At 53.0% G+C, this 54,593-nt stretch overlaps 2 protein-coding genes across 6 annotated transcripts; one reads left to right on the forward strand and one right to left on the reverse strand.

Annotated features, from left to right (window-relative positions):
• The first annotated feature begins 8,504 nt into the window (after window positions 1–8,504).
• On the forward strand, window positions 8,505–19,048 carry CST7 (cystatin F). Of its 2 annotated transcripts, none has more exons than XM_082671211.1 (4): window positions 8,505–8,609; window positions 16,083–16,255; window positions 17,132–17,248; window positions 17,867–19,048. In XM_082671211.1, the coding sequence occupies exons 1-4, from the start codon at window positions 8,540–8,542 to the stop codon at window positions 17,942–17,944; spliced, it is 438 nt and encodes a 145-aa protein (XP_082527337.1). In that variant the 5' UTR covers window positions 8,505–8,539; the 3' UTR covers window positions 17,945–19,048. The 2 variants fall into 2 exon arrangements, with proteins under 2 accessions (XP_082527337.1, XP_082527338.1); XM_082671212.1 differs by having other exon boundaries at window positions 17,912–19,048.
• Window positions 19,049–20,057: 1,009 nt separating this feature from the next.
• Window positions 20,058–49,060, reverse strand: APMAP (adipocyte plasma membrane associated protein). 4 transcript variants are annotated; one of them, XR_014297758.1, is made up of 10 exons: window positions 48,924–49,060; window positions 40,794–40,910; window positions 36,168–36,283; window positions 28,810–28,902; window positions 27,454–27,570; window positions 26,165–26,339; window positions 25,571–25,705; window positions 24,959–25,151; window positions 20,688–22,106; window positions 20,058–20,456 (listed from the first exon to the last, which is right to left on the reverse strand). XR_014297758.1 is itself a non-coding variant. In XM_082671702.1 (9 exons), the coding sequence occupies exons 1-9, from the start codon at window positions 49,013–49,015 to the stop codon at window positions 21,897–21,899; spliced, it is 1,248 nt and encodes a 415-aa protein (XP_082527828.1). In that variant the 5' UTR covers window positions 49,016–49,060; the 3' UTR covers window positions 20,058–21,896. The 4 variants fall into 4 exon arrangements, 3 of the variants coding, with proteins under 3 accessions (XP_082527828.1, XP_082527830.1, XP_082527829.1); XM_082671702.1 differs by having other exon boundaries at window positions 20,058–22,106; XM_082671703.1 differs by lacking the exon at window positions 20,058–20,456 and having other exon boundaries at window positions 21,969–22,106; window positions 25,960–26,339.
• Between the last annotated feature and the right edge of the window lie 5,533 nt (window positions 49,061–54,593).

A 54,593-nucleotide genomic window follows, 5' to 3' on the forward strand; every position in this document is an offset into this window, starting at 1 on the left:
GTCCGTGGGCCCAGGAGAGGGGCTGGCCTGGCCTCCCTCGGGGGTCAAACAGTGGTACCCTCGGGCCAGAAGCATGTTTCCATACCTATTCCAAAAGGACACCCAAGACTCTAAGCAGTTATTTTAGGGATAACTGGACTTCCACTGAGCCGTGCAAGCTTAAGTCAGTAGTTCTCAAAGTGGAGCCTGGAGGAGCTGCATCAGCCTCGCCTACGGGCTTGTTAGACCCACACATTCCGGGCCTGCCAGAGGCCCTGGGCCAGAGGCTTGGAAGGGCCCAGCCCAGGGCTCTAACATCCCCATGGGTTCCACCTCTTGCTTCCCTTCAATGCCTTCTTTTGAAGAGTCACACCTGGGAGAAAGGGAGCCTGTCACTGGGCCCCTGGCACAGAAGGGAACCTGGTTCACCTGGAGCGGTGGAACTGGGCTGCAGCAGGCAGCAGGTTTCCTGTTTCCAGGGGAATTTAAACTGAGGCCACGTGGTCACTGGGCAGCATGGGGTCCCCAGGATTCAACATCAACTGAAGTGCAGCTACTTTGTAATTAATGTGCAAAAACAGCAAGAGGAACTGAGGGATGATGGGTGGATGAATGGATGGATGGATGAAGGATGATGGAGGGACGGATGATGGATGGATGATGGATGATGGATGGATGATGGATGGATGGATGGATGGATAGATGGATGGACGATGGATGGTGGATGGATGGATCATGGATGGATGGATAGATGGATGGACGACGGATGGTGGATGGATGGATCATGGATGGATGGATGGATAGATGGATGGACGATGGATGGTGGATGGATGGATGATGGATGGATGGAGCAATGTAGAAAAAGTTAACTGTGGCATCTAGGGGGTGGCTTGTGAATGTCCACAGAACAATTCATTCAACTTTTCTGAAAAAGCTTGAAAATTTTTCTACTAAAATGTTGTGGAAGAATCAAGTGAGAACCGACTTTCATGACTGTCCCTTTGACCCTGGATTCGTGGTTCTGTGACACCTGCACCCACCACACACACAACATGTAGGTCCAGCCCTCCCTGGTTCGGGCTGGTCCCAGGGGTTTCAGGAGGGTAAACACCTCAGCAGATTCACCTGCACAATTAAAAATTCACCAAGGATGGGACAAAGGCAAGGGAGGCGGTGAAACCAACCCTAGCTCACCACACAACTTGGAGTCGGGAAATTACAATCTGGAAATTTTACACGAGGGCTACGGAAACTAATGGCAGAAGGAAAGCCAGTGAAATGGGTTATCCACATCAGCGTGGAGCCAAACGAACGAGGCCCAAGAGTTACAGATGCCCGAGGGAAGGTTCGCCCAGGTACCTAATTAACAGCAATAAATGGGACGTCAGATGCCAAGGGGGACCGAGGCAGAGAAGCCACTGTCGACTTAAAAAAAAATGCACAATGTGAGAGTTGTGAGCTAAGTTTTATTTGGGGCAAGATGAGGACTGCAGCCCGGGAGACAGCATATCAGATAGCTCTGAGAAACTGCTCCAAAGAGGTGGCGGGAAGGTCCGTGTATGTGTGATTTTCATTCAAGGGGAGTACATGCAATCAAACACGTATTTTTTTACAGAAGGTTTCTGCTAGTCACGAGCAGCAGTCATCACCATGAAGGATTTCAGTGCTTATCTAGATAGGAGGAGATACAAGAATTGGGCTCATAAAATCTGCTCCTGAAAATATGTATCTGCAGACCTGTTCTGCCAGTTTTTCCCAGAGCAGAGTGCCTCATTTCTGCTCTCCACCCGAGCTCCTTTCAGGGGGGTGTTGAAAGTCAGCAGCTGCAGCAGCACCTGATTTAATCCTTGTAGAAGTAGGTGGCAGGTGCCAACGACAAGTGCCAATTTGTAGTTGATACCATCTTTGTGCATTTAAATCCGCAATCATTCTGTGAAACGAGGAGGGACGCAGGGAGGAAGACAAACCTGGGCCGTGGGGCGGGCGGTGTCTGCCTGAGCTCTTGCGGAGACCCAGCTGCGCTCCAAGGTCTAGCTGGGCCCCCAGGAGCTTTGAAGATGCTCATTCCCAGCCCCACACCCAGATCCACAGAGTGAGTGTTCACTCAGGAACAAACAGTCTGCATTTTTGCCAAGTTTGTGGGGCTATTCCAATGAGAGGCCTCCGTAGGAACCAGGACCCCACCTGGAAGCTGCCGGAGGCCGGAGGCAGGTGCTCTCAGTGCCCTGCCCACATCGCAGTGCCTGGTGGGATGGCCATGCTACTGGGGGGACACTGTGAGTGCCACCTCTGCCTGAGGGTTCTCTCCAGACGCCCTGAGGGCTGCTCTCAGCCCACCACCCAGCACCTCCCCAACCTCCAGGGGCCTGGCTCTGAGATCCCCAGCCGCCCAGCAAGAACCTGTGCGTTAACCCACCTGTACAGGCTGTGTCCCCGTCCCACTGCCCACCCACGTCTCCCAGCGTGGAAATAAACAAGCACCACCCATAGGAGAACAAGCAAAAGCTATCTCCCCTATTCAGAGCGTGAGACAGCAAGGGAACTCAGCCACTGGCGCGTGGCAGAGACGGGCGTGCAGGCCAGGGAGGGGGACGGGGGAGGCTGGAAGCAGGCAACTAGAAGCGGGGCATCCCGCGGGCCTGGCAGGGGGTACATTCGGCTTTCTTCTCTTGTTGATGCTAAGTTGAACACGCGGACAAAAATTAGGGAAGCTGGCAGTTCCTGACCAAGCCTGACCGTTGGGATGATTGCAGCAGAGGCTGTGGTCTGGCTTCCTGGGCAGGTGCAGCAGGGAGTGGGCAGGGTGCCATGGTCACGTGTGGTCTGGCTGTTGCCCACGAGTGCACGTGTCTCACTGGGACCCCCCCCCCCGTATGCCAAGTGCTCCAGCCACTGTCTCAGGTCTGCTGGAGGGGCGGTACTCAGCGTGAGACCTTCCTGAGGAGGAAGATGAGGTAGGCGGTCTGTGAGACAGCTGAGCCGAGGCCCCCAGAGGCCTCAGCAGCTCCTGGCCCACCACCTTGCAGGGCCCTCCTCTTCCTGACACCCCCTGGAGCAGACGCAACAATGGCCCCAGAGATGCCCACATCCTAAGCCTGAAACCTGTGACTATGGTACTCTTCAGGGAAAAGGGCCGCTGCAGACGTGAGGAAGGACCTCGAGGTGGGGTGATTACCCAGAATACAGGGGTATGGCAGGGGGCTAAATGTAATCACGTGAAGCCTTAAGAGCAGAAAACGCAGCTTTAGTCAGAAAGAAAGATGTGAAGGGGGAAAACAGGTCAGAGAGCTGCCTCGCCTCGGCGGTCAGCAGCCCGTGTCCCTGTGCTGGGGTCACAGCAGGTTCCAGCATCTGACGTGCTGCCCTGAGCCTTTTCTTCCTCATCGTCCAGTTCCAGAATTTCCAGGAGTTTCCAGAGCCCCAACTCCAGACCCTGACAGCCCTTGGCTGTAAAACCCACCCGAAGAGAATGCAGCCCATGGAAACTCAGCAGGCGGGTGGGGACGATACAAGTGGACATAGAGTCTAACTCTGCACACGGCCCTTGGCTCTCCAATGCCAGGTCATAGGTCACTCTACTGCCACTGTCCTGCAGCGTGAGGCTTCAAGAGCCACTGGACAAGGGCCTGGCTGGCAGCAGCAGAGCCAAGCTTGCTGTCAGCGCCAGCACTTGCTCCCCTTGAGCAAACCTTCCTAGGCTCAGGTGGCCCCAAGAAGGACCCAGAGGTCCAGGACCACACGATGAGGCTGGGCCAGCACAGCACAGCGTCCTGACGAGGCGCCCGACCCCCACCAGCCTCTGCTCACGATGCTACCTCTGCTTTCACCCCCTGCTTTCCTGCCAATAAAACTCCTACCCCGTCATCAGAGCTCAACTTAAATATCCCTTCTGTGGAGATAGTAGGGAGGAGTCCCTGGGGAGCAAACAAGGTGGTGCTGGGAGAGCGGGGGCCTGCTGGGGCACGAGGGCAGCCGGAACTCTGGAGCGGCGCTGGGCCTGCGCAGAGGTGCTGCCTGGAGCCCCGGGGGTTCAGGCTGCCCCTGGGAAAGGGCATGACCCTCCCCTCGGCTGGAGGATGAGCACCAAGGTCCCGCCGTGGGGCTGGCAGCGCCCTGTGCCCACCAAGCAGTCAGCAGAGGGGGCAGCCGCTCCCTCAGCCCCTCCAGGCTAGCCCCCTGGTCCCAGGCCCGGGCCTCAGCCCCCCTCAGGGCAGTAGAGACAGCTGTGCAGGCTGAGCTCCAGTCTCCATGAGAAGCCGCTGCTGCAACATGATGTCGTGAGTCGCTGTCTGGGTGACACAGAGGGAGGCCAAGCAGCCCCGCCCTCGTGGAGTCCCCAGGTGAGGGGCAGCATCCAGCCCACCCAGGCGAGCAAGTATCAGGGCCCCTGAGGACGCTTCTTACCCGCAAAGCGTAAGGGCAAGAGGAGCAGCGGAATCTCGTCCCGTCCCGTCACACCAGGTGCTGCTCCAAACCAGGACCCAGGGCTGGCCGGTGCGGTCAGGCTGACCCACCAGGGCCCTGAGCTGAGAGCCCCCGGATCCACACAGAAGAATCACGTGTAAAGAGCTGGCAACTCTGTCCTTCCAGCCAGGTCACCAGACCAAGCAAGGGTTGGGCTGCCAGGTTTAGCACATAAAAATACACAAAATTTGGACTTTATAGAATGAATGATTTCAGTATAAGTACATCCCATGCGATATTTAGGATATACTTATACTAAAAATTTATTTGTTGTTTCTCTGAAATTCAAGTTTACAGGGTGCCCTGTATTTTAACTGGCAACCTTAGGTAACGGGTGTCAGAAGCCAGGCCAGGCCTTTACGTGACCTCTGGGCAGAAGCCACAGCACTGAGACAGGTAAGGCAGGTTGTGTGCAGTATCTAGGAACCAAGCCCCACTGTGCCTGTGGCACGTGAGTTCAGCTCCACCTGTGGATCCAGGCTCCCGTCACCACCGGAAAGGTTCTCAGTTCTCCTGGTCAATAGCATTACCAACTTCTTCAGCCTCCCAACTGGCAAGCACATACCCCTGATACCGACCCAGCCACAAACTTGTTTCCCATCTGTCAGTTGGGGCCTTTTATGCTGAGGGAAAGGAAAACAAACCTAGAAAATCCAACTAGAATGGTCTTAAGCAGCAAGAGACTGGATGGGAACTCATAACTGGAAAATCTAGCAGCACATGAGCTTCAGGGTAGGTTTGATCCAGGGGTTTGTCACCTGCCACTCCAGGGGCCACTACACCAACAGCCCCGCTGAGACCAAGTCCAGACGCGGCACCAGCATCTTAGGGTGATTCCAGGCCCAGCCTGTGGCTCTTCCCAGGGATGCCCCAGACCCCATGGAGATGGACATGCCGACACATGCAGCCCCCCACGTGCAGAATGTGTGATCATGACGGATGGTTGCAGGCGGCACTGGGGGCAGGAACCCCACCCGCACAAGCACCAAGATCCCCCAGGAGGAGGCCCAGCCTGGGGAGAGTGAAGAGCCCCCAGGCCGAAGATTTGCAGGGTCCCTCCCACCCCACTGAGAACTGTATTTCCCCAGAGAGGGCCCAGGACTGCTGAAATCCATCACCAGTACAGCAGATGTAGCGACAGAAGCAGGGGCGTTCCCAGAGCAGAGGAGGAAGCCCCCAGCCCCCAGCGTGGGAAACGCCGGGCGAGACCTGCTCGTTTCTTGGATCACGGCGCCACCGTGTGGACAAAGTCTGCTCGCCACCCAGCAGCTCTTCGCAGACCAAAAAAGCACATTCCTACCCCTCCACTCAGACAACCACCGTGGACTTTAGAAAATAAAGTACACGCAGGACGTTAAGGTCTCAGAAGCCCATCGGGCAATCCTCTCCTGGGACAACCAGTTTTTTTGTGCTTCTTCTGTACATTGTTTGGGTGCACAAAAGTCACACACACACACACACACAAAACCCTAGGCTCCTTCCAAGGCCTCCCACACTCCTGCTCTGCAGGGCTCGCTGATGCTTTTGCCAACAGTCGTGCTGGACAGGATGTCGGCTCACTCGGGCCACCATCGGGGACCCCCATGGCCAAGCTGGCATCTGCAGGCTGGCCGGTGCCAGCGTGGCCGGCACGGACAGCCCCAGGCTTGGGGCCCCAGGCCGGGGGCAGGGGGGACGGGGGGCAAGGAGTGCAGGGCAGCGGCCGGGACCACAACGCTGAGCCTGGGCCCCAACTCTGCAGAACTTCCCGCAACTTCTCACCCCCTTGTGCCTCAGTTTCCTCAACTGTCAAATGGTGTGGGGATTTGAGAAAAGTGCCCGGCACACAGCAAGTGCTGGAACATGCCCTCTCACCAACACCGCGGCTGTCATCAGAACGAATGCAGCAACACTTCTGGCGGAGCCCCAGGCTCCCTGAGCCCGGCTGTGGCCAAGACGGGCTGCACGAGGCAGGAAGCTCGGGACCTGGAAGCAGCAGGACGGCTCAGGTGTCCGGTTCGCTCCTCGGGGGGCGGGCAGGGGTGGGGGGAGAACAGCCTGAGAACTGGACGGCTCCAGCCAACCAGCAGGGGGCACAGCGTGGAGGCCAAAAGAAAAAGTCTCCTGGGGGGGTTGTGAAAACAGATTCCTGGGCCCCACTCATAGAGCCTGATCACGGGCAGAGCCTGAGAAGCTGCATTTCCATCAAGGGCCCAGGGAGTGCTGACTGGGCACTGGGCAGGGGACCACATTTCAAGCAGGAAGGGGTGGCAGGAAGGGTGAGTGATGAACAGACCCGCCAATGAATGAGTGGGGCTCAGTGCAGAGCCCACAACCCTCAGCAGGCCGAGGATGAGGCAGAAATAGTGCACGTACACACCTACAGTCACACACATGCACAGAGACACAGAGACACAGACACATATGAACACACAGACTCGAAAGCAATGTACACTCTCACACACAGATACATACAGGCACAGACACCTGCACAAATGTATGGGTCAGTGGTCTCCAGAAAAACAAAGGCAGTAGGGTGTGTGTATGTATGAAGACATTTATCACAAGGAATTGGCTCATGGGATTAAGGAGGCTGAGAAGTCCAGACCTAGGACAGTCTGAGTCTGAGTCTGAAGGCTGGAGAAGACCGATGTCCCAGCTGGAAGATAGGCAGGCAGAGAGGATTCTTAGTTCCTGGGCTTAGTTCTATTCAGGCCTTCGACTGAATGGACAAGGCCCACCACGCAGGAGGGCCGGGTGCCTTAGTAAGTTTACTGGCTCCAGCACTGATCTCCTCCAGAAACACTCCTCGTGGACACACATGGGATCATGTTTGACCAAGTGTCCGGGCCCTCAGTGGCCCAGTGGACACATAAAATCAACATCACAACATATATACAAAACACACACAGACTTATACACATCTGCGTGTAAGCACATACACACCTTTCATTCACACTCAGAAAAACACACTTCCACATGTTCACATTCAGACACATGTAAAGACTGGATGCACACGCATATACATGACACATGTACACAGCGCACACATGCACACTTCCCCGGGGGCCCGTAACGCTGCTCTAACCCCAGTTCCTTCCTCCTCTCTGGGCCTCTGCTCGCCCCCAGGCCTGGGCGGTGAGGTGCACCATCACCCACATTCACGGACAACAGGGCCGAGGGCCAGAGACAGTGCAGTGACAGGCAGGTCCCGTAACCGCTCTGAGCTCCCCAACCCCCGGAACTTCTGAAAGTGGGAATGAGCCACCGCACTGAGGACATGCAGGAGTGACCGCCGGCTCCCGAGGTACTGCAGGGTCAAGCCGTGAGCACAGGGGAAGCCCAACTCCTTGCCATGCCTGGTGGAGGGCACAGGCACAGTGGCCGTTTACATTCACGACATCCCCAAATCCTCAGCATAACCTGAGGAACTGAGGCTTGGAGACCCCCGCCCAAGGTGAGCCAGGTGTTCAGAGGTAGAGCCTCAAGCCTCTTGGCTCCAGAGCTCCCACTCCTAACCGTGGGCCTGGTCTAGAGGTTGAGCAGAGCGCCGGGACCTCTAGCCCAGACACTGTTCCTCTCCTTTGCCAGCTCTGAGCCAAAAAGGTTCAAGAATCCATCACTCTTCAGCAAACGCTGTTCCTCACCCGGTTCCAGGCCTGGCGAAGTTCATCCTCTGAACTGCAGTCTGCACCCTGTTTTCCTGCTACTTCCCAGGGAAAGTCACCTAATTCATGCCAGCAGGAGGACAGTCTCCTGCAGGGGGCCAGTCAGACCCCAGAATCTAGGCCTGAGGAGCGTACCCTTTGGAGAAGGAACCCCAAGTGCGTGTGCTTCTGAAAATCTCTGCTCATTTTTCTGCTGCAACGTCTCTTCTGTGCGTTTCAAGGGTAGAAAATCGCAAAAGTTTTGCTCACAGCTATCACCTCTTCCCTCCCCTGCAAATAATCGCTGTTTGGAAACTTTTAGAAAGGAAGCGGTTGAGCTTGTAGCTGCTAGATGTGGAGATGAATAGCAAGAAACCACCACCCGCACCCCAGGCAGGCGGTTCGCGGGGCGGGGCTCCCCCAGCACCTCGCTGCCGGCGCCCCTGCTCAGCACAGCCCTGCGTGCAGCCATGCATCCTGCCGGCGTACTGCTGGTCGTCTGTGGCCTCGTCCTGGGTGCCACGGGGGACCCTTCGCAAGGTAAGAGGGGACCTCCCCACCGTCCAGGCGCCGTGAGCTTGACCCCCAACCCCGTTCCCAAGGCACGTTCCAGGGGACCTCACAGCAGCTGCCTTTGTGGGGAGCAAGCTTCGGCAGAGGGGGACTGGGGGGGTCTGGGGACCGGGGACGTGCCTTCTGTCCCCCACCGCTCCAGGGGTCTGCAAGTAGCCAAGGGAGGCCCGCCACGGCCCCTCCACGGAGACAGCGCACAGGGCAGCAGTCAGGCCGTTTCTATTTGATGGTGCACGCTTCCTGCCTCTGCTGCTGCCCTGTGACTTGGCTCGGGGGAACCTAAGTCTTCATCCTTCCAGCCAGGCCAGAGCTGGGGGGAGGGCGAGGGGAGCCGCCACCTGTAGGCCAGGAAATGAGGTACAGAGAGGTTAGGCGACTTGCCCAGTAACACAGCCCGTGAGCACCTGCCCCATGCGCACGAGGAAGCTGGTAGCCGGAGCTGAAGTGACCAGCGGGAGGTGGAGGATACAGCCCCCAGGTAGCGACTGGTCTTTGCCCTCCTCCCTCTTTGAAGAGGTCTGGAGCCTGGCCACGGGTGACCAGGTCTGGGGTGCCCAGGCAGGTGCCCAGGGGACAGCCTGAGCCTCTCAGTCCCTGGAGGTCACAGCCTCGGAAGTGGGTGACACCTCAGGACCATCTCACGCACCATGAGGACGGGACATCCTGCCTCTGTCCCCTCCCCCAGCCGCGGTCTTAGCTCACACCATGAAGCCTCACAGGTCCTCTCCTCCGGGAGCTGTCTGTCCTCCTGGGCCCCCTTAGTGCCCAACCGAGGAGGCCACGCCAGGGAAGTGGCTGGACGTTCAGGCCAGGGAAGTGACTCCCTCAGAAAGCCTGAGTGAGGGGCCTGCCATCTCCACCGCACTGGGATGTAACGTTCGTGCCCTCTGTCCCGCTTTCCTAAGCTGCTTCTGCCGGCCTCATTCCCTCCCCTAACAAGCGGGGCAGAGCAGGATTGTGTGGGGAATCCTGGCCCAGGAGGTGCTGGACGCTGGCCGCCTTCCCTTGGCAGGACTGCCTCCCCTCTGCTGGGGTTTGGTGCTGGACCAAACCCTCTCCAACCCAGTCCCGCACCTGCCCCCTCGGGAGGTGGAAGACTGCCTGCCCTTGACACAGCCCTCTGGCTGGCCTGGCCCTCCCCCATCAGGCCTGCTCTCAGCCCCACAGCCCAGATGGAGGAGGGTCCAGAGTCCAAGCCACATGCAGAGGCCTTGGGACCTGGAGCCTCTCTGAACCTCAGTCTCACTGTCCATGAAATGGGTAAACCACTGCACCCCTCAGGCCCTGGAGGCGCCTGGCTGCGGTGGCCCACGGAAGGCAATGCCCCGGGCCTGGGGTGGGGGGCAGCTGTCCACCCGCACCCCTGCTCCTGAGCCTCTGCTGGCCGCAGCCCCTACGCCACACAGATCCTTTCTGCTGCCTCCAGGTGACAGGTGACGGTCCCAGCGAGGGCCTCGGGCTCGAGTGAGTGGCTTGGAGGCCCCTGTCTGGGGGTCGAGAAGAGACAGCTCGGCCCCAGACCCGAGTCCGCCCCTCAGCCCCACGGCCTTCCTCTAAGAACAGATCCTAGAGCCTTCCGTGGTGGGAGGACAGGGGCCCCAAGTGTCGCCACCTGGGTACCTGGCTTCTCCCCGCCCCTGGCGCTCAACTACGCTGACCTGACCCCGGCAGCCTCCCTCCCCAAGCCCTTCAGAACCTAGGAAATTGCTACATCGATTTCTTCAGCCACTATTCCTTCAGTTGAAAATGGAAGCCCTTTTTCAACCTGACTCTCATCTCTCCTGGGAAGCCCTCCCAGTCGGGCTCACAGGGGCCCATCTTCCCATCACAGGCCGCCTGGCAGGGTCTGGGGTCCAGCAGCCACCGTCACCAGTGGCAGGACCCGGAGACCACCCACCACAAGGGAGGCCCACGCCGGCCTGCATCCCAGGGTGGGGGGTGGGGGGGAACTGCTGCATCTCGGCATGAGGGCCAGTGACCCACCCTCTGCGTTTTGAGGTTTCTTTTTTCCAGTGGGGACACCCATTTGCCCTCAGAGCGCCACTGCAGCCATTTCCCATATTTGATAATCATGACACCATGGCATGTCCTTTATCGACAAGATCTTCCTGCGGATGGTCTCCTGTATCCCCACCACAACCCTGTGGGGTTGGCGCCATCATCACCCCATTATACAGATGGGGACACGGAGGCTCAGGAAGGCCGAGCAGCCTTTGAGGCAGACTTGGGACTCACTCTGGGCATGTCCCAGTGGATTAAGGCGGGGGCTAACCAGCATCTTGTTTGTGCCGGGGGACACCTATGCTCTCAAAACAACGGGGCTACTCATTAGTCAGAGCCCCCAGAGCACAGCCGGGTGGGTGTGGCCCCACGGAATTAAGGGCAACCACCAGCACACTGAGTTCTGGTGTCACGTGAGGGGGCGAGGCTCGGAGTGAACCTCCAGGTGGGCAGTGGACACCAGCGCCCCGCTCTCTGGGCACAGCCCTCCAGGACCCCGCCCGTGACATGACAAGGGCCCCGTGATGCTGGCAGGGAAGCAGCCACCACGAGGAGACCAGCAGGGACACGGTGGGGCAGCCTCCAGTGGGGGCCTCAGTGTTTGGCTCCTGGGCACCCTGGCTCCCTTCTAGGGTCTCCCCACCTCCCAGCCACACACAGGACACTCCTGAAACAGGAAGGGGTGGGGAGCCTCAGCTGCCTGAGCAGCCCCCTCTCCCTTCCACACCAGGGAGGGAGGGGCTGCGCGGCCTGAGGCACTGGACTCTCCAAAGGGCCCAGCACCCCTGGAATCACAGCCAGCGTCCCAGGCTCCAGCGCCTCCTACAGGACATCATCCCACGGCTTCATTTTTCAGAAAAGCAAGTTGAGGGATGTTTACCAAAAACATTTGCTGCTGACTCATTTTACCAGCTGTTCTTTGTCAGGAAGTTACTGTCCTCTCCTGGGACATTTGCTGCATGTTTGGTGGTAATTGGAGGGCAGACTCCATCCTCTTTAACCTGCACAGAAACAGTTAACTGTTGCCGCAACCCAAAGGGCTGCTGACCATGTCCCCCAAGCTCCAGCCCCACCTGCTCAACTGTGGATCTGCCTTGAGCCCCTTGATGTTTGTGAAGTGCCCACACACTGGTGGAGGGAACTGAGTGCCCCAACTGGTGAGGGCAAGCGCAGAGCCTGGCCACCGAAATCAGTGGGGCCAGTGTTAGTTCTGAAGAAGGGGGTGTAGGGACAGGACAGGACAGGAGCTGGAGTAGGAATCACTTGTGATTTAGATGGAAAGTTACTTTTCAGCAAGAAACATCAGAATGTTTCCTTGACGTTTTGCTTCCCATTCTGATCACATGAGGAGAGACTCCTTGACTCCCTTGTATCAGGTTGAATCAGGGGGTGTCGAAGGAGCCTGGGGTGACTTCACAGAAACAGGTGGCCGGGAGTCCACTGGTGCAGCCTGAGCAGCCCAGGGGCCTGCAGGATCCCCAGCCGTGCTGGCTCCTGGAGCAGGTCCCAGCTGTGCCAGGGCAGGTGGGAAGGATCTGCCAGGGGCAGGTCCCGCACTGGTTCCTGCCCACGCTCTCAGTTCCAGGGCCAGCTCCACCGCCCAGGTCTGAGACGACAGGCGCTCGCATTTCTGCCCTGGGAGTCTGCTCTGGCCCCAGGAAAGCTGGGCCTCTGCCGTCCTCCCTCCAAGCCTCGCACCCCTGCACACTGCGCTCACCCGGTGCTCTTACAACTGTGCATCCGGGGGCGGCTGGAGCCCCCGGTCAGTACCCAGCACAGCGCTTTTGTCACCCTAATCTTCCCAAGTCTCCGGCCCCCCATCTCTTGCCCAATCTCTTGCCGTCTTGAGTCATTTTTTTCAAGACCAGCTGAAGAGCTACTTCTCTCCCAAGAGCAGTAAGGGGCCCTCTTCTCTCCTTCCTGACTCAGCCCGCCCCTCACCAAGGGGTCTGCCCACCTCCCTCTTCCCAGTGCCTTTCTGGGCCTAAGCCTCCATGCCCTGCCTGGCAGGGAATGGGGGAGGGAGTCCGGCTTATTTGGAAACCTCACTTCTCTGTGCCGCCCGGCCCTCCCCCACCCCAGCGTGTGTGATGAAGAGTGTTTGTTCCTCCTCACAACCTCTCCTTCTGGTTGTCCTTTCAGTCCACGTCACCAGGCCACCACCTGCCACCAGAGTGACTCACGATCCCCCCCTGTGGCCCCTGCACCCAGCCTGAAGCTAAGGGCAGTCAGGTCTGCCTCGTGCTCTGCTCTCTGCTCCCCTGGCCCATCTCCACGCCTCCTAACTGGTCCCCACCCCCAGCTCCCTCTTTGAGCCCCTTCTGCCAGATCACTGTCCTGCCCCCAACCTGGAGTTGCCCACAGCACCTACTGAGAAATACTTCTTGAGAGAAAAAGAGCACAGCTTTCACACCTAGGTTTAACCCGCCCTGCACTCCTTCGAGGCCTGTTTCCTCCCTGTAGATGGGACCACGGCCAGCCCGGGGGGGGACCCCTTGGCAGTGGTGGGAGGGGGCTAGCTGGCTGGGGCCCAGGGCCCCCGGCTGCCTGTCTTCTTCCAGAAGGAGAGCCCCTCTTTGGGCTTATTCTGCACCAACCTTGCCCTGTGGACGTTCTGAAGAATCGCTCTGAAAATAGGTTTGACTTTTCAACTTTTTAAAATTAAAAATGGGGTTTTACTGTTTGTTTAGATAACTCTGCTGATGAAACCTCACTTAACTGAAGCCTATATTTCAGGAAATGTAGTTAAAAATAAGCCAACTTCAAGTTTCCTACAACCTCTTTGTAACTTTACCAAAATTGCTTAGGAACCGACATCACACGTTTGGCAGAGACATCATCAGAGGTTTGGCCTCACCTAGTTTCACTTCATTATTATAATCATGTTAAGTTCAAGCGAAATCAAATATAGTATACTTTATTTAAAAAACAGGTAGCAGTGGTTACCTTTGCAACACTGAGAGTGAGCTCTAATGTTTCTGTTGTACTTTTCTGTGTTTTTCAAGTTTCCTACCAAACAAGTAAGCTTATAATCAGAAAAAGCAATATATGTAATTTGTACAAAGAAAAAATAGCCGTGGATATAGACCCACAAACACATGGGCGACTGGACCGTCCACCAGGTGGTCCTTCCCGTCTGCTGTTCAGACTATGCTGACAAGCAGAAATCAAACGGTTTTCAAAACAGAAAAACACACTGGACTTCCTGTCGTCAACAGCAGGCCAGCAGCCCTCAAAGCACCAGAGTCAGAGCCACGGGCTCAGGGCCCAGCCAGCCGACCAACCCAGCTGCCGCGTCCAGAGACCTCAGCCACGGCCCAGCCCAGTCTTTGGGGACGTCATGTGAGGGCCGGATTATGGCAAAGGAGACTCTCAGAGACGTTGGGGACAAAAGCTTCGTGGGGGAAGAGCGACAACCTCACCTGCTGGGAAGCTCTCATGGGGGTGGAGCAGGCCTCCCAGCTGAGGGGGCCTCACAGAGCCATCCAGAGCTCCATCTCGACCCAGGGACCCAGCTGGGGCCCACCTGCCAGGAGGGGTCCCGCTTGGGTGGGCAGTGCCAGCCCCCCTTACAAACAGGCTGTCATGAGCGCCAGCGGCTCACCCCCAGGATCATGGGCCCTCTGCAGATTCTACCCAGACCAGACCCACGCCTCCTCTGCCCACTGCCAGAGCCCCCTCCACCGCTCCACCCAACTGGAGAGGAGACCCCTCAGCGAGGCCGCATAGGGCCGGCTCTGGCCGTCCTGGTTCTCGCACCCGGTGGGGGTCTCGTGTGCCCACTGCCACATAAGATGTCCAGTTCTAAGGAGGGCTCTGTGCAGACCTCAGGCGGCGGACGGTGGAACCAGCCTCCTCCGAAAACCTCGCTCTGGGCTGAAGGACTCACTGACACCCTGGCAAGACCTCCCCACTGAGTTGAGCTGAGCTGGCATCCACCATGTCTCACCCTCTGCTGTGACCCACGTACAGGCCGGCCCCCAGAAGAGGTCCCAGCGTTCTGGACTGACCCTGGCCGAGGCTCCTGGACACATAGCTGCACACGGGCCGTCCTGCCAGGTGCCTGGGTCCCGGCCCAGCAAGGCCACTGACCCTGACCCCAACCCCCAGCTGAGGTGAAGGTCCTCAGCTGGGGGGCCCTGTCTCCAGTGGGACACCCCCGTCCAGCCCCTGAGGAACAAAACCCCCAAGCACTGCCGACCTCACACCACTGTTTTCCTCCCATGAGTCGAGACTTCTTCACAACCAGGGAACCGTGTGTCCTCAATACAGCGGGGTCCACACCCAGCACCCTGGGTCTGTAGTCCCAGCGAGTACCCCGTGAGGAGGGGACCCGGGCAGCACTGACCCCCTCCTTTCTACATGCAACACCCAGAAGCTCGTCCACGAGTCTCTACTTCCTGTGGCTCCAGCGGGTCCACCACGTGCTGACCCCACCCCCACTGAATGCACCACAGGTGCTCCCCAAGGTCACGGCCAAGGGAGGCAGAGTGACCTTCCAGGGCAGTGCAGGGCAGTGGACCCTCCACACCGGCCAGGACGCAGCTGATCCCCGATGCAGGCCGTGCACGAGGCGCGGACCCCACTCTCCACGTGACTCAGTGAAAGAAAACAGCTGAGCTGGCCCCAGGGGGTGGGTCAGATCCGAGTCACTTCTGGCACAAGATGATTTCAGGAAAATCTGGGGAATTCTTAGAAAAGAGAAGTAATCTACAACCCTAAACCCTCTTCCCATTCTCCCTCCCCTCAGTTTAGATTTTAATATAAAAGTAGTCCGTGACCACTGCAGCAAAACTGAGAAACATAAATTTGAAATCAAGTCACCCCTGAGCCACCAACTAGAAAAGCCACCACCCACCTGCTGCCCAAACACCCCAAAGGAGGCAACACACGGGTGCCGCGGGGACCTGGCAGCTGGGCGGATTCGGTCGAGAGTCCTGGGGGCGGAGGACGGCCTTCGAGCACTTCCCCTCGGCCACTTGCTGGGGACAAGCGGAGGGGTCGAAGCCAGAGGGCGGCCTCATAGGCCAGGGCCGACTTCTCGGAACACCAGGGCTCATCCTGACAGAGGCTCCAGGCCTGAGGGTGGGCAGGGGTGTCCGGGCTCCCGTAACTGTTGGAAACAACCTGGGTTCTGAAAGGACAGAACCCAGGGACACATGCGGGCAGGGACAGGACGGGACCACATCTTACCCACCTCTGCGCCGCCCACCGCACTGGCCCTTGGCTGAGGATGGGGCGACCACGGGGATGGAGGGCAGACGCACCGGGGGGCGAGACATGGACGGGCCGGCAGGGTACACGGCCGTGCGAGGGGAGAACAGGCCGGGTGGGCCGGGCACCACACTGGGAGCAGAGGCGGGAGGCATGATCCCTGGACCAAGGACCCCCCCCCCCCCCCCCAGTTAACGTTCTTGTCTGGTTCTGCTTCTCATCCAGATTTTTGTTCCAAGATCCTTAACTCAGGTGTGAAGCCAGGATTTCCCAAGACTATCAAGACCAACGACCCGGACGTCCTCAAGGCAGCCAGACACAGCGCTGAGAGCTTCAACAACTGCAGCAACGACGCCTTCCTGTTCCGGGAGTCACACATCAGCAGAGCCCTCGTCCAGGTGGGGTCTGGGCTCAGGACTGCCCAAGGCGGCCAGAACCGGACCGGGGCCACCAGAGTCAGGCACCGAGGCCGGCGCCGCCTCTCACTGCACCAGGCTCCTCCCGGACAGCACACAGGGAGGAGGGCGGGCGAGGGCGGCTACCACGGGCCACAAGCTGCCCCACCGCCCACCTTCAGGGCTGCCTGCCTGCCGGGCTGCCCGCAGGCCACTGCTCCACGACCCCAAAGCACTTGCGGCCACGTCCCCCAACCACTGCCCCGTCCCTGCAGAAGTGTCACACCCTGCAAGGTCCCCACGCTTCTCAGCGGCCCCATACGAGCAGCCTAGTGCTCCCCCTCCCACGGGGACACCACGAGGCAGCCAGGCCTGGCTCGTCCTGGGTCCCGAGAACACAGGTCAATGAGGGTACAGGACACAGTCAGTGACAGGACGCAGCCACTCTCGAAAAGCAGGGGCCCGGTGCAGCCGGTCAGCAAGCTTCGCAGTCACTGACCGGGGAGCTGGCCTTGGGGAGAGAGACCCACAGCCCCGAGGATGTGTGCTGCCCGACACCACCCCACAGGCTGACTCACGATAATGGTCACCCCTGGGTACAGGACTGGGGGGGGGGGTGACTCTATTATGTCTCTTCTCTTTGGTAACCGCAAACTCTCAGGGCGGGATGCTGTCCCTATCATGGAGGGTGGTCTGCATGGGTATAAGTAGCCAATGTCAGGACTCCAGGGGCCCAGACCCGGGGACTGGGGTCTTCAGCCTCCACCGTCTGCAGGAGTGCATGCCCAAGCCTGGGGGGAGGGAAGTGGGCCCCCAGCTCACCCCATCTCTCACCATGTCCTAGACCCAGTGACCCAGGCCCGCCCTCTATCCCCTCAGATAGTGAAGGGCCTGAAGTTCATGCTGGACCTGGACATCAGCAGAACCAGCTGCAAGAAGACCAGGCACTCGAGCCTGGACGACTGCAGCTTCCAGACCAACCGCACCCTGAAGCAGGTAAGAGGGCTCTGGCCTCCCCACCGCTCGCCACCCCCCAGCCAGCTCCGCAGCCTCGGAAATCACCCTCGGCACTGCTCTACCTGCGAGGTTCTGACCCCACCCCTGAGCAGCGCCCACGTCCACCCCCGACACGGGAGAGCGAGAGGCAGCCCCCCAGGACTTCCCAAACGACACCCCTCCTCGCTCCCACAGGCACACCTCCAGGGAGTAAACACTGCAGGTTTGGGGGTGGGAGGAGAGCAAAAGAAAACTTGTACATAATTGAGAAATTTTATATACACACACGGGGAGAGCAGATGTGGCAAAATCTGGTAATTTGTAAATACATGTGTTGAGTATATATTTTTGAATTATTCTTTCAACTTTTCTGTAGGTTTGAAGTTTTTCAAAATAAAGTCAGGGCAGGGAGTGAATTCTTCAGTAAAGAAAACACACATGCACATGCGTGGGCGCACACACAGACACGTGAGCACACAAGCACACACGTGTACACACACACACACACACACGCCTGAGGCAGTGGCACTGGGAACCCACCTCTGCGGCGGGTGAGGTTACCCTGGCGGGGTGGGAAGCCTCCGTGAAGGGGGGACTCTCAGGTCACCCTCGTTTCAGACTCTGAGCTGCTACTCTGAAGTCTGGGTCATCCCCTGGCTCCAGAGCTTCAAGGTGCCCGTCCTCCGCTGTCACTGACTCCCGCCTCCCAGCTCCATCCCTGCTGTCGCGGGCCCTGGGAAACCATCTCCTGAGACCAGAATGGCAGACGGCTGCATTGAACACATCAAGCCTCCTCCAAACTTAACTAGTCTCCCCGACGCTGTGCACCTAGATTCAGGGTCTGCACAGACAGGGCGAGTCCTCCAGTGGGGATTACACGGGTTCTCGACCCCGAGGGGCCCTCCCACCTCACTGCCCTGAGATCCCAGGCCCTCGAGGAAAGCCCAGAGGGCCATCTTTCCATCTGAATAACTGTCCCTGCACTGGGCAGGGACCAGGCATCAGTGATGTCTTGGGTGAATAGTTAGGAATAAACCTGAATAAAGAACTGATCACCTTGAAGCAATGCCTGCTGCTTGACCTGCTAAGGGGAGAACGGGGAAGTCAGGAGGCCCCCTTCCCTCCACAAAGCCCTGGGGGGCCTCGCCACTGAACCGTACTGAAGACCAAAGCCCCAAGGCCCCCCACCTCCAGCTGCGCTGTCCTCTGCGCATCCCACCCCCACGTTCTCTGCTGCCTGAGGCTCGGCAGCTGCGCCTGGGCAGGTAGGTGGGCAGGGACGGAGCAGATCCCACGGCTCGGCCCGGACAGGGAGGCAGGGCGGGGGACCTGCTGGGCGGGGGCACCGCCGTGGGTGGGAAGGCGGGAAGGTCTGCGCAGTGGAGGCGGCACAAGGCTGGGCCAAGCGGGAGCAGGGGACCCAGACGCCTGCACCGTGAGCCCGGGCGTCCTCGTCCAACTACGGATCAGCGCCAAACGTGCTGTCACCTTTAAAAGAACGACTCGGTAATTCACAGGAAACAGAAAATGTGCATTAAATTCGGCGACTTAGCTCGCTGTCATAAACGTGACAAACGCGAACCCCCAAGTGAAGTTCCTCTGACTCCTGCGGCGATTAAAGTCACGATAATTCCACAGCCGCCTCCATTTCTGCGGCCACTAATTCAGGGGCAGTGGCGGCCACTGTGCCACGCGAGGCTGGACTCATTCGAGACTCTGAAGGCCCCTGAAGGCAGCCCTCTCGTGAACACAAGCAAGTTCAGCCCCTGCTTGACCCCGTCCGTCAGCAGGACGGCAGGCACACCGGGGTCCAGCACCAGGGCCAGACGCTTCAGGACACACCTGTGGGGCCCCCGTGACTGATGCAGGGGACACAAGCTCTAAGGTCCCCTCCGTCCTCACTTTCAAACACGCACCAGAGCACAAGGCCAAGTGTCTCCTGACAACTGTGAGACCAACCGGACGCTGCCCCACAGGCCTAACATGGTGTGAGAAAGGGAGGTGTGACGGGGAGCAGCCTCATGGCACCCCTGCCCCCAACTCCCCCGTGCCCGTGACAGCGTCACTTACCACAGGGAGTGGATGTCAACCAGTGGTGGCCTGAAGTCCCATGCTGCCACCCAATTCTCCCTGTTTCTTAAAACTTACCAGCTTTGCTCTAAGAGGGAATGATTCTGACAGTGGGAAGCTGCACCTTCATCTCATTCACTGTCACTGGGAAAATGTAAAGTTAAGGACACAGGATTCTAAGACATACGGTACCAGAATTATGACCAAGAAGAAGAAACACTTGAGGTCTCAAACTGACCAAAACCAGTCAAACTCCCGACAGACAGGCCTGCCCTGCTCTGTGTTCCAGAGCCTCCCCGCCAGGCCCTCCACCCCTGCTCACCAGCCGTGCAGACTCTGGGATCCAGCTTCAGGGCCTCCACTCCAGATGCAGCCCAGCCCTCCCCGGGTTGCAGACAGGCCAGGCCCTGAGGAACGCAGCCACCCAGAGGACCACCTGCAAGGCTTAGCCCCGCTGCTGTCCCACCTCGGTGCCCGGGACATAGCCACCCGCAGGCCTGACCCCTGGACTGGACAGCCACCCTGCCTCCTCGCCCCCAGCCGCCTGTGCCCCTAGGCAGGTCCCTCCCCAGCCTTGGTTCCCCCATGAGACGCGGCCACGTCTCTTTATATCACAAAGAGGTCAGTGCACATGACAACTCAACATGGCAGAGAGAAGGCTGATGACAAAAACCTCAACGCAGGGCCTCTGTCCTATAAAAGGCAGCAACTGAGTCCTGATGGAGTTTTTGTAATGATGACAAAGCAGCACACAGTGAATGAATCACTTAATTTAATTTTAAGATCATGTTAGTAATTCCCATTAGAGTAAATCCGTTTCATGTTTACAACAAAAACCTATCATATATTTAAGCCTAATGAGGTTTATTTTGCACCTCATCATGGCAAATTACCAGATAAAATACAGGAAATGACACTTTGAGACAGAAAATCAACATCTGAGTCAAAACAAAAAAAAGACACCTTTGCTGAAAACTGTGAAAAGCTACCAGCTTCTCTGCACTGAGAGCACAGCCCTCAGTTCCCAACCAAGAAGAAATGTTCAGGGTCAGCACACTTGGGTTCTGTGTTTTCGAGGCAGAATGGTCAGGTTTCACCTTACTATTCCTGCAGACTCGATACACACGTGCACTGCTGCCTGTTAAAAAGCATTTCCTATGAAGTTACAACACCTGACAGGACACGGGTCACATCACGGCCATGCAGCCAGTCTGACTCTGCTGTACACAGCTATGCGTAAAGCTGGCCCCAAGCAGGCAACTCGGAATGAGCCCCCATCAGACACTGACTCTCTCCCCTAAAATGGCGCAGAGCAGGGAGGGGAAAGGAGCTATGAACCAGCACAAGACACAAACGGTTCAAGTCTCACCACGATGTCGGCCATCCTTGACGTTCAATGTCATCCCCTACTCAAAATACTGCCTTTTCAAGTTACAAAGACAATTCCAGAGACACAATCCCTGATGTGTTCTCACAAATACGCAGGAAAGGAAGGAGCAGACATCAGCCCCACCTTGCAGAATGGAAACAGGAGAGGAGTGTCACGTGGACTGAGTCAGCGTGGGAGGCAGGCGGCCACAGGGGAGGCCCCGAGCAAATCTAAGCATGACCCCAGCAGAACCGCCCCTACGACAGGCGGAGGACAAGACCTTACTCGCTGTTAAAGTAGATTAAAGCACAGAAGAACTTCCCAGGCAACACCATCAAGAGGTTAATCAGCAGAAAAGTCCATTTAATTACCATAATCACATGGATCACCCCACAACCGGGACCATGTGTGGACACACCCGTCAGGATACAGAGCAGCGTCAGGCTTGTAACACTAGAGCAGACGCAACCCCAGCACGTGCACTATTCACACCTGGGTCTGGAGTGAGGAACCAGGTGTGTGAACAGGACTCCTGGTGCCCAGCGCCCACCTTCACTCCCCATCCTCTGATCCACACAGCACGCTGTCCATGGAGAAGCCGGTGAGTCCTCTGAGCTGCTGGAATCAACGTGCTCTTCCTCCACACACACCCGGGTCCTTGCCTGCAGAGCGCTGGCAGGTACCCGGGTAGGGAGGGGCCAGGTGCAGCAGGAGGGTGGGAGCCACGGGAGGGACGCCCAGGGCCGAGGCTCGGGTCTCACTTGATTCTGGGGAACGTAGCCGTGCCCTCTTCACCTGCACAGCCCATCCGAGGCTTCACACAAGTTTCCTCTGAGCTCTCTGCGCCCTCCCGGAGCCCCTCTCACAAAGACAGGTATCACCCATTTAACAACAAAGACATCGAGGCTGACGGGACACAGCCAGCAGCAAAAGCGAGACGCCAGCCGACTCACCCACAGCTCCATCCCCACACCTGAAGCCTGTTAAGTGCACCAAGTCCCCGGGGCCTAAAGAATCACTGCACTTGGGAAGGTTTTTAAGAGACAAGGGACTCATCTTCCCCAGGGCAGATGCAAGGCCAAGTCCAGGTGTCCAGGTAACGGTGCCCCAAGAGGCTGCACCACACCTCTGCGGACCGGCAGGTGCAGGTGGGAAGGGTGTGTCCACGCACCTCCTGGCCCAGGGGTGGCACACAGGGCAACGACGGGCCTAAGCAGACTGCAGGCGTAGTCTGCAGAGGAAAGGGGACCTAAAGGAGCCCAGGTACAGGTGCCCGTCGTGCTCGTGCACCTCGCTCACGTAAGCAGCCACCTGCCCATCGGGGTCGTGCAGGCTCCTCCGGAAGGCCCCGCTGTCACTGAGCTCCAGGACGAGGCTGTACCGCGGCACGAACTTCATCACCGTCTCCTGGCTGAACAGCTGAAAGGGAAGCACAATGAGAGGAGAGCGTGACACGGGCCACGTGGAGTCCTGCAGGCCGGGCACTGTGGCTCTTGTCACCTGCTGGGCACGTCCCACCCACCCTGCCCACCTCCCCACCGGCTCGCTTCCACACGGCACTGCAGCTGCCTTTTTAAAATACCGGCACACCCCACACCTGAACAATTCAGTCAAGAAGTAGCTTGTGGAGCCAAGCAGGGTAGATGCGTGCAGGGGTGGCCCAGACCAGAGAGTCAGTCTGAGCAGGCAGAGTCCACGCTGGAGAAGAGAGAGGGCCGTGGCTCCAAGCAGGGTGTCAGGGCCCAAGCAGGGGAGATGGTGTCCTGCAGCAGGGTGACCTGGCACAGGCCATGAGCCCTTAAGAGGTAAGGCCCCTGCACACGGCTGGGAGGAGGGAAAAGGGCTGGCATGGGTGCTAGAGCCCTAGCCAGGGCCATGTGATGCTGGGGCCACATGACAGCCGAGCCACATGACAGCTGAGGCCACGTGACAGGGGACAATGGCTACAGACAGGGACAACTGGGGAATCTGATCGCATAGGTATGAAGGAGCATGAGACCCGGGTTTCTCACCTTAGAGAAGGGAAGTACAAACACAGACAGTAAGAAAACTGGCATAAATCCTGTGGTATGGGACCGGAAGCAGAGATACAGCCTTACTTACGGTTTTCAATTTAAAGAAACAGATGAAGACACATAAATGTAGGTGTGAGGGTCTGTGCACGAACACGTGTGCATACATACCCAGCTCTCTCACGAGGGCCTGGGAGCAGTGACCCCCCGTCAGTAAGCACACTTAGCACCTGTCCACTCTAGGAGAAGCCGGGCTCCCTGACAAACGGCTGATCCCAGAGCCGGGCAGGGAAAGAATAAGAGGAGCCTGAACAATGTGCGGGGCCAGGAAGCAGGAACTACTCCAAGAACGACTGGGACACATGCAAAGGTCAAGGGGCCATACGGAAGGGGCTCCCACTGGCCACAGCCGGACAGTGTGAGCGTCAAAGTAAGCAACGATGGTTAACAGATCATAATCACTGATGAAACCATCAACCCCGAGATCATAATGACACTTACTAACTATCCCCACAAAATACTTATTAATTACAAATGATAAAGAGTAACTTCACAGCAGAAACCCGGCACCCACCACTGGATGAGGTGACGGGCACTGCAGGGACAAGTGGACACCACGCACCTCCCGACAGGTCACACTGAGGGCACTGGAGAGGCACAGCCTGAACCTGACCGTGAGAAACACCAGGCAGCCCGAGGCAGGGACATTCTGCAGCAGAGCTGACTTGGGATCCTGACGGTCAGGTCTGGGAGCCGCTCCAGGCTGAAGGGGACAAGGAGAGGTGGCGACTAGCCAGCCCGATCCTGGGCCCAGTCCCATTACAAAGGACACCCCACTGACGAGCCTGAGCTGGGTCTGTGCACCGGAGGGTCACCCGTATCCGCGGGACATCCTGTCCCAAGGGAGTCATCCCTGCTATAGGAACAGCGCTTGGAGCATCCGGGGGCGACAGGTCAGCCACCTGCCTGCAAACAGCTGAGGGAAAGACATCCTCTGTTCCCTTCCTGCTGCTTTTTAGGTCTGATGTTGCCTCAAAACTAAAAAAAGAAAATCCTCAAAGACTTCAACAACATTCTGAAGAAAATCTAACCTCCTTTTCAAGTCTCCAAGGCCTGTGGTCCTCTCCCACCTCCCACCTCCCACCTGCCCCAGACCCACCATCTATCTCCCAGCCACATGACGACCCCGGGCCACTCCTACCCAGGACGCCCATGTCCGGGAACACGCCCACCCCGCTGGCCCTTTCTCACACACGGTCTTGGCTCCTGATGCAGACACTGTTCTAGGCGCTGAGGATAATGGAGAGAACTCAACAGAAGAAGCACCTCTGCTCTGATGGTGCAGAGATGCAGTCTATCAACCAGGGGGGAGATGCGATCACCACGGACAGAGCACATCCTCTGATGGTTACCAGCTTCAAGCACTCACTATACTCAGCGAAGGGCATCATCTGCATATTCTCATTAAATTTTTCCATCACCTAATGAAGTGCTATTATTCTTCCCATTTGACAGATGGAGAAACTGAGGCAGAGAGCCCACACCCCCTGCCCAGGGCCCCACAGCTAGTCAGGCCTTCCTCAAGACCCTTCTCCTTGCACACTGCCATTCTGCGCCCTCCAGGCCCCAGCGAACAGATGTAACTCTGCAGCCGACGATGCATCATTTCTGAACAGTGACCTGCCGAACTTGGAACAACACTGAAGGCCATGGGCCAGCCTCACTGAGAAGGTGCCCACAGCCCTTGGCAGGGCCTAGACACAGGGCTACGTGCCACACAGACTCAGCAACTGCTGCCCAGCACCTTCCAGGACCTTAAGGCTCAAATAGTTTAGTATTTGCAACTAAGGACATGGGCGAAATCCCATGAAGGGGGTGAAGAGGCTCCGAGGAGGCAGGAGGAAGCGGGGCAGGAGGAAGGGGCACCTGCAACCACTCAAGGAAGAGCTGAGCTTGCTGAGGACAGGGTCTCGGGGAGAGCGGAGAGCAAGAGGCAGGGCTAGAGGCCCCAACAGGTCACAACGGGGAGGGTGACGATAAAAATACCCAGACAAGGAAACCAAGAGAAAAAACTCAGAGGGCTCAGATGTTTACATTTACGTTACAAGGCAAAGAATAAAATATGTTTTAAAGAAGTCATTAAAAGCACCAAATACTATAAGCAGAACTAGAATTTTCAGAGCTTCCATAAAGGTCAAAAAACCCATAATTAGATGCATTTTCATTTTGTTTTTTGAAATCAATAGTTCTCATAGTTACCTTAAAAATCATTCTTTTAAGATACGGTCTCTCAGATAAGAAATCCAACATGGAAAACCCAGGATTGGAGCGAATGGTCGACATGCCGACCCAGTAACCCCCGGAGCTGCTGGCTCGGATGTTGTCTGGGAATCCAGGCAAGTTCTCCACAAACAGGTCGGCCCCTCCCTTCATCAGGCCAGACACGTAGAACCTGAAAAATTCGCCCAAGCAGGCAATGAGTGGCAGCCCCCCAACTGAAGGAAAAATTTTAGCCAAGCACCAAATTGGTCTTGGTCCCAATAACCAAATGGATACAACTGTAAACCCGTCCATCACGAACGATGGCACGGCTGCTCCAAGAAGCCCTCAGAGCCCTGGGCCCACCCAACAAGAAGCAGGTGCGGGAAGCAGGGCCGGACCAGGCCCACCAGCAGGGAAAAGGGCCGGGATCGCAGCCAGCATTCCATCAAGACTCTCCCAGCCCATGACGCGCAAGAAGGCTGAGGAAGGGAGAGGGAAGATGACTCTCTCATCACACAGGACAGGCACCCACTGTGTCCCAGGCTCTGCAGCTGACACCTCACAGCCGCCCGGCCCACAGCTCGGTGGACTTGACATCAGCTCACGCACCTCCTGATCCTCGCCATGGTCAATTCCGCCACCAGGACAAAGTCCTCCGCAGGCGAGAGCTGTACCCCGTTGGGAAACCGCAAGTGGTCCAGCAAAACCTTTACCTCCTTGGTCTCGGTGTCGTACTCCAGCAGGCTGCGGGCGCCAACAGCGGAGGTCACATGGGGTGTCTGGGGGCCCCTGCTGGGCTAGAGCCCTGCTCCCGGTCTGGGCCCTCAGGCACCCTCCTCCAGACAAGCCCACGGTCAGCTCTCTCGCGGACCTGAGCACTGGTTCAGCACCAGGGAGGGCCACCGTGGCTGCAGCCTCACAGGAGTCCCCTTCAGAGGTCGCCTGTGAGGTCTCCCCCCGCTGCGAGACCACACCCTCAGACAGCCTGGCCATTCTACCTTCATTTCTCCAAAGAAGAAAGTGAGAACATCTCGCTGTTTCATTGTGTCCGCCACCTGTTTCCAGGAGACAGTAAGATCCTCCCTTAAAAGCTGAGTACTATGCTCAGAAACACCCCAACAATTCCTGGATGTAGTAAGCTCTGCGAAGTCACCCTGCCTGTCTACGGCCTCCCTGAGGAGAAGATCCAGAAGGAACACGCACCGACCATCATCTGTCCCCTCCATCACCAGCAGCAGATAATCTCGTCTTTGCCATTTGCTGCTAGAATCCGTAAAATAAATCTTCCTCCCGTCCCGAGTTACTGTAAGATCATTCACGAAGGACATCTTCCTCCCCTCAATGGGTGTCTCGGAGGACAGCAGCAGCTTTACTTCTCCTGAGGGAAGGCGGGGGGAGGAAGAAAAGGAAAGAAGGGAAGAAAGAAAGAAGAAAGAAGGGGAGAGACTTGCTTGTATTCTAAGAACGTGTAACTCAATAATTTCAAAATATCAATCGGCCTAACTGATTTACAAGGAAAAACTAAATGAGCTTCTCCGTGTCCTGACAGAAGATTTATTCCTTCTTACAGTAAAAATCAGTGTTTTCCTTTCTTTCTATTAGGTGATGAATTTTTTTAGACCAGCTCCACTAAAGGCAGAATCCCCCCTCTAAGGATGAGGAACTCCTTTTATCAAGACCAACTGACTTAAAAATCTGGTAAGAATCTTAGGTTAAAAAGGCAATTTTCTATTTGTCTGCTTGAGAGAAATATAGAATGTTCACCTCATCTGCTTTTAAATTTAAAAGGCAGGAATCATAGTAAATCTTTTTAGATTGTAGCACAAACGTTCAAGGAGCGCTCAGCGCTTCCCACATATAATCCCATTTAAACCCCCCACCACTATCGCGCAAGGCAGGCACTCCCGTCAACCCTGCCCCGTGGGTGAGGAAAGCAGGCACAGAGAGGCTGAGTAACTCTCACACAGCCAGCACCCGCCGCCCAGGGGCCCGGTGCACCACCCACGATGGCAACTCCTCCCTCAGCATGAACCTCCCGCTGAAGCACACACAGCAATACTGTGGCACTGATCGAGGTGACATCGTGCTCAGTCAGGGGAGAGAAAGAGGAGAAGGAACTGGAGGAAGGAAAAGACAGAGAGGCAGAAAACAAACAGCAAGACCAGATGCAGAGAAATACAGAGAAGTAAAGATAGGAAGAGGAGCCTAACATCCTCAACATGAGTCCTTCTGAGATTCTGTGGCTCAAACACAAAGGCCAGGGGAAAGGAGGGAATGGGCCAGAAGTAGGCATAAGTGAGGAGCCACACGGTGTGAATACTGGCTGGTATCTGCAGGTAATATTTTCAGTTCCATTCAGTGAATAAGAAAAACATCAGGGTCTCCAGTAGACTGTACTGAACAAATTCTACTAAATCCATTTATAAATAAATGCACATACTGTTTAAAAGATCAGCAATCATCATAGAAGGAAACAAGTTACTGTCACTTACGTTTCCAGGGGTTTACTTCAAATAGCCCTTTGTATGCATCAGCCACAAAAAGGGTCCCGTTGGGCCCGGCCCGGATGCCCAGGGGTCTCCCACAAGCAGGCTCATCATCTCGGGTTTCTAGGGAAACAAACAGACAGGAATCAGTGGCTGGTCCAAGATTTGTGGCCCCTCAGTGTCCAAACACTTCCTCCACCCCGTCCTAAACCTGCATCATGCTGTAGAGAACAAAACAGACCATGGCTTCAGAGACAGACTCGGCCCCCCATGTTCCAGCCCCCCTAGAGCTTAGGACAATTGTCCAGCATGTCTAGAGGGACCACCCGAGAATCTGGATGTGGACATAAGCACAGCAACTGATACCCAAGAATCAAGTTCACATCAGCATCCTGAGACTCAAACAGTTAACTCAGGGACGTCAGCAGACACAGGCCCCACTCCCAAATCCCCCAGAACCTCAGGAGTGGGATTTAGGCCCAACAGCTGGACCTGAATGCTGTGCCCATCCAGGGACATGGCAGGGTCCCTCCTCCCGTCATAAAGGGAAAGCTCCTATTTTCCTGCTGAGATCCACTCTCCTGCTCTACTACCTATACTCTTTTTAAACCCGTGGCGGAGCATATTTATTGCTGAGCACTCACTGCAGGGCACTTACGGCAGAGTGCTTACTATAGGGTGCTCACCGCAGGGTGCTTACTGCAGGGTGTGCTCCTCAGGGTGTATACTGCAGGGCACTTACTGCAGAGGCACTTACAGGCAAAATACAGAGTGGGGAAAAGCAGGTTAAATACCCAAATGTAGAGTATGATTCCATCACATAAAACCATGTGTGGGTGTGAGTATCCATGAACAGAAAGAAATCTGAAAAGTTATTCATTAAATTGTTAACAGTTACATCTGAGAAGACTCTGAGGTGATTTTTACTTTCTTCTCTGCGTTGTTTGCATTTCACCATAAAAATGCATCATTTTTAGAAAAACATTCTAGCTCTTAAAAAAATAAGTCTGGGAGCTACCAGTTTTTAAACAGTGAGTTTCTAACAGCTGAGTGACCTAAGGGTATTTCACTCTGGATGCAGGGCTGAGGTTCCTGAGGGGCTAGTACAGGAATGCGCTCCAGCACGTGAGGAACAAAGCCCAGCACCTCCTGCAGCAGCTCTGGGGTGTGGGGGCCCGGCAGGGCCACGGCCACAGCTGGATGGGAAACTGCAAGCACAGGTGGTAAATGAGGAGCCCAGGCAGCCTCTAGCTGGGCCGTCAGGCTCTCCTCCTCCAAGGACCCAACTTCTGGGGAAGACAGCTCCTCCTGGCACCCTCCTGGGTGCCTGGAAGAGACACACGTCAGGGGTCACTGACTTACTGCATGGGCCTGAGCCAAACCGGGCGATGGTCTCTACTTCACCGTTTTCAAGTTTTACAACTCGGCCATCTGCTGTACCAGTGAACATTACATCTGTTTAAAGACAGGAGGGAATAAGGGTATTACTGAGTTAGCCTAAAAACTGTGCTCTCACAACCTTCTACAACAGAGGCGGCCAGTCTGTGCTTTTTATCTCCAGAGAGGAAACGGCAGTTTTGAAGATGAAGGCAAGTGGTGTCTGGGGACAAAAGTCTTAAGACGTGCAGCGATAAACCCCACGGGGGCCTCAGACAGCATGGTCGTGACCCCGAGGCTGGATCCAGGGCACAGCAGACACCAGTCAGGGATAAAAGCAGGATTTTCTACCCTCAAAGAAGCGGGGACACTCGGGCTGTTCACGTCTGCTTCATGTCAGTGTCTGCTGCTGAAGCCGATTACACCCAACCAAAGGGGAAGAACTGCTAGGAAGGCCCTCGGTGTAAAATTAAGTGCTCATTTCAGCAGCACATACACGAGAACTGGAACCACAAAGATGATGTGCAAATTCATGAAATGCTCCATATTTTTAAATGTATATTGCAAACTCTAGGGCAACCACTAAAAAAAGTTTTTAAAATAAGTATAACTCATATGCGAAGAAAGGAGAGAAAACAGAATCATAAATGTTCAGCTGAAACTAGAAAGTCAGAAGGAGAGTGGAAGAGAAAATAAGAAATAAAAAAACAAAGGCAATGAACAGAAAACAGTAACAAATATGGGAAATAGAAATCCAACTACAGTTAACCCTTGAACAACCTGGGAGTTAAGGGTGTCAACTGTCACCCTGTGCACTGTCGAAAGCCTGTGTATAACTTTATGGTCAGCCCTCACATCCTCCAGGTTCTGCATTCAAGAGGTTCTGCATCGCAAGGTTCTGCACCCGTGGATTTAAGCAACTGCGGATTGAGTAGTGCTGCAGAATGTATTTACTGGAAAAAAAATCCACGTGTAAGTGGACCCACGCAGTTCAAACCCGACTTGTTCAAGGGTCAACTGTATATCAATTATCATTTTCAACATCAATGGTATAAAAACCCCAATTAAAAAACAGAGACTGTCAGAGTGTATCAAAAAACAAGACCCAACTATATGCAGTCTACAAGAAACCCTCTTTAGATATACAGACACATATAGATTAAAAATGAAGGGACAGAGAAAGATATACTACACTAACACTAATCAAAAGAAAGCTGGAGTAGTTCTATTAATCTCAGAGCAGCTGCAGACCTAGGAACACAATCAGGGATAAAGAAGGCCTCCACGTAATGACAAAGGGTCAACTGTAGAGAAGACATAACAGTCCTTAATATGTATGTGCCTAAAAACAATCATCAAAATACATGAGGCAAAACTGACAGAACTGCAAGGAAGCAGATGAATCCATGATTAGGGGAGGAGACCTCAGCATACCTCTCTCAGAAATGGACAGATACTGATGGACAACAAGGTCTGACTGTACAGCACAGGGAACTATATTCAATGTCCTGGGATAACCCATAATGAAAAAGAATATGAAAAAGAACGTATACATATGTGTAACTGAGTCACTTTGCTGTACAGCAGAAATTAACACAACATTGAAAATCAACTATACTTCGATATAAAAAAAAATAAAAAAGAAATGGAAAGATCCTGCAGACAGAAAATTAGTAAAGACACAGTTGAACTCAACAGCATCACTGACTAACTGGGTATCAACTACCTCATCCAAACAACAGCAGAATATATATTTTTCTCAAGTTCACATGGAACATTCACCAAGACAGACCATATTCTGGGCCACAACACACACCTTAACAAATTTAAAAGAATAAAAATCATACAACGTCTGCTCTCAGACCAAAATGAAATTAAACTAGAAATCAGTAACAGAAAGAGAGCTGGAAAATCACAAAATACTTGGAGATTAAACAACGTGCACTTCTAAATAACACATAATTCAAAGAAGAAACCTCAAGAGAAATTAGAAAACATTTTGAACTAAATTAAAATGAAAATACAACTTATAAAAATTTTCTGGCTGCAGAGAAATCAGTGCTTAGAAAGAAAGTTGTAGCATCAAAGGCATATATTAGAAAAGAAAAAAGACCTAAAATCAATCATCTAAGTTTCCATCTCAGGAAACTAGAAAAAGAAGAGCAAATGAAACCCCAGGTAAGCAGAAGAAAGAAATAATAAAAATTAGAGCAGATATCAATGAAATTGAAAACAGGAAATCAATAGAGAAAAATCACCAAAACAAAAGCTGGTTCTTTGAAAAGATCAATAAAATACTGGGTTGGCCCAAAAGTTCGTTTGGGTTTTTCCGTAAGATGCTACGGAAAACCCAAATACACTTTTTGGCCAACCCAATAAATAATCCTCTAGCCAGGCTAACAAAAGAGAAAAGATAGAAATTACCAATATCAGAAATGAAGGCGGGAACATCACTATAGACCCCATGGACATTAAAAGGATAATAAAGGAACACTATGAACAACTCTATGTCCACAAATTTGATAATGTAGATGAAATGGTCCAATTCCTTGAAAGACACAATCTGCCAAAACTCACACAAGAAGAAAAGAGACAATCTGAATACGTCTGTATCTATTGAGGAAATGAATCAATAATTAATAACCTTCCAAAAGAGTACCAGACTGAGATGGGTTCACTGATGAATTCTATTAAACATTTAAGGAAGAAATGATACCAATTTTCTATAATCTCTTCCAGAAAATAGAAGCAGAGGAAATACTTCTTAACTCATTCTATGAAGCCAGCATCACCCTAATACCAAAACCAGACAAAGTCACTTCAAGAAAACTACAGACCGGACTTCCCTGGTGGCGCAGTGGTTAAGAATCTGCCTGCCAATGCAGGGGACACGGGTTCGAGCCCTGGTCCAGGAAGATCCCACATGCCGTGGAGCAACTAAGCCCATGTGCCACAACTACTGAGCCTGTGCTCTAGAGCTCATGAGCCACAACTACTGAGCCCACGTGCCACAACTACTGAAGCCTGCACACCTAGAGCCCGTGCTCCGCAACAAGAGAAGCCCCCGCAATGAGAAGCCCGCGCACTGCAATGAAGAGTAGCCCCCACTCACCGCAACTAGAGAAAGCCCTCGCGCAGCAACGAAGACCCAACGCAGCCAAAAATAAATTAAAATAAATTAAAAAAAAAAAGAAAACTACAGACCAACATCTCTCATGTACAAAGATGCAAAAATCCTCAAGAAAATATTAGCAAATCAAATCCAACAATGTATAAAAAGAATTATACACCCCAACAAAGTGGGATTTATCCCAAGTACGCGAGGCTAGTTTAGCATTTGAAAATCGGTTAAGTAATCCACAATATCAACAGAGTAAAGAAAAACTACATGAACATATCAATAGATGCAGAAAAAGCATTGACAAAAACCCAACACTCATTTCATGATAAAAACTTTTAGCAAATTAGGAGTAGAGGGGAACTTCCTCAACTTGATAAAGAATATCTACAAAAAACCTACAGTTAACATCATACTTAATGGTGAAAACTAGACGCTTTCCCACTAAAATCAGGAACAAAGCAAGGATGTCTGCTCTCATAACTCCTTTACAATACTGGACTGAAAGTTCTAGCTAAAGCAATAAGACCAGAAAAGGACATAAAAGGTATACTTATGGGGAAGGAGGAAATAAAACTATCTTCACTTGTAGATGACATGATTGTCTACGTCGAAAATCCCAAAGGATCAACAATAACAAAAAAAACTCCTGGAACTAATAAGCAATTAGAGCAAGGTTGCAGGATACAAAGATAATATACAAAAGTCAATCAGTTTCCTACATACCAGCAATGAACAAGTGAAATTTGAAATTAAAATCAGAATACCATTTACACTAGCTTCCAAAAGAATGAAGTATTTGGTTTAAATATAACAAAATATGTACAAGATCTAGATGAGGAAAACCATGGAACTCTGATAACAGAAATCAAAGAACTAAATAAAAGGAGAGATATTCCATGTTCATGGATTGGAAGATTCAACATTGTCAAGAGGTTCTTCCCATCTTGATCTATAGATTCAAAGCAATCCCAAGCAGCTATTTTGTAGATATCCACCAAATGATTCTAATGCTTATATGGAGAAGCAAAAGATCCAGAATAGCCAACACAAAAAGCTGGAGGACTGACACTACCTGACTTCAAGACTTACTATAAAGCTACAATAATGAAGGCAGTGCGGTAATAGCAAAAGAAGAGACAAATAGATCAAAGTAACAGAATACAGAGCCCAGAAATAGATCCACAACTCATCTCTAACAAAGAAGCAAAGGCAATATAATGAGGTACAGATGGTCTCTTCAACAAATGTTGCTGGAACAACTGGACATTCACCTGCAAAAAGATGAACCTAGACACAGACCTTACACCCTTCACAAAAATTAACTCAAAATAGATCACAGACCTAGATCAAGTAAAACACAAAACTACAAAACTCCTAGAATATAAAAAAGGAGAAAACTTAGTTGACTTTGGGTGTGGTGATGACATTTTAAATATAACACCAAAGACGTGATCCATGAAAGAAAGAATTGATAAGCTGAACTTCATTAAAACTAAAAACTTCTGCTCTGAGAAGGACACCATCTAGAGAATAAGAAGACAAGCCACAGACTGGGAGAAAATATCTGCAAATGATGCATCTGATAAAGAACTTGTATTCAAAATATATGAAGAACTCTTAAAACTCAACAATAAGAAAATGAATAATCCAATTTAAAAAATATCCCAAAGACTTAAACAGACACCTCACCACAGAAGATATACAGATGGCAAATAAGCATATGAAAAGATGCTCCACATCATATGCCAGCAGGACACTGCAAATTAAAACAGCCATGAGATACCACTTCACACCTATTAAAATGGCCAAAATCCAGAACACTGACAACACCAAATGCTGGCGAGGATGTGGAGCAACAGGAACTCTCATTCACTGCTCAGGGGGAATGGAAAATGGTGCAGCCACTTTGAAAGACAGTTTGGCAGTTTCTTATGAAACTAAACATACTCTTATTATATGATCCAGCAATTATTTTGGTATTTGCCCAAATGAACTGAAAACTTAAGTCCACAAAATAATTTGCACACAGATCTTTACAGCAGGTTTATTTATAATTTCCAAACCTTGGAAGCAACCAAAATGTCCTCCAGTAGGTGAATGGAAAAATAAACTACGCTACATCCAGACAACAGAATATTATTCAGCAATAAAAAGGAATGAGCTATAAAGCCATGAAAAGACATGGAGGAACCTTAAATGCATATCAGTAAGTGAAAGAAGTCAATGTGAAAAAACTATATGCTGTATAATTCTAACTCTAAGACATTTGGAAAAGGCAAAACTAAGGAGACAGGAAACAGATCAGTGGTTGCCAGAGGCTGGGGGCAGAGAGGGATGAAGAGGTGGAGCACAGAGGATTTCTGGAGAGGCAGTAAAAATTTTCTGTATGATACTATAATGATGGATGCATGTCATTAAACATTTGTCCAAACCCATAGAACGTACACACCAAGAGTGAACCCTAATGTAAACTGTGGAATCTGGTGATGATGATGTGTCAATGGAGGGTCATCAATTATAACAAATGTACCATCTTATGGGAGATGTTAATAACGGGGCAAGGGACTTCCCTGGTGGCACAGTGGTTAAGAATCTGCCTGCCAATGCACAGGACACAGGTTCAAGCCCTGGTCCAGGAAGATCCCACATGCCGCAGAGCAACTAAGCCCGTGCACCACAACTTGAGCCTGCGCTCTAGAGCCCGCGAGGCACAACTACTGAGCCCGCATGCTACAACTACTGAAGCCCCCACGCCTAGAGCCCGTGCTCCACAACAGGAGAAGCCACTGGGATGAGAAGCCCATATACCGCACGAAGAGTAGCCCCCGCTCAACGCAACTAGAGAAAAGCCCGCGCACAGCAACCGAAGACCCGATGCAGCCAAAAATAAACAAATAAAATAAATTTTAAAAAATAATAATAATGGGGAAAGTAGGGGGTATGGGATATATGGTAAATCTCTGTACCTTCCCCTCAATTTTGCTGTGACTCCAAAACTGCTCTATAACATAGTCTATTTAAAAACTTAAAGGATGTTCATCGGCAACTCCGGAGGCTAGTGCCTCCCTCCACTGTCAGCAGCAGTGGGTCCCCAGGGCCTTTGTGCGGTTCACACCTGCAGGGGGTAACCAGAAATATCACCAAAGGACAAGGAGCTCCTTTAAGAGAGAAAAGGGAGGCGTGATGAGAGAGCAAGATGAGGCATCAGGCCAAGTAGAAAAGACAAGAAAAGCAATCTCTGAGAGATTTTTTAAAAAATCACTATAACTCCTCAAAGTTCCAGTTTTAAATGTCAATACCGGGTTTTTTTAACCAAAAACACAAAATCTGTGAAATTAATAAACATCAAAATCTTTTTAAGAGAAACATGAAGCTCTATCACGAAGTGCCCATCCCTCCTGAACAATTCTGACTTTGCCACCAACTGGCAGAAACACTCAGTCCTCGGGCCAGCCAAACAGTTGGGCTGGGAAAGAGGGGCTGGTCCACAGCAACAGAAGTGGAGGTGTGGGCCTGACAGGCCTTCGGAAGGAAACAGAAGCACGCTGGCCACCCATGCCCATAGCCATTCCACCGTGCTTTGGAAAGACGGCCAGTGAGCAGAGGTGAGAAGTGGCTGGGAAATCCTCACATCTCAACCCTCGGCAAACTTTTCATTAACTATATTTTTTGATTCCTGAGCTTAACTCTCATTCTAACAGACAGAAAAGACCTGTTCCAGGTTGCTACAGACTCAAGAATTAGAACCAGACCCTATTCCAGTTCTTAGGTTTGGGCAAGTTTGAAGCAGATCGTTACCCTTAAATGTACCCACCAAAGTGAGCTTTAAAAAAAAGTGGAAATATTGAGAATGGTTCCTGTTCTTTTCAAAAATGAAATCTACACAAAGACAATCTGTGCTAGGAACGTCCTATCAAGTAACACCTACCCAATGTGATAAATGAACTGAACACCAATGTTTGTCCACATTTTTTCCTTTCTCCTTTCACTTTAAAGGGTCCAACAGTTTGAGCAGAATAAAATGCTTCACAGACATGAACTCAAAATCACCCAGCACTAAAATGGCCTGCAACTCAGAGAGGTGAGAGGCTCCCGCAGGGCATCTGGTAGACAAACACGTGCACGACCGCAGCCAAGAAGGCTGCCCAGGCTCCCCACGGAGCTGCCCCCACAGGACCCCACTCAGGCAACAGACAGCGCCAAGTCCCAGGGGTCTACTTACCCCCGATATGTGCTATGGACTCTGGCCCAACAAGCTGATTTTCAAAAAGCCTTTCCGCCTGTCGCAACTTCGTATTTGGTTGCAGGACACCAAGCAAGAGCGGGGGTTCTTTGAAGCTGTAAAATAACGCAATTATAGGGATTTGTCTATAAAAGTACATGAAGAAAGTATTTACGGAGGGCCTACAAGGACCTACACGCATAACTCCCCATTCTTTGACAAAGAGCACATGTTCCAATAACATCCTTAGTTGCCAGAAGCACAAGTTAAGAAAAAGAACTTCCTGGGATATCAGGAAAGGTCACAGCACAAAAGAGAACTGAGAACGTAAGCAAGGCTGATGCAAGAACTCCGCAGGAGCAGCCACCCGAGGCCACCGGGCCTCCGCCCACCCATCCAACCTGCTCCACCCTGCGGTTCACACACCCAGGCCTTTATTCTCCCCCGGGGCTGCCAGGTCATCCGGGTCCAGCTGAGACGGAGGGAGCGGAGTGGACATTTCACAGTGACAGCCTCACCTCCCACTCCAGAGGGGACAGAAGACGGCTGGGCCTGGCGCCACAGCCCCAGCGTCTGCACACGCGCACCTGTCTCCCGCCTGTCACTCTCGGGGGCCCCCCAGCTCCCTCTGGCCTGGACCCCTCCCCGCACAAAGAAGCCGCCCCAGGAGCTCTCCCCTCTCCACACACAGGCAAATACGCCATTTCTCCCAACCCGTCAGCAACTCTTGCTGATGCCACCTGTACAAGTCAGGTCCTCTGCTGCCAGCCTGGTCCACGCCACCATCTTCCCTCCCCACCTCCTCCCTTGTCCCCCCCAGTCTGCTCGCAACCCAGCAGCCCACCTGCACTTTAGGAAACACAGATCACGGCAACCGCCCCTCAAACCCCTGCAACGGGCCCTCTCCCCCGGAGCCAAGGTCTTCCATGAGCTCCTCGCCCTGAAGTCCGGCCACAGCCTACTCTCCTCCCCTCACTCTGCCTCCCTGCTGGTCCCTGAGGGCACCAGGCATCTCCCATCCTAAGTCTGCTGCCTCCTCTCCATCACCTTCTCAGTGAAGCCTGCTCCCACCACCCAATTTAGCGTCCAACACGGCCCCCAGAAGCACAGACCCCACCCCACTCGACTTTGTTGGCAGCACTTTTCAGCTCTCACTTCTCTATGTCAACTGTCTGTCCCCACAAGAACACACGAGATCAGGGATTTGTTGTTTTTTCCCTGTTGTATCCTGAACACCTGGCACCCAGGAGGCTCCCGGGGAGTACCGTGGGAGGGAGGGAGGAAGGGAGGAGAGCTCCCACTTCCCCCCCACTTCGCCCACCAGAGTGGGACAACCAAGGCGGGGGGCGGGGGTGATGTGGGAACTCTCCACCCCCATCCCCCTCCAGGCAGAACTCTTCACTCCCTTCCGCCCCCTACTCAAGACACAGCCCAACTCCCCCCAAATTAAATCCTCCCGCTTCACCATCTGCTGCCTCCCAAATATGGCTTTCTACCTGCTTTTCAAAAACACACTCTTGGGTTAACTAAGGAGTTTTATTTCCAAAGGGGGAGAGCAGGACCATGACCTGCAACACACCTGGGTTCAAACTCTGCCCAGGAAGGTCACACCTCCCAGGTGCAGGTACACGTGTAAACGGAACAACAGACGAGCACACAGAGCAGGGGCAGAGGAGCCTCCCCTGAGACTCAACCTCCCTCTGCCCACGTGGACGCTGCCGGTTTCCCTACACTCAGGAAGTCCTCAGGGAACGGCTGCAGCATCAAACTAGTCAGTGTATCACGTGCTGTCCCTGCCCCCAAGGAGTCTGAGTAATCTCCACGGGGAAACAAGGAAACATAGGAGAAAATGCAAAGGACACACAAAAAGGGCCCCCAGGCCCGCCGCTGGGTGCAGAAGCATCAGGGAACAGCAGCCCAGGAGGCCCAGCCCAGCACCTTGGGCCGGCCCAGGTCCATGGACTCGCATTAACTCATTAATTGTTAACTCCTATTCACTCGTGCTACTCCCCCTAACTTCAGTCACCACTTATGCTCAGTTTCCAGTTTTATCCTGTTTCTCCCCATGGTTCCATTTGATCAGGATCACTCTTTAGTCTTCCTTCTGAGGTGGAACTGAGGAAATGCCCCCCCGACTGTGAGCTGTGAATGTATCTCACAAGCATGTGGCCAGGACACGGCCCATGGGCCCCAACTCAGCAGTGGTCACCGCAGCCTCCACCCACCACTTTGTGGAAAGGACTCAGCTTCCATCCAGAAAGGAACAGAAACATTATTTTTCATAAAAGGATAGGACTGTTTCTGCCATATTTAAACCATATTTTTCAGTTACTGTAAAATTTAACACAAAAAACACAGTGTTTTAAAGAAGAGATTTTTGTGGCTATGATTTAAAAAACCAACAGGAATAATAATTCTTCTAGCAACTGAAAGCTATTACCATTACTGTCAAAAGTATGCATTTTATTAGCAGAGTGAAACTGTAAAACTCAAAGATAATAAATAAATAGTAGCAATAAAATGCTACAGGTGGTCAGGGATGTGAGGAGCAAATAGAAACACAAAAAATAAAACTCAGGCAAGGCCCACGGGAGACCTGCAGGGGAAGGAGAGAGACAGTGTCCCATGCCCCCTGACCCCTTCAGGAGGGATACACACTGGGGTCCTCAGAGATGCTCAGGAAATCTTTGAGCCACCCAACCCCTCTGGTTCCACGAGCGGACGCTCCTGTGCAGTGAGGACCACTAAGCTGATGCAAGTGCCAACCACAGGTGACCACACCACTGGGCTCCCATCTCTCCACATGCAAAATGTATCCTGACGTACACTGAGCAACACCCTCCAGGAATCGGGATGTCACTTATGTCGTGTCCACTAGTCCCCAATCTTCCTAACAAAGAAAAGAAGGCTGCTCTGCACAGCAGGATCTGGCCAAGTCTGGCAGCCTTCCCGCTGACTCTGCTCCCTAAGGACTGCCACCAACTGCATAACAAGCCACCCTGGAAGGGTCTCCCCTAGTCTTGCGCCCTCTGGGTCTGTCTGTCCTCTGTTTTCCTGAATCCCCTGCAGACAGAGCCCCCAGGACACCTCCCCCAGCTTAGCCCCACCAGCACTGAGACTGCACTGCTCACCCTAGTCGGTGAGTCTCCCCCTTCCTTGTTCATTTTGCTCTGAAGGGAGTTTTACAAAAGTCCTGTTTGCTGCTGTTATCAGCACTTTTCCCCAAACCCCAGATCGTTCCCGTTCTCACCATCTGCCAGCCTTCTGCCTTCGTTCTGGTTTTGGGGGCCCACAGCCCCAATGTGGGCCCAGTCATTCCCTAACTCTGAGCCCAGGAGAGGCCCGTCAGCCACACCGGTTTCTCTGGGTTTCTCCTCACCCGGCACATCTACTCCACAGACAGGGCTCATTCTGCACAACCTCAAAGCCTTCCTGACCTCGCTCCCCTCCAGGCTGTCAGGGCTTCACACCTTCTTTCCCCGAATTTCTTCACCACTCTGCACAATAAATGACCTCTACTGAGATCACAGGTCTTCGGTCATGGAAGCTCTAACCCTCCCTGCCCCTCAGATGCCGGATGCTCACCTGCTCCTCACTGCCTCCTCTCCAAGGCCGGCTCCCCAGCCCAGGTTTTGATCCCCAGCTGTGGACACAATTCATGCTCCTGCCTGGCCAACTGGATTATCCAGAAAGGCCCAGGCAGTTTGCATTTGGGGCAGGCTTAGCCGCATCCTTCTACCCAGTGAGGGGGTCGGCAGGAGGGAGCCCCTTCGACAGGACGCCCAACACACCACCATGAAGCCTCAACTCTCACTCACAAACCACCAACGTGTTATTCAGTTGTACCTGTTAGATTCTCTCTATACTGAGACAGGGTTCTTATCTAAAGTTTTAAAGTCTTACATGAACTCACTCATAGTAAACTTCAGACAGCCTCATCACCCTGGGCGGTTCTGAGGGGAAACAGGAACTTACTGAACCAGACTGCACAGCCCTTGATGTCATAAATAATCGCACCAAGAGGAGCCTGGCTCTGCGTGACTGTAATTACAAATGTGAATACATTCACAAGACCCTGAGGTGTACACTATTTTTTCAAGTTATAACGGACTGCATTACCCACAGATCCCCACTGATAAAGGGTAACTTAGGAAAAACAGAACAGTAATTACAAGGTTTACTAAAAATCAGCTACTTATAAATCCTTATTCCAGTAAACACATTTGTGACTGCTGAACAAATAGCACTTATCAATTTTAAAAAAAATCAGTTACTTAAAAAATTTAAAGAAGGCAACTTGAACTTAACCTTCGTTTATGTGTGCTTTTGACACTTCAAATGAATTCAGGTTAATCATCTCTAATACTTAAGCTTCTCTTGTTTGGGATTTTTCTGGTTTTTAATTTTGCTTTGTACAGTTTTGTTTTTGAAACAGTAACATGGATAATACTGTACAACATCTAACTTAACATGAAACAAAGACACTAAAGAAATCACAGATCTTTACTTCCCATAATAACCTACCTTTCAGAGCAGGTTGGTTTATCAGTCGAGAAGTCATTTCAGCCCGTTTACTATATTTTGTCAAGCAGCACCCCCAGCCCCCCAAGTTGTGCAACAGCTCACCTGAGAGGCTGTGGGTCTATGGGAGAGTCCAGCAGCATCATGGCACCAAGCAGGGGGACGGTGAGGAACACAGCCAGCATCAGGAAGGTGGCTCGGAACACTCTGCCACTGAAGGAGCTGCCGGAGACAAAGCACAGGAAGGCACTGGGCAGGGCTCAGGCGGAGTGGCCGCAGTCTCGGCCCTCTGGGCAGGGGCAGCCCTCCCGCCTGGCCTGCCCGCCACCACCTCCACGTCAGTGACTAAAGGTCAGCACTGTGCACTCCATGCCCTTGCTCTTTTGTTAACCTTTCAGCATGTGGGACACTCCTCTCAGTTATTTCCAAAGTAGTCTGCTAAGCTGTATCTTGGATCCTCTAGCAGAGGTTAAAAGTGGGCAACCCAAAGAACTGATGGGCACAAAGTGACAGAGGAGAGAGTGGCGCTGAGGCAAGGAGCCACCCTCATCCACGGGGAAGACAGCATCCCTCAGCCACCACCTCTAGCCGCCTGGACTCAAAGAAGCAACGCTCAGAGACAAACTCAAGAAGGAAATAGGGCTTCCCTGGTGGTGCAGTGGCTAAGAATCTGCCTGGGCTTCCCTGGTGGCGCAGTGGTTCAGAGTCCGCCTGCCGATGCAGGGGACGCAGGTTCGTGCCCCAGTCTGGGAAGATCCCACATGCCACAGAGCAACTAAGCCCGTGCGCCACAACTACTGAGCCTGTACTCTAGAGCCCACGCGCCACAACGACTGAGCCCACGTGCTACAACTACTAAAGCCCACATGCCTAGAGCCCATGCTCTGCAACAAGAGAAGCCACTGCAATGAGAAGTCCACACACTGCAACAGCCCTCCCTCGCCACGATTAGAGAAAGCCCGTGTGCAGCAACGAAGACCCAACACAGCCAAAAATAAGTAAATAAATACATAAAATTAATTTAAAAAAAAAAAAAAGAAGAAGGAAACAGAAGCAGAACGTCCTGAGCATCCAACCCCAACCATTTTGGGCATCGCACCTCTAAGAGCTCAAGAGGTGACCCCAGCTCTTCTGCCTGGGAGAAGCCGGATAGATACAGACAGTTAGAGAACCTACAAGATCACACCTCCAGGCCGTCACTGCGAAAGCCGTGGGGAGACCTGACAGTGCCCTGGGACCTCTAGCGAAGCGTGTGGACAAATGACCATGGGGGACTGAAACTCCTCTCCAACAATCTTCACACACATCCTCACTCACCCATGGACCAGGGAGCACGTGAAGCCTCCTGCTAAGAAATAAACTGCCCAGGATCACTGTTTCCTTGCATCAGCGTATTCAAATTCACTGAACACCTGAAATCAAGAGTAACTTAAAGCAAATTAAAATCATGAGCTCCTAAAGTGGAAAATCTTTTTCTAACAAAAAAAGTTGACTTGAAAAAAATCAGGACTCACACTTAACAAAGCAACTTGACGTGAGGGCAATGTTTCACTTGACTTTTGACAAGATGGTTTCAATGAAGAATGCAGACATGTGGGGGCCTGGGTGCCAGCCCCAACTGTCCCAACTACAGCCACGCCACTTCAGGTGAGCTGTTGCACCCCGAAGCCCACGGTTCCCTACTGTGACTCAGGGTTTGTGGCAGAGTAACCTCAAAGTCCTACCCAGTTCTGAACATTCATGATTTTAATAAGCAAATAAAGCAGAAAACAAATCGTTCTGCTTCTACTGGGGGTAGGTGGAAATGAAAGAATGACAGACTGCCCCCTGCAGACACATGGACAGCATGCTGAAGTGCTTGAATCCTGCCCTCAGTCTAAACAGGAGGAACAGACTGTCCTTAGAGCTGCCAGGAGGAACGTGGTGGCCCTGCTGATACCTTGGTTTCAGCAAAGTGAGACTGTGCATGACTCCTGAGCCCGAAACTGTGAGAGAATCAATTTGTGTTGTTTACATTAAGTGTGTGGTTGCTTGTCATGGCGGCCACAGAAAACTAATAGTTTTTTTTTAATTTATTTATTTTATTTTATTATTTATTTTTGGTTGCGTTGGGTCTTTGTTGCTGCACGTGGGCTTTCTCTAGTTGCGGAGAGCGGGTGCTACTCTTCATTGTGGTGCACGGGCTTCTCGTTGCTGTGGCTTGTCTTTGTTACGGAGCACAGACTCTAGGCATGCGGGCTTCAGTAGTTGTAGCATGTAGGCTCAGCAGCTGCGGCTCGCCAGCTCTAGAGCGCAGGCTCAGTAGTTGTGGCACACGGCTTAGTCGCTCCGTGGCATATGGGATCCTCCCGGACCATGGCGCGAACCCGTGTCCCCTGCATTGGCAGGCGGATTCTTAACCACTGAGCCACCATGGAAGTCCTAATACAGTTTTCTGATTAAACTAAATCTGTTACCTGGAAATGGGGTGCTGCTATAACGAATACCTAAAAATGAGGAAGTAGCTCTGGAATCGAGCTGTAGGTGGAGGAGGAAAGAATCGTGAGGATCAGGAAAGAAAAGGTCTAGATTTCCTCGAACTGACTGTTGTTAGAAACACGGACCGTAAAGACTCTGCTGGCAAAGGCTCAGTACGAAGTGACAACAGACTGTGAGCTGAAACACGGACACGGAAGGCACTGCTGGTGAGACCTCAGGAGGATGCCAGGACAAGGACCAGACCTGGAGGAAAGCAGCAGAGAGCCGGGCTGACTGTATCCCACAGTGAGGGGGACAGCACGCCTGTACCTGATGAGCCAGGACACCTCCAAGCAGAACTGAGGTGCACCTGTACCTTCATGCACAGGGGACAGCGCTGACCTTTGACACTTCCCTTCTGCTAATGAGTATCCCAAACTGCACCTATTTTCCCTCTAATAACCTCCAAAAAGCGAGTTTTGTTCCTAGCCCCCTTTTCACATGGCGTTGAGGACGCACCCCCAGTAGATGAAACGCCGAGTTGCCAGGCTCCTGGCAGAAGACAGGTGACCAGGAAGGGAAAATCAGGCAACCCCTCCCTCCCAGGCCGGTCTCCAAACCCCATTAGCCTTCTTCTATCGTGACTGACTCACGTGGTCAAGGGTACAAGAACAGAGAGCATGCAGTGCACACGTGGCACAGATCAGCACTGACCACCAGACACAACAGCAGGCGGGCACAACCTGAGAGGCCTGCGAGGGGCAAGGAGCAAGGGCCCCGAAAAGGGTGATGACAAAGATGGTGAAAACAAGAGGTGCCATGCAACGTGCTCAGGAGGGTGACCAGGCAGAACCGGACCGTCCGCTCCAGGACGAGGCAAGTGGATGGGGCACGGTGGCCGGCGCACAGCCCACTGCCAGAAGGACGAGACCGAGGGCCAGGTCTGACCCCAAGCCCACAGTCACTGCTAGCAACACCACTGCCAAGGACCAGAGAAGACGCCTGGACCTGGAGCCTGGAGTAGCGTTTGAAACACTCTGCACAAGCTGACTGTGTCTGCCCTTCTGGGCGTTGCAGGTAAATGGAGCTACCGGTGTGGCCTCTGTGAGCCGCTCCCTGCGCTCAACACGACGTGTCCGGCTTCATCCAAGCTGCAGCACGTGTCAGCACCTCCTGCCTTCCGCAGCTCAACACCACCAACGTTTATCCGCTCGTCTGCTAACGGACACTTGGTGGGAGGGGAGATGGGGAGTGATTACTTAATGGGAACAAGGAGTTTCATAGGATGAGGAAAAGTTTTGAAACCACGGTGGTGGTTGCCCAACGCTAAACATCACTGAACTGTACACTCTGAGGTGGTTCCCTTTATTTTATGTGAATTTCACCTCCAAAAAAGTTAACGGTGATGAAAATATTCTTAACTTAGACTGTGATGACTGTTGCAAATCTCTCTGAATAAACTAAAAACTCCTGAATTGGACATTCTAAACTGGAGAATGATGGTATGTGAATTACATCTCAACAAAGATGTCAAGAAAGTAAACAAAGTCAGTGACCAACTCTGCAAACCGCCCGTCCACAGGCTGGGACATGCATCACTCACTCGGTGCCCAGTCTGTCAGCGTGATGGCCACAGCCAGTGTCTGCACAGCAAGAGGGCATCTGCAAGGGCGCAGGGAAGGAATGACTGGTCCTGTGGCTCCTTTAAAAGTGGAGTCCCAAAGAGCGGGCCACACGGCACTGCACAAACCCTTCCTTCCGCAGGGCCCCCACAAAGAAGGACGGGCCGTCCTGCAAAGGGGGCTGATGTAATCCCCCTACCCCCGGCCCCTGCTCCTCAGGGGAAGCTGCCTTGTGCAAACTCACCAACGAAAATGGTGACATTGGCCAAAGAGCCCCTTTCCCTTTTCCTTGCTGAACACGATTCCACATAAGACAGATCTGTCCCATCTAGCTCGGACTCTGTGTTGTTAACTCTCCTTTTCTACACTGTTGTGTACATTTGAAAATCTTAATTTAGGAATGTGATTTAGAGCTTGTGGCAGCGTGCTTGAAGACCTGGTTGCCCCTTCCTACGACGGGGAAAACGAGGAGTCCAGCCAGGACAGAAGGCAACTGCATACAGCTAGAAAGGCGGCCGGAACTCAGACAAAGGCCTGTGTCCACACGGCCCATCCTTGCCGGGGACCCAGCCAGCCCCCTCTTACAATCAGAGTATAAAGAACTGGAGAAGAACTTGGAGGCCACCCAGCCCAGTGCTCCTGAAGGGGGCACCTCCCCTGGGGCAGCTGTAAACAAGGCCCAAGATTCTGTCTGGCAGGTTCAAGCCCCCCAGTTGTGCCTGATGTGCGGCCGGACACCGCTGACCTGATCCAAACCCCTCCCCAGTGAAAGAAGTCCATCAACACCCTGGCTGACCGCCAGCCAGCCCCTTTGGAAAGTTCTGCACAGGGTCAAGTTTTAGAAACAGCAGCTCGGCCCCAGGCTGTTTACTACCTCACTGCAGGCTGAGACACATTAGCTCAAAAGACCCATCAGCGCCAAACTCCAACTTTACATACCCAATTACTTTAAAAATAGCCCAAACACAAATTTTTAGCCATTTAGAGCCTGCCTGCTTTGCATTCTCTGTGAAACCTCACCAGACAGCTATTACCCATCGATAAAACAGCCTCGCCACTCCCACCCCACTCCTGCCCTTGGAGCTCTCTGACCACCTGCCTCAACCCGGGAGCCTCTCTCATCCCCTCCCCCGTGAGATTCCCCCACACGCAAACCCGTCAGTGTCACCCACGAAGCTCACGTGGCTGCTGCCACCCCACAGTCACATCACTTTCCTTCATCAGCACCAGCATCCCTCAAACCCACTACATAACACCAAAAAGGGACTGAATTTTTAATTTTGGTTCATTTTAATTAATTTAGACTTAAGTAGCTACATGTGGCCAAGTGGCTGCCACATCAGACAGCACCACCTGGGAGCCCACGAGCATTTAATGACCACCTCCACACACGGCAGGCATGCCAGGCCCCATCAAGTTCCCGCCCTCCGTGCATCCTGGTGTAAACACGGCCCGCCGGGGAGTGACAAGCACACAGGGGAACAGTACAGCAGGTCGGGCAGAGGGTGGGGAGGGCTCGAAACCCATGAGCTCTGCCCAGAAACTTCAGGAGAAACCACTGAGCAGAGCCATGCAGCCGAGGAAACACAGGACTGAACGAGCTCTCGGCACAGGCGAGAGCTGCACTCCCCTGGGCACTGAGCCTGTAACTGCTGGGTGCACAGGTCCTGGGGGTGAGGTCGGAGGGCTTCCCACCAAGGCTCTGGGCACATGGTTATTTTAGCCCAAGGTTTATTAACTCTTTGACAGGCCCATCTCACTGCCAGCTCCTGTGAACTCAGTCAGCCACAGTTCTGCCTCTCCTGCACGGCTGCCCCCACCACACACCTGCCCTGCGTCCACTCGAATAAAGGACCCTCCATTCATCCGTACTGTTTTCACCAACAAAGTGCTGCACGTGCCCATCCTACTCTCCTTCCCAATCTGGGCTGACACATCCCAGAAGGTCAGTAACTTCCCTCCCAGGTGCCATCTGGGAAATCAACTTGTTTGCCCCAACCTCTACACCTGCACCCTGAAATTTCCTACAGTCTCTAAGGCAAGACAGCGATCACAGTGACGCAACAGGATTTGACAACTACCATGGGCTCAGCCATGACTTACAAAATCCTGTTGCGGCACCAGCCAAATGCGGCAGAGGGCATTCTCTAACCACTTCTGCACACAGGACATCAGGGCCTCAAGTCGCAGACAGAAGTCCTGACAAACAGATTCAGTGAGATCAAAAAAGACCTGTGATTTTTATGGAAAACCTGTTAGGCCCAAATCCAGGGGAGACTGGAACCCAAGGTGCCAAGTATACCTGGAACCTGAGAGTCACACACAACTCTTCTCAATGCTTCTCACTGTCCAGCAGCCAATTCTGTCCTTCATTCATTTTCATGTCACTTGTGACTTCATTCCTCTGTAACTTTACATAAACCACGTCACTCACAGAGACCTCAACGACCTCACCAGGAAAACAGAGCTAATGCCACCTTTCATGCCAAGAGTCAGGAGATTGAGCAAGGTATCGTTCAGTGTCCTGTCCACCGAAATCTATTGTCTTGCTTCTGTTAACTGAACAGTATGTCCTTCAAGGCTTCCTTTATTCTGTTCAGCATGTCTAAAGTTTACTCTATCATCATCACGTTTCTACTTCCTTCAGATTCCTTTACTTCACCCATTATACACAACGTTTTCCCGTCTTAGGGTGAACCCTCAACTTTTAAGGTAATCCAAGATGACAATCAGATGAACTACTAGAAACCACCACAAAAGAAGTGAAAAATAGAGAAGAACTGCATGGTAAAAATAAGAAAAAACTAAAGAATTACAATATACACATACGAAAGAAGGTGGGTGACAGGAAAGATACAGATACAAAGTTACAAAGATACAGAAGAAGAGCAAAGAAGAGAAAGAGGGAAACACAGGAAAGCCAAGAAAATGTCTTAAATCAACACAGTGCAAAAGGCACCCAGGGAAAGACCAGCAACAGGTGAGGACTTTGGAACATTCAATTAACCCTACCATTAAGGAAGAAACCCCCAGAGAAACTGAAAAACAGTTGAATTAACTCCGCCTCCTGCCCTGGGGCCTGGAGTGCCTGGGGGAGCCCAGCTGAGAGTTGGGCCCATGGCACGAGTGCCCTCGGGCACTCTATGCCCTGCACCTTCAGACAGACCCAGGCCAGCTGCTTCCTGGTCTTCTGGGCATGAGTGTGTAGAGACTCGGTGTGGTGTTGGCACAGTTTCTGGAGCACAGCACTGCCAGTCCGATCATGTGTGCTCTAAAGGCTCCTGAGTCATCACCAGATGATTTCACAACACCCACAGTCAAAAAGGTGTCCAACCTGTCCTGGTTTGCCCAGGGTCAGCACTTAGAGTCCCACGTCCAGGACAAACCAGGATAGCTGATCACCCTACAGTGAGAACTATATACGAAACATATATCCAACCTTTCCACTGGCCCCGAGACATATTATTGAAAACTCTCCATGAATCTCCTTTCTAGAGCCCAAACGCTCCTCTCTGCTATGTCTCTCCTTCAAATGCGTTCCTCTCATTATCATCAGGGAATAAATTCGGTCTCTCTCGGCAAAAGCTGTCCCGCATTCAGTATGTACCATACCCGCTGGCACTCCAAGAAATATTCCCAATATTTCTATCAACATATAAGTCAATCAGTTCCACACTTTGAACTTGGTCTGTGTGGGGCCTCTTGGTTCTTCCTAAAAATCCAAAGTTAGGACACTCAGGGCATAAAGTTAAGAGGAGAATTTTATAGGCTTATGCTTGTTTTTAGCTAACAAAGCAAAGTATATTTAAATTCCGGAAGGTCCCTATGCATCTCCGTCCCTACCAGGAAAATGTGCAAGCCTGGACCCTCACAAAAACTGCCCAAAAACGTCCCTTCGGCTCCCCGTTCTTCCTGAAGGCGCGGCAAGATGGGCAGGTGCGGAGGCCCTCTCCGCGCGCCCCGGGCTGCTCCGCAGACGTCCCCACGGGGAAGTGCGGCAGGGCCGGGGGAAGGGGGGCCTGGGAGCCGGGCAATGACCGAAGAGACGCAGGTGCACCGCGCGACGAGAGCCCGCTTCCTCCGGTGAAGCGAGGCCCCCGGGGACTAAATGAGGCGCTCGCCGCTGTCACCGCCTCGGGGTCCGGGCCTGGCCTACCTGCCGCCCTTGGCCTCCGGGACCCGGGCATCGTCCGTGACAACCTGCGGCCGCACGGGCCGGCGCTGCCGCAGCCCATCTGCCTCGCTCATGGCGCCCGTGCGCCTGCTGCCTGAGCCCCGTTCCCCCTGCCTACGGCCCGGCGCGCGGAAGTGACGAACAGGCCCCGCCTCCCTCCTCGGCCGTGCGCGGAAGTGACTTGGGCCCCGCCCCTTCCGGCCGCCGGGGCGGGAGTTGCTACAAGGTGCTCACCCGCTAGTCCGAGCCCGCGCGCCGTCCCGGAGGCGGCTTCCGGCGTCTGCATCGCCGCGTCCTAGCCCGCCGTCCCAGCCTTTCACGTCCGTTCTGACCTCGAGGCGAGGCCCACCAAGAATCCCGTGGCCGTTTCCTAACCGATGGGGTTGAGGGGAAAACGCGCCGGAAAAGGGCAGCCGGCCGTGTTCGCCATTGCGTCGGTCACAGCGACGTTCGGCGGTTTGTAAGCGTGTGGACGGAGCTGTCGCCAGGAGCAGCGGACAAGCCGAGGGCCGCGCCCGCCGACTGACCCGCGTGATCTCCTCCCGGAAGAGCCGACTCTAGCCGGTCGTCGTGAGACACTTTGGGGTTTTAATGAGGAATTTTGCCGAAGGAGACCAACGGGCTCGTGAGGGCGTCCGGCAGATGACGGAGCTGAAGTTGTATGGGATTGGGGAAGACACTGGGAGGAAGTTTTCCCGGCAGAGGAAGCCGGCTCCTGTTACTCGGCAGCGTCTCCAGAAAAGGCCACTCAAAATGAAACCCTGAGAATCGATTTTCTTGCTACTAGGCAAGGCGGTCCCCAGGCCAGTGTGCCACGGCCTTTCTGGGTGCTCGAGGGCACCGGACTCCCACCCAGCTGTCCCCAAGAAAAGCTCGGAAGACCCAGCGTGGGGGAATGAAGATTCCTTGTGTGAATCCAGGTCGGCAGGGTCCCGGATTATAGTTCAGGCCTTGGCAGCATCTTACTTCATTCCCCGCGGGATGCAGCCAGTACAGCTGCTCTGCCAGGGATGGTTTTAACAGCGCTGCATGATCGGCCCCTTCCTGCCTGTCTGGAGTGTCCCTACCCTGAATCCTGTGTTTCACACACTCAGGATTGCTTGCTATTTCTAATTCTGTGCCTCCCTGCCTTGGTCCTTATTGTTCCTTCACCTCCACTTGGTCAGACCGGTTTTATCACTGAGGACCCACTTCATTTGCTGAAAATCCCTCCCCTAATTTCACAAGCAGGATATCTTCCTAGTGTTTAAGGCACTTTCACTGTAGTTATTTGTGTTCCATGCCAACTGAAAACAGCCAGGAACATGGCTGTACAAGAAAATAATAAAAGGTTAGGTTTATTCAACTTGCTGCAGCAAAGGAAGGAACCAGAGGACACGTGAGTCTCCTCAAAACAGGGGTGTTATGGAAGGGTCCTCGAGGGGTGTGGGGCTGTAGTTGGCCGTAGATGGTCTTGGCAAGGATGGGTCAGAATTTGTAATCGGGAGAGCCACTGGAGGGGTCAGTGGTTTTGTCTTGGAGCACGTACTCTGCATGAGCTGAGTCACGTGTGTTGCACGGCATGGTTTAGTCCTGTTTTTCTGTTTGGGTGTCATGGTCAGGCCCACTTTGCTAGCTGTGGTTTCTTTCCTTCTCAGTCCCCCCACCCACCCTCCAGCATAGCTAACACCCCGTTCCTGGCAGGGGGGTGGGACCACTCTGATTGGTTAGATCAGGTCCCTCAACCTCAGTGGTGTTGACAGTTTGGGCCAGATAATTCCTTGGAGGGAAGGGAGAGTGGGGAGCTGTCCTGTGCACTGTAGGATGTTTAGCAGCATCCCTGGCCTCCACCCACTAGATGCCAGCAGCATTCCACCCAGTCATGATAATCAGTAATGTCTCCAGACCTTACCAAGTGTCCCATGGGTTAGACCAACCAGAACCCATTCCCCTCACCCTGAGCCTGTGCCAGCGGTACTGCTTCCCAGTCACTTGTTTTTAAGTCACCTGTGCCAGGAGGACCGTCCCGGGGTTAGACGCCATAATCAGAGTCTTGAGGCCTTCACAGTGTCGGCACCTGGACTGAAAGGCATGACGTGAGGGTGAAAATAAACACGTCTGCCAGGCAGCAGTGGCAAGTGCCCCAGCTGGTCACTGTGATCCGTGTTGCCCCAGGATGCTATCACTCTTTAAGACAGGGGTTCTCAACTTTAGCTGCACATTAGAATCATCCAGGAAGCTTTGAAATATCCTGATGCCTCAGTCCCATCCCAGAAATTCCAATGTAATCGGTTTGGGGTGTGGCTTGGGCATAGGTAGTTTTAAAGGGTCCCCAGACACTTTTTCTTTTTTTCTTTTTTTTTTTTTTGGCTGCGTTGGGTCTTAGTTGCAGCACTCAGGATCTTCATTGCGGCATGTGAGATCTTTCACTGAGGCGCGCGGGCTTCTCTAGTTGTGGTGCACGGACTCCAGAGCATGCAGGCTTGCTAGTTGAGGCGCATGGGCTCTCTAGTTGAGGCACGCGGGCTTAGTTGCCCCGCGGCATGTGGGATCTTAGTTCCCTGACCAGGCATTGAACCTTCTTCCCCTGCATTAGAAGGCGGATTCTTTACTACCAGGGAAGTCCCTCCCCAGACACTTTCAAAAGCCGAAGTCGAGCATCACTGCTTAGAGAAGAAATAAGAAATAGAGACACATATACAGCATTCCAGTTTGGGGGGGACAGGGGTCTGAGTCCAGTGTCCCTAAGATTGGAGACCAAGAGAATCACCCCACCACCACTTTGCTTTGGAAGCTTCAGAGACTGTCTGCAGGAAACATGAGAGAGGCAGCTGTGCGCCATGAGGGGCTGGGGGGACTCAGGCATGACCCTGAGGGCTTGGGACCGGAGGGGCTGTGACTTGTCAGTGGGAACACAGATTATGATGAGGAATGGGCTGGGTGGCTTCCCACACGCAGGCAGTTTCCTATCATGACCTTGACGGGAGTTACCTGGGTGTTTGTTTATGTCAATTTGTTAAGCTGTACATTTATGTTTTGAATACCTTTCTATATATGTTTGTTATATTTCATCCCCAAAAATGTCTGAAAGCAAGCTGTTGCCTAGTTTGAAAGCTGTCTTTGTCCGGATCACTTTCTTAAATTGAAATGGAAATGCATTTAGTGTTGGGCTTGATCAGTGATCCCCGAAACTGGACCAGGGCCTTGCCAACTGTGCAAAACACCTGGGAATTGTTGAAAGCCCAGATTCCCAGACCCCAGCCTCCCAAAGACACCACATCCTGACACCATCACCTTGAAGGATAGGATTTCAACATGTGAATAGGAGGGGAGGGGGGCAACATTCAGGCCATTGCAGGGGTCGAGCATTCCTTTTGATCCCATGGTGCAAAGATGGGCATGGATGTCCATTTCAGTCTTGTTTCTAATGTAGACAAATTGGAATCACCTCAGGTGTCCATTAATAATGGTTAAATAAATGCTCAAATTCAGTGGTTTGCCATATGCAATCAATACAAGGAATAAGATGGGGAGATACCTGCATTATATTGGGAGGGAACAAACAAGTACAAAGTAATATGTAAAGGGCCTCAGTAACTTATGGGAAATGCTTGGGTGAAGTGGATGTTGGAATTCAGAACCTTTCACATTTAAGGAACATTATGCATGACTTTCTGTTCGTGCGATGGCAGATTAGATAACTGAGACTCACGCTGGCAGTGAGGACAATGATGAACGAAATATTTGAAACATCTGCGTGAAGACACTGGCAAGCCCAGCATGGTGATCAGGTAACAGAAAGGACAGAGAGAGGCCCAGGAAGATGAGCCCAGGGTCGGGAGCCACTTTTTCCCCCGAGTGCATTCGCAGGTCCAGAGGGGGAAGTTGAGAGGCCAGCCAGTTCCGAGACACATGTATAGGATTCCTTGTGAGTCCTGCCAGGTCAGCAGCGGTTGCCATGGTGTTAGTTACCCTCCTTTCCTGTTTCACACCCATCCCTCAAACTTGTTCCTGGAATCACATTCCTAAGTAAGAACAGGAAAGGCTGCATACAAGCCTTTATCTCAGGCTCTGCTTTCAGGGCAGTCGAGACCAAGGCAGGAAGAGAGACTAGAACATGAGAAGTTCCAACATATGGGATGTCTGCGTCCTCAGAAAAGAAGCGAGAATGACAAAAACTATATTTAAAGATATAATGAATGATGGAGATATTTCCAAAATTGATTCAGGTGGACATCAAGCCACAGACCCAAGAAGCCCTATGGAGCCCAGGCAGGATAAATAAAAACAAGTCATTGAAAAACAATACTGTGGAACCAAAGACAAATGGTTTTCACAGACCAGAAAGGATCTGTTTGCTTGGTTTCACCGTGTTACACAGCAGAAATTCCCAATGATGAAGGAAAAGCCTCTAACTCAGATTGGAGGTCACCACCTTGCCTCCTACCCCGCCAGAGTCACTGCCTCTGGGAAGGCTTTCTCTGGGCCTGCACCTGGGTGCTGCTGCTGTCCCCGGCCCAGATATCAATACAGAGGCCAACAGTAAGATGCCTTAAAAATTATAAAATAAAATGTAGATGTTCCCCTAAGCTCTTCCAGGAGGGGATCTGAGCATGGGGGTCAAAGATGGAGTCAGCTCCATCCAAACCCAGCTCCGCCACCTTCCCGCCTCCTCTACCAAGTGGGGACAAGTGTCTGCTCAGGAGGCGCCATGGGGATGAAGTGGGCTGAGGAGTGGGGCACCTGGCAGGGCCTCCTTGCCCACTGTGCTCAGCAGCAGAAGCATTTCTGTTCCGACATCGGGTATTGTGAGGGCTGGAGGTGGGGGCAGGTCAGTCTGCGAGGACTCGAGTTAATTTCACTGGAGTCAGGCCGAGGCAGTGGGGTGAGAATTCACCTACCTTTCCTGCACTACAAGTTCAGCAGCTGTGGGTGAGCCGGGACCGGCATTTGCCTGAATCACCTCGAGATTTACCCTTAGATAAATGTGCGGTCACATCACGACGGTCTCTGAGTTCTGCCTGGTCCCTTCGCTGCTTCCACACCATCCGACATCTGTCTCTGCTCTGCATTCTGCATCTTGGCCACTCCGAGTTGGGTCTTTGTCAGGACATTTCAGCCTTGACAGAAGATCCGAAGCAGGAAGTGAAGCCTGGGGCCGGGATGGGCAGGGGCAGCTCAAACGTCCCTGCGCATCCCCCGGCTGGGCCCCAGGCAGGCCCTGCTCGAGGCTCACCTCCGTGTCCTGTCCTCTCTCAGTGGCCTGATGCATCACATGGCCAGCGACTGTGATGCTGGGAATGACCTTCACAAACCCCCAGCAGCCAGGAGACGAAACCAGGGTGGCTTCACCAGAAGGCGGCGGGGGGGGGGGGGCGCTGCACAACTGGACTTGTTAAAAGCTGCTATAACCCTCTCCTGCTGCCCTGCCCCGGGCCAGACTATTCTGATAAGAGGAAAGTCCTGCTGTGACTTCCCAGGCATCCAGAGGTGCAGATCTGGGTTGTTCCCCGGTGAGCCGCCTTTGTAAATTCATCATCCTCCACAGCCTCCCTCCCCACACCTGGGGCTCGGCATGGACACTCTCCCTGGGACAGCCCAGCTCCTGCTCTGGAGGAACATTTCTTGTCCCACCTCTCAGGGCACCAGTTCAGTGCGTTTTTCTCTAAAGCC

This window comes from Grampus griseus (assembly GCF_964374135.1).
Source record: "Grampus griseus genome assembly, chromosome: 14".
NCBI classification, from domain to species: Eukaryota; Metazoa; Chordata; class Mammalia; order Artiodactyla; family Delphinidae; genus Grampus; species Grampus griseus.

Bases quoted from the DNA above. Each gene is read 5' to 3' on its own strand.
- CST7 (XM_082671211.1), top strand. From the start codon at position 8,540: ATGCATCCTGCCGGCGTACTGCTGGTCGTCTGTGGCCTCGTCCTGGGT. The intron at 8,610-16,082 runs GTAAGAGGGGAC...CTTCTCATCCAG, and splicing joins CACGGGGGACCCTTCGCAAG to ATTTTTGTTCCAAGATCCTT. The intron at 16,256-17,131 runs GTGGGGTCTGGG...CTATCCCCTCAG, and splicing joins TCAGCAGAGCCCTCGTCCAG to ATAGTGAAGGGCCTGAAGTT.
- APMAP (XM_082671702.1), bottom strand. From the start codon at position 49,015: ATGAGCGAGGCAGATGGGCTGCGGCAGCGCCGGCCCGTGCGGCCGCAG. The intron at 27,571-28,809 runs GTAAGTCAGTGA...TTGTTTCCCTAG, and splicing joins GTTTGGCTCAGGCCCATGCA to AAACCCGAGATGATGAGCCT. The intron at 26,340-27,453 runs GTAAGTGACAGT...GCCTTCCCTCAG, and splicing joins TGAAGTAAACCCCTGGAAAC to GAGAAGTAAAGCTGCTGCTG.